Genomic DNA, 70,506 nt, shown 5'->3' with positions numbered 1-70,506 from the left:
AGAGTTTGTTTGATGAATGTAGATGCTCCATTGTTTGGGGCATATGTATTTATAATTGTTAAGTCTTGTTGGAGTAATGTTCCCTTGAGCAGTATGCAGTGTCCTTCTTTATCCTTTTTAATTGACTTTAGTTTTAAAGTCTACTTTATTTGATATGAGGATGGAAACCCCTGCTTGTTTCCACAGTCCATGTGAGTGGTATGATTTTTCCCAACCTTTCACCTTCAGTCTGTGGATGTCTTTTCCTATGAGATGAGTCTCGTGGAGGCAGCATATTGTTGGGTCTTTTTTTTTTTTTTTTTTTTGATCCAATCTGCTAGTCTTTGTCTTTTGATTGGTGAGTTTAGGCCATTAACATTCAGGGTTACTATTGAGACATGATTTGTATTCTCAGCCATTTTTGTTTATTTTTGGTATTTAACTTGACTTGGTTTTTCCTCTGATTAGATTTTCCTTTAGTGTAAGGTCTCCCTCTGCTGATTTTCATCATTGTTTTTCATTTCCTCTTCATGGAATATTTTGCTGAGGATGTTGTGTAGTGCAGGCTTTCTAGTTGCAAATTCTTTTAACTTTTCTTTATCATGGGATGTTTTTATTTCATCATCAAATCTAAAGCTTAGTTTTGCAGGATATAAGATTCTTGGTTGGCATCCATTTTCTTTCAGGGCTTGGTATATGTTGTTCCATGATCTCCTGGCTCTGAGGGTCTGGGTTGAAAAGTCTGCTGAGATATGAATTGGTCTCCCCCTATATGTGATCTCATTTCTGTCTCTTGCAACTTTAAAGATTCTATCCTCATTCTGTATGCTAGGCATTTTTATTATAATGTGCCTTTGTGTAGATCTGTCAGAATTTTGTACATTTGGTGTCCTGTAAGCCTCTTGTATTGGGTTTTCCAATTCATTCTTCATGCTTGGGAAATGTTCTGATATTATCTCATTGAAGAGATTGTGCATTCCTTTGGTTCGAAGCTCTGTGCCTTCCTCTTTCCCAGTGACTCTTAGATTTGGTCTTTTGATGTGTCCCATAATTCTTGGATGTTCTGTTCATGGTTTCTTACTATCTTCACTGTGTGATCAACTTTACTTTCCAGATTGTATACTTTGTGTTCATTATCTGACATTCTTTCTTCCAAGTGGTCTAGTCTATTGGTTATGCTTTCTATTGAGTTTTTTTTTAAATTTGATTTATTGTATCCTCCACTTTAAGGATTTCTGAAGGATATCCTTCATTTCTGTTTTTTTTTCAGAGTCTCTATCTCTCTTTAATTTATTTTTTAGTTGTAGTTGAACACAACACACCTATTTATTTATTTATTTTTATATGGTGCTGAGGATTGAACCCAGGGCCTCGCACATGCGAGGCGAGCGCTCTACCACTGAGCCACAAACCCAGCCCCTCTCTCTCTCTCTCTCTCGAAGTAATCTTTTGCTACCTCTATTTGCTCTCTTATCTCATTGTTGGAGTGATCAATTTTTGCCTGTATTTGCTCATTTAGGTCACTCTTTAATTCACAGGTCATTTTAATTATGAACCTTCTGAACTCCTTCTCTGATATTTCATCAACTTTGCTGTCCATGGGTTCTGTTATTACAGTATCCTGGTTTGTTTGGGGCACTTTCCTCCCTTGTTTTTTCATGTTGTCTCTGTGTCTTCCTTTCTTGCAGCGTGGATCTGAGATATTACAGTTTCTTTCCTATATTCTTGTAGTACCTGTGCAGATTGTCTGTACCTCACCTTGATGTTGGGCTTCCAGACCCTGCTGATGTCCCTCAATGTATGCTACTGCATCCTGGACCTGGGTCCTGCACAAGTCGGTGTGGACATATCTGGACCGGGCCTGGACCCCCACGGTAGTCTGCTGGTTGGAAGAGGCGGTACTGTGCAGGAGGCTGGGCTCTGGGGGGTGCCTGCCAGTGTAGGGGTGGACCTAGGCCTGCTGTAAGCCTGGACCTGCACAGGTCAGTGTTGGTAGATCTTGGCCACTGGGCTTGACCTCCCATGGTAGTCTTCTGGTTGGAAGGGGTGGTCCTGCACCAGAGGTTAGGCTCTGGTGGGTGTCTGCCCCACCCCTACTGTGAGCCTGGGTCCCACGTGGGCTGGTGTGATTGGTCAGAGGCAGTGATTTGAGTAGATGAAATCCCAGGGGTTCTTTCAGGCCTGTGATTTCCAGAATTTTTTAGGTTGTATTCCAAGACTGGTGTTCAGGGTAAGGTGAATTCCTGAGAAGCATCAGCAAACGCCATCTCTGATCCTGCATGGATAGATGTAGAGCCTCCTGCCAGAGTCCACAGGGTCTCCTGTATCATAGGTTTCTTAAATACAACTCCCTTTATCTAATCTGAATACACCATGTAGCCTAACCGTGCATGGAAGTTTTATCCAGATCCTGTTCATAAATGAGTGAATTTACAGTGGACTCTGAAATTTGCAGATTTCTCAGAAATTTGAAAGTGACCGGCCTGGAGGGAAACAGGTCTGGGGAGTAAGCCCGATCGGGGGCTTCCAGACTCACCATCTCTTTTTCTTCCCTTTTGTCCCCTTTCCACCTCTCTTTACCTCTCTGACTTAAGGTGGGGGACCTTATTTTGTACCCTCAGGTGGCAGCAGGAGTCAGCTCTGAGAAAGGCTGCCCCCTAGTGGGAGACACATGCTCCTGCTACTGGACTTCCTGGGCTGGGTCCACCTGACTTGCGGTGGACAAACATTTGCTGCCACAGCTACCGCTGCAGACTCAGCAAATGACAACGCAGAATGCTCGGTTACATTTGAATTTCAAAGACAAAATGAAAAAATATTTCAGTAAAAGAATGTCCCAAATATTAAGATACATTTAAATTAAAAAATTGTTTATCTGAAAATCAAATCGAAGTGAGTGCTCTACTGTATTGAACCTGGCACTCCACCCAGGGCCTGTGAGTCCAGCGCTGGTGAGCCTGTGCCTGGCTCCACGGGGGACTTCCCTGCTCTGGGACCTGCCTCTGAGCCTTTCCCCACGTCTGACCCACATCCTGGCTCTGGCAGATGTGGGGCTCGGGTGGGGCCTCCCCAGGCCTTTGTCTAGGAGGGAGGGAGGGCCTGGAAGCCCTGTAGCTTTGTGTGGCCGCTCCCGGGGTGGTCCTGGCCCCGGCCATCTCATTCATTCAGGAACTGCTCATTTCAGAGCGTCTCCTGCCAGCCTTTGTGTTTCAGTCACCTTCTTTGCTGTCATCGTCTGTAGTTACTCCATCAATTACTTTTTAGAGAAAATGAATGACGCTTTTCCATGTTCTCTGCTTTTCCTTCAGTGCTTTCATGAGCAAGGAGCTCAGGGGTAATTTAGGTTAGTGGCACCCACCGAGCTGGCCTCTAGGACTGCAGGCTCCAGGACCCGCTCTGTGTGAGTCCAGAATGCCGTCCGCCTTCCCTCTGTGTGCAGGGTGGATCTGCACAGTGGCAGTGCCCAGGCCTCTGGAGGACGCAGTGCATGGCCAGGGGAATCCACGCTCCCCCGAGGCTGCAAAGTCCAGGGACATGTGTCTACCCCATGGCCATGTCCCCAGATTAGACCTCTGTGGGGTTGGGTGACACTGCTCCCTTGTCCCAGATCCCCCCAGAGACCCTGAAGCCCAGGTCTTTGAGACCCCGAGGGCCTCCAAGGGGTCTCCTTGGCCCCAGGCCACAACATAGGATGTGGGAGAAACAACAATAGGCTTCCTGATGTGTAGCCCAGGCCCTGGGCCCTGGGAACTTGGTAGAACCTCCAGGGGAGAGGCTCTCTGGTCACACCCATGTCCCCATCACCCAGGCCAGCCTCTCACAGATCCGTGTTGCTGGCCACAGCTATCCACAGCCCTGCGCCCAGAGTGGGATTCTGCCCAGTGTGAACTTCTAGGGCAGGAGCTGGGTATGTGTTCTCTCCGAGAGTGTGCAGAAAGCAGGGCATTGGGGGCCTGTGTTCTTCCCACTCCCCAGGAAGACCCCCATCCTGGCATGGCCATGGTGGACAGATCAGGGAGGACTTCTGGGTAGGGCTTCCTCCAGCTCAGATGAAATGGCAGCCCTGTGTCTGGTGTGGCACCCCGAGAGCCTCCGCCTGCCCATTCTCTGAACATAATAGCCTTCTCTGATACCCAGAGGGGTAGGAGGCTAGGGGTTGGAGTCTAAGGGTTAGAAATTTCACAGCTTTGGGCTAGCCTTCCTGAATGAAAGGCCCAGCCACATGCGAGAAATGCAGTCTCACTATACCTCTCCTCTAGGGGAGGGTTGGGTGTTGGACAAGAAAGGGGAATGAAGGAATGAAGGGAGCTAAGACCATTCTCCATGTTAATGTGAAGTACTAGCTTCAATGGGTGGAGGATACTTGAAAATGATGAGGGAGTTAGGAATCTACTTTTCTCCTCCTCCTCCTCCTCCTCCTTCCCTTCTTCTTCCTGTTCCTCCTCTTCCTCCTCATGGTACTGGGAATTGAACTCTGGGGCACTCAATCACTGAGCCACACCCCCAGCCCTATTTTTATTTTATTTAGAGGCAGGGTCTCACTGAGTTGCTTTGCGCCTCGCTTTTGCTGAGGCTGGCTTTGAACTCGTAATCCTCCTGACTCAGCCTCCTGAGCCGCTGGGATTACAGGCGTGCACCACGGTGCCTGGCTCTCTTCCTTATTCTTTAGAGAAGATGAAGTGTATTTTGGCTCACAGTTTCAGAGGTTCAGTCCACAGTCATCCCTCTCCATGGCTCTAGGCCCAGGGTGAGGCAAAAAGACATGGGGGAAGGAAGGGTGTGGCACAAGTAAGCAACTCAGGACTCGGCAACCAGGAAGCAGAGAGCCCCTCTAGCATCCGAGTGCAGACCTCACAGGCACCCCACCCAGCGGCCCCTCCTGCCTACCATTACCACCCAGTCAAGGCTTGTCAGTGTTCATCAGTTCTAGATCACAGCTCTTACAAGGCTAGTCATTTCACCTCTGAATGGTCTGGCATTGTGTCCCATGAGTTTTTTGGGACATGTCACATCCAAACCATACATTCTACCCCTGGCCCCCTAAAGCTCGTGACTATCTCACAATTCAAATACATTTAGTCCATTTCCAAGAGACCCTGTAGTTTTTTTCTTTCCATGTTTTCTGTTGGTGCATTATAGTTGTACCTGATGCTGGGATTTGTTGTTACATACTCAACACATGCCACAATCTAACAATGTAGTTTGACCACTATGGCCCTCCAGAAGTCCCCATCTCTACCTGCCTCCTACCCCTGGGTTTCTTTCCTCTCTGATCTCCCTTTGATTTTCATGAGATCCCTCTCTTACCTTCCTTTCCCTTTTTCCTCTCAATTTCACAAAAGAGAGAAAACATATGACCTTTGACCTTCTGCGTTTTGGCTTATTTTGCTTAACATAATTGTCTCTACTTCCATCCATTTTCCTGCAAATGACATAATTTTATTTTTCTTTCTGGCTCAATAGAACCCCACTGTGTATATGTACCACATTTTCTTTATCCATTCATCTGTTGATGGACACCTAGGCTGGTTCCATAGTTTGGCTACTATGAATTGTGCTGCTGTAAACATGGATGTTCACGTGTCACTGTAGTGTGCTGACTTTAATCTTCAGGACTAATACAGAGGAGGGGTACAGATGGGTCACGTGGTGGTTCCATGCCTAGTCTTTTGAGGAACCTACATACTAATTTCCATAGTGGTTGTACTAATTTACAACCTCACCAACAGTGTAAAAATTTGTCGTTTTTCTCCACATTCTCTCCAGCATTTATTATTGTTTTTATTTTTTTTTTAGTTGTTGATGGAACTTTATTATTTATGTATTTATATGTGGTGCTGAGACTCGAACCCAGTGCCTCACACATAATAGGCAAATGCTCTACCACTGAGCCACAACCCCAGCCTGCATATTGTATGTATCCTTTTCTTTCTTTTTTTTTTTAAATTTGATAATACATCCAAATTTTTTATTTTATTTAGAGACAGGGTATCACTGAATTGCTTAGGGCCTCCTAATTGTTGAAGCTCACTTTGAACTTGCAATTCTCCTGCCTCAGTCTTCCAAGCCACTGTGCCCAGCAAGTATTATTTGTATGCTTTTTATTTATTTATTATTATTATTATTATTTTGTTGTGTTTTTTTCTTTTGTTTTTACTTTTAAAAATTTTTAACATATTTTTTCTTTTTTCATTTTCTTTTTGTTTGAATTCTTGATGACAGCCATTCTAATTGCTAATGATGTTAAACATTTCTTCATATATTTTTTGGCCATTTGTATTTCTTCTTTTCAGAAGTATCTATTTAATTCATTTACATGTTTAATAATCGGCTTATTTGATTTCTTGGTATTAAGTTTTGAGTTCCTTATATATTCTTTGAACTAATCCTCTGTCAGAGGGTTAGTTAAGCTGGCAAAGATTAGATAAACTGGCAAAGATTTTCTCCCGTTCTGTGGATTCCCTTCACATTCCTAATTGTTTCTTTTGCTGTATAGAAGCTTTTTAATTTGATGCCATCCCATTTATTAATTCTTGGCATTCTTTCCTGAGCCTTATGGGTCTAATTGAGAAAGTCGCTGCCTGAGCCTAAAAGCTGGAGTTGACCTTGGTTTTCTTCTAGGAGTTACATGGTTTCCGGTCTAATTCTGAGGTCTTGGATTCATATGGAGTTGACTTTTTTAAAATGTATTTGTTCTTTTTGGTCATACATGATAGTAGGATGTATTTTGACACATCATACATACGTGGAGTCCAACTTCCCATTCTCAGGGTTGTACTTGTGTGGGGTTTCACTGGTTGTGTATTCATGACATAGAAGAGTCATGACCACTGTATTCTACTACCTTTCTCTTCCCATTCTCCCTCCCTTCACTTCAAGTCCCTTTGTCTAGCCCAGGAACTTCTGTTCTTCTTTCCCTCCTTGTGAGTTAGCGTCCACATATCAGAGAGAACATGCTGCCTTTGGTGTTTTGGGACTGGGTTATTGCACCTAGCAGGACCCTCTCCAGTTCTGGAGTTGATTTTTTTTAATATTTATTTTTTAGTTGTAATTGAACACAATATCTCTTTTTTATTTATTTATGTGGTGCTGAGGATTGAACCCAGGGCCTCTCACGTGTGAGAGCGCTCTACCGCTGAGCTACAACCCCAGCCCCTGATTTTTTTTTTTAATACAGGGTAAAAAATATGGGTCTAGTTTCACTCTTGTACATATGCAAAATCAGTTTTCTGAGCACCGTTTGTTTAAAAGGCTGTTTTCTCTAACATACGTTTTTGGTACCTTGGTCAAGGAGCAGGTGACTATAGATGTGTGGGTTTGTCTCTGTGTCTTCTCTTCTGTACCACTGGTCCATACATTTGTTTTATGCCAGTCCCATGCAGTTTTCATAACTGTGTCAATTACTGTGATGCTTCCAGCATTGCTTTTTTGGCTTGCATTTGCTTTGGTTATTCTGGAGTCCCCGTAATCTTTCTATTTGTTAAAAATTTTAAGTTTGTTCTTTTCTGTTATACATGACAGTGGAATGTATTTTGACATATCATACACACCTGGAGTCTAACTTCCCATTTTTGTGGTTGTACATGATGAAGAGTTCCAGTTAACAGTTCCAGTACTGCCCAAAAGCCTAAGTCTAAAAATCTCTTCTAAGACTCAAGGAAAACTCTTAGCTTTTTTCCCTGTTAAGATCAAAAGCAAGTTCCATATATCCAGTACAGAATGTCATAGAATAAATATTTCCATTTTAAAAGGGAGAAATAAGGGCACAGAAGGAAGGGTCTGAGCCGAAGCAAGACCAAAATTCAACTGGGCAAACAAGTCCTGTAGCTCCGCACCCAGCATCTGGGCACAGGGCATCTTCGTGTTTTCCCCAAAGAGCTCGTGTGGCTCCACCCCTGTGACCTTGCTGGTGGCAGCTCACTTGCCCTCTCTCTCAGCTTGTTTCTGATCTATTTCTGTAGCTTCCCCGGGGAGACGTCCCACGTTACTGGAATCTCTTAATCTTGCATGGCGGGGGGTGTCTCTGCTGCAGCTTTGACTTCCTTCTCACATCTTCATGCCTCACCCTCTCAGGGGCACCTGCAGGGACCCCAACCCTGCTGCACTTTGCCTGGCCTCCCAGGCCTTCCTTGGAAATCTTGGTGGAAGCCTCCATGACAAGGAGCCAGCTGCAGATGAGCTCTTTGGAGAAGTGTTCTGTTCTCTGTGAGAGCTGATGAGCTACGTGAGGACGGAAGCTGGTCTCTGGGAAGGAGAATGTGTGTGGGGAAGGACCTGTGCGCGGGTCATCAGGAGGGTAATGGGACTCTGGAGGCCCTGGAAGAAGCCTGGTTCATGTCCATGGTCACTCTGGACTATTCCAAGGGACTGCAGTGCCACACACCACTGTGGGCTGCTCTGCCAAGGCCCTGGGGTATGAATCTGGACTGGAGACTCAGGCTCTGGGGAATGCAGTGTGGGGGAATGGGGTGGGAAGACCCCAAGACCCCTGTGGGGCAGGCATCCAGAAAGCCAGGAAGACTGGAAGAGGCCAGGGTCAGAGGCTGTCACCTGAGGCCAGGGAAGGGTTAAGAAGGGATGCCAGCCAGGCTGGAACCTCTCTGAGAGCGCAATTCCTTGGGGACTCTTTCCCTGGACCTTGGTTGGCTTTCTGAAGGGAGTGTTGTCAATTCCGTCTCTTGGAATCACTGAATCCTCTGAGCAGAAGAGATGGCCAAGGGCACTCTTCTATGACTTGGCTGAGTGGTGGTGACATAATTTGTATGATCAATAAAATGCATCAACCTGCACACTTGGACTGTGTGAATTTCACTGTATATAAACAATTATCATACATAGATTTTAGGTGAAAATGCGCCTGTTGGGTGCAGAGGTATGTGATCCTAGGTGATCATGAGGCTGAGGCAGGAGGAGTGTGAGACTGAGGCCAGCCCAGGCAACACAGCAAGAGCCAGTCTGAAAAAGCAAAAGCAAAATATAACTATACATCTACATATATCACTGGCAAACCTCTGACAAACCAATAGTAAAAAAAAAAAAAAATCTTTGAGACAGGCAGAAACATAAACAAAACACAACAAATGAGAATTCCAGGAGACTGCTTTTCAGAAACTATGTAAACCAGAAGCCAGTGAAGTGACATTCTCAAAGTACCAAAAGAAAAAAGTCAAGTCAGAATTCTAATACTTGTACATTTAATAAATAATTGAGGGTAAATTTATTGGAGGTGGTTGTAGGGAGACCTGAAAGCAGATTATAAGAATCCAGTTTAGTTTGGGTATGTTATCAAAGGCCTGTAATCCCAGCAACTTCGCTCTGGAGGCTGAGGAAGGAGGATTGCAAATTGGAGTTCAGTCTCAGCAACTTAGTGGGACACTGTTTCAAAAATAAATAAATAAATAAAAAGGGTTGGGGATGTAGGTCGGTGGTAGAGCACCCCCGAGTTCAAGGGGCAGTACTGAAGAAAAAAAAAGTATGCAGTTTAGTATTTATTGATAAGCCATACAGCCTGACTTGAGATTGGTAGTCTATACAACCTCCCCCCATTTGAGCGTGGTAAATTCTTTCAAATGTGAAGATGAAATAAAGATTTTTGGATACATAAAAGATGAAGCATTAGTTGGCAGCTTAACGGTGCAAAAATAAATACTAAAGAAGGAGTTCTTCAGACAGGAGTACGCACCAGGTGGAAATCTAGATCTACACAAAGAATGAAGAGTATGCAAAATGGTAAAAAGTGAATGTAAATTAAAAAGCCATAAGAGCATTCACTGGAAGAATAAACGCAGAATACAGAGCCCCCACACTGCCGAGAGGGTTTGTGCGGGTCGGACAGGAGGTGGGACAGAATCCGACGCCCGGTGAACAGGGGACATCACGCAGTCCTCACCTTCCTGGGCGACACGTTAGTATCGTCCTTTATAGGAACAGAAATGAATTGTCAGAGAAAACAAGCCCTTGCCCAAGAAGCCACGTGGAGTACCATGTGGGAGGACTCCGCGCAGCCCCGTCCATTCACCTGAGCCTACCGCTCCCCTGGAACTGTGCCTGTCAGGCAGCGCAGGTCCTGGGAGCTGCTTGTGCTAGGCGGCCCACCGCGGCCTCCGCCAGTGGGCAGAGCGGGCTGGTCAGGAGGTCAGCTGGGCAGCAGGGCAGCGGGACAGCAGGGCTACGCTGCGGAGGGGCGGGGCTGCGGGGCGGGCTGCGGAGCGGGCAGCGAAGCAAAGCGGGTCAGGGGGGCTGTGGGCGGGGCGAGCGCTGAGGTCCGGGATAGGCGGTGGGCGGGACTGCGTCCGGGGCGGGGCCTATGAGGGCGGGCTTCGGGAGAGGCGGGCCCCACGAGCGTCCGTTGCTAAGGCCGCGCAGCCCTGGCAACCGGGGGCGGGCCGCGCAGGCGCCGCGGGCGCTGCGGTGCATTGTGGGATGGGAGTCCGGCTCTCCGCTGCGGCCGCGGGGACCCGGCGGGCGGAGCGGCGCGGGCGGGCAGCCGCGCGGCGGCACCACCATGAACGCGGCGGTGGTGCGGCGGACGCAGGAGGCGCTGGGCAAGGTGATCCGCAGGCCGCCGCTGACGGAGAAGCTGCTGAGCAAGCCCCCGTTCCGCTACCTGCACGACATCGTCACGGAGGTGCGCGCCGGGCGGCGTGGGCCGGGCCGGGGGGGCGCTGCGCCTGGAGGTCGGCTGGGAGCTGCCGACCGGGAGCGCAGGGCCGGCTCCTGCCGGGGTCCCGCCTCGGGGGCCCGGGGATTGGACGCGGGGCGCTGTGCCTCTGCGCGCCTCCCCGGCCGAGCCGCGTCCAGCCCTGTTTACGTTTAATTTGAGACTGGGCCTCGACCGGTCGCCCAGGCTGGCCCTGAACTCGCGATCTTCCTGCCGCGGCCTCCCAGGTAGCTGGGGTCGCGGGCGCCCGGCCCCGGGAACCTTCCCGTTTCTTTCCTACCCACAGGCGTGTCTCTTCAGAGCCCTTCGTGGTTCTGTTGGCAGAACCGATTGTGTGACTTCCCCTCTAACCTGTCATTCCCCTTGGTTGCCCTGCAGCGTTCTCACGTGGAAGGTGCTCCGCAAGTCCTGGGAGGGTGGAGTTATTCTTTAGGCTCCCTCCTCAGAGTTTCTCTCACGACTGCTTGGTGCAGTCACCGGAGTTAGAACGCTTAATAAATACACGAAGGAGAATAAATATGTTGGTTGTAGGGGAACCTGAAAGGAAAGCTGTAAAAATGTCGTTTGATATTTGTTGATAAACTGCACAGCCTGCTTTAACTTGAGGTTGTTGTCGCTGTGACTTTCTCACTTAAGGACGGTGAATTTCTCAATGACAGGACGGTACTGATTTGTTAGTGCATCTCCAGTGAGCTGCACTGGGTACATAGAAATTGCACAACAAACATTCACTGTTTGGCAGTCTGTCCAGGTGCTTAGTAACTCAGGAGTGTTGCCTCAAGGGGTGGCAGCACCCATTTCAGGGTGCACCAGAGGGCTCAGGGGCCCCGGTGCTCTCTGGGACTTAGGGGTCAGATTGCAGGCTCCCAGGGCTCCTAGCCTCACGGCGTGAGGGTTCTCATTCCGTGTTGATTTTGGCCATCCTACTAGCTGTGGTGTGTACTCTCCTGGAACGTGTGTCTCTGTCCCAGACCTGCTCATACGGAAAAGCTCTGGGAATCACCCACACTCCTATTTTGACTGGTGGTCCCCTTCTCTTGGATTGCACAGCTCTTACAGCCTGTCCTGGATGGTGTATGGGGAAGGCACCCAGCTGTGTAGAGAGTCCCATGGGAGCCGGGCAGTGTGCTCTGTCACCACCACTCTGTGAAGTAGCAGGTGCCATCCCCTGATCCTGAGGGAGCGAGGAAAAACTGTTGGAGCTGAGGCTGCAAAGCTATACCTCATTTCCTGTGCTGCTCCTGGCAGCTCATGAAATGTAGGGCCACCCGAGGAAGGCACTTGGAGGGAAGAGAAACTTTGAGGGGGAGGGAGCCTAAAGAATACTTCCATTCTCAGGACTTAGGGAGGACCTTTCAGTGAGAATGCTGCAGGTAACCAAAAGGAATGGCAGGGTTAGAAGAGGGGAGTGCCACAGGGGAGTTTGCTCACCCTGGGGGAGCTTGTGGGTGGGGCTTAATGACCATGTCCTGGTTGGTCCAAGGGTGTTTTGTGGGATGGAGGAGGAACATTCAAGCAGGAATCCACTCTGTGGCCTGGTAGGCAGGTATGCAGTGAGGTATATGCTCCATTGGGAACAGGTCTGCTTTTCTTCTAAACTTTTTCTAATGCTGAAATTAATTTCTTTTTCGGTGTCGAGATAAATGCACTGACACCTGCTTGACAAGGCGTTAGAATGGCTGACATGCTGAAAAGCATTTTTAGATGGTGGGTGGAGAGTGTCCTGTGAAGATTCTTACTGCCCCTGAATGTCTTGTTCAAGTCAGTGTCTAAATATGGAGCTGTAGCGAACTAACAGCGTTTTTCATTAGGTTAAGCAGGGTTCTGTGATGTTGTTTCTTGTTGCTTCCAGTTACTGCTCACAATTTAAACTGTCTGCACCCTGGGAAAACCTCAACCCGGAAGAAGTGAGCACTTGTCAGGAACATTAAGGGTGGGATGCTTTTAAGAGTCCGCATTCTAGCCATCTTCTAAGAACAAAGCCAAACAAAACAACGCAGTAGTTGGCTGACTCCCAGGCCTGTCTTTTGCCATTGGTTTTTAAAACCTGACTCACAGTAATAAAGCTACAGCTGACCCAGGACACACCTGATATTTTCTGTTCTGTTTCATTTTTTAGAAAATCCATTGTTTTGATTTTTCAGTAACCCTCACATTTTTAATAACTCTGACCTTAAGATATCCAGGATTCTGGGTGGGGGACAGGGAGGGACAGAGCAAACCACAGCCCTTTCAGGATATTTCAGGGTTCAGGTTACCTGAGGGGGAGGGGCAGGTAGGAGGAGAACACAAGTGATGACATAGATGCATGGTACCCCACCATCCTAAGAAGTGAGGAGGACCCATCTGGAGATTCTGGTTTGGATGCCCAGGCTAAGCTCTTCCTTTTCCTTCTGGTCTCCATTCCTGCCACCGTGCCTGGGGGACTCCAGTGAAGCTCAGAGTGGCCTGGCCTCTCTGTGTTAGAACTGCCCGGTCTCGTAAGCATAGTTTGTGTCCCTAAGTGGTTGCAAAGAGCCTCTGGGTCAGGCCCTCCAGGACTCTGGAGGCCTCAGACTCCTGCTGTCTCACACTTCTCTGGATCCCTTGAAAATTTAGAAATACTGACCTTTTATAATACAACAGAAACAATTCGTGAAAGCTTTTAAGTTGGCTGATGGGCTACATTAACCTTTGAAATACTAATTCTGCTTTTCAGTTGATAAATTAGCACAACATGCTCTGGCCACAAACAAGAAGATTTATTCCATCCGAATTGTTCCATCCCTCATGGAATAGATTTCTTTGATTGGTCAAGTGCTTCCTAAATGCCCTCTTCCCCAGCTCTTCTGTTAGCTTCTGGGTCCAGTTTAGGTCTGGTCTCCCCTGGGAAGCTGTCCCTGGCACCTGGGCCCTCCCCTCCTGTGGGCTGCCCTGGCACCCCTGGGTGTTGGCACTCTTTGTGCTTGCAGCCACAATGTCCTGAGGCCTGGTTGTGTTCTGCGCCACAGCGTCCTGCACTCATGACGTAAACATTTGTCGAGAGTGGACAGTGAGACTCCTGGGCGCTGGTGGGGGGGTCAGCGGATGTCCTGGGAGGTGCATGAGTTTCTTTTTTGTGTTTTGAAGGTGATTAGGACCACTGGGTTCATGAAGGGCCTCTACACAGATGTTGAGATGAAGTCAGATAACGTCAAGGTAGGTTGGCGTGGGGGCTCCTCCTCTCCCTGTCCTTCCCCTGAGTGAACAGATTGTTTTAGGCCGCGGCTACCCCTCGTGTGAGGAAAATGCTGTGTGTGGTGGGGAGACGAGGCCCTTTAACTCATGAATGGCATGGACCTTTCTCATTTCATCTTCTTGATTGTGGCCAGTCCGTGTTGTGCTAAATTTATCGACTGAAAAGCAGAATTATTATTTCAAAGGTTAATGCAGCCCATCAGGTAACTTAATAGCTTTCATGAATTTTGTTGTGTTATAAAAGGTCAGTATTTCTAAATTTGTCATATACCTAAAAATTGCTTTTTCTATAAAGAGGATCTATCCCATGTCTTTCAAACATTCTGAGGATAATGCAAACTCTTTGAAGTATGTTAATATTTCTATTTTAATGGAAACATTTCAGGATAAAGATGCAAAAATTAGCTTCCTCCAGAAGGCCATAGATGTGGTCATGATGGTTTCAGGAGAGCCTTTGTTGGCAAAACCAGCCCGAATCGTGGCCGGGCACGAGCCTGAAAGAACAAACGAGCTGCTTCAGATAATTGCAAAGTGCTGCATCAACAAGGTAATGCTGCTTCAGATCATTGGAAAGTGCTGCATCCACACGGTGACACTGCAGCACTGGCATTTTAAACTTAGTAGTGCTGAGTGGCAAGAAGTGGAGGGGGAGTGAGTGACTTAAATATCGTGGGAGGTGTTTAAGGGGGAGTTCCAGTGGTACCCATTGACCCTTGCACTTTGAGTTGGGTCCCAAGTATTCTGGAGCTTGGAGGTGCAGGAGGAGCTTCTGTGATTGTGAGCCAGGGCCTGCAAAACACAGGATGGCAGACTTTCTGTAGTATGTGGGGCCTCGTAGGTGCTTTGCTTTTGGCCTGGCGGCCCGAAGCTGTCTTTTGAAGCTGGTGCTGCCTCCTTTGAGGACAGCGTTTTACCTGCCCAGGGCGAGGGGCGCTGTAGGAGCTGCTCCTCAACTTCCGTCCTTGCCTCCCACACCTGTGCCCCCTACTCCAGGCACCACAGGCCTGCACTGGGCTTGCTCCACCTCTTGGTGTCCTAGCCTCAGAGCGTGCTAGTTTTTAGGGAATGAGGTGGTCGAGTCACCTCTGAAGGCCCTTTCTGCTAGGGCCCTGATCCCAGTGGAGGTGGAGAGGTTTGTGAGTTGTTGGTTTTCAGCTTTACTGCTCCTGAACCACACTCACGTCCACCCTGGGCAGCATAGGTGGGACTGGACCAGGACTTAGTGATGAATCATTAGTCATAGTGATCAGGAGACACAGGGCTTTGTCTGTGATAATGACATTTTCTTTTAATATTTCATTCAAATTTTACTCATACAAAATCTGTCGAATGAACTCCCCTTGCTGGCGTTTGTGTTGTTGCCCGTGCTGATCTCGTTTTTGCCTTGCCTTCACCTCCTGGCCTGTGGAAAAAGCTCTCCAGCGAGGACGCAGTGCGGAGAGTTCTGGCTGGAGAGAAGGCGGACGCGAGAGGAAGGGCCTCCCGGACCTCCAAGCCTCACGAGTCGGACAATAAGAATGTGAAGGAAGACGACCCGAGAGCTCACAGAGAGAGAGAGGTGACTGCAGTGGCGCATCTTTAGGAATGAAACGGTCTTTTTGGAGTTTAGGTAAAAACGTTTATATTTATATATACATGTATTTTTAGGATAGAAGAAATTCAGAAGTAAAAGAGAGAAGTACAAGCAGAGATGGAAAACAGAGAGGAGAACTGAAAGAAGAAAGCAAATCAAGAGAAAAAGAAAGGGGCAAGGAGAAGATGAGGGACAATGACCGAGACCGACACAAAGACGCGGAGAGAGACAAGTACCGGGAAGGGGAGAAGGAGCAAAGCAGGAGCAGGGCCAGGCAGGAGCGACAGAGGGACAGAGACAGAGGCAACAAGGACAGAGACGCAGACAGGGACAAGGAGCGGGAGAGGAGGGGCGAGGCAGGGCGGGAGAAGGAGCGGCTGAGAGACCGGGAGCGCGACCGCGACCAGGGCAAGGACCGGGAGCGGCGGAGAGCGAGAAACGGGGAGCACTCCCGGGACCCCGACAGGGAGAAGAACCGAGAGCAGGAGAAGCTGGAGAGAAAGGTACCGGCCTGGGAGCTGGCTTTTTGGGGGGAGCCGGCCGTTCCTGAGGGTTTCCTTCCGCTGCGGTGTAAAACTGCGCATTCCTGGTGGGAGCCCGCCAGGTCACGGTTCTGCCAGGGCCTGGTTGTAAACGCATGGCCATCCTTGAAGAGCATGGTGTGGTGGCCCCCCGGGGGCCCAGAGGACCAGGCCGGGCTGGCGGGGTCTTCAGACCAGTGAACCCTGGGTGGCAGGACAGTCACAGGCCTTCCTGGGCCTCTTTGTGAGGAGCGCTGCCCTGGGGGTGGCGGGAGGTAGCTTGGAGGAAGCTGGGAAAAGACCGCGAGGCGCTCGCTCTTTGTGAGCTGATTCCATTTTCAGGGGTTGAGTTCATTTGCCCAGTTGCCCTTGTCATCTTGCCAGATGTGCCGAGATATGTTGCTTTGCACCTCTGTGACGTGGCCTGCACTTGTGTTTGGTGGAGCTGGTCCCTGGTGTCATTGGCGGTGGCGTTTCGGCAGGGTCAGTGGCCGTGTGGTCTCTGGAGCTCGGGCACTACTGAGTTTGTTAAGGAGTAGAGACACCAAGTCTTTTGGACACTGGCAGATCGGTACAGTAAGACTTCAGGTTACTGTAACCCTTTTTATATGTATTTATTTGTTTATTTATTAGTTGTAGTTGGACACAGTACTTTATTTTGTTTATTTATTTTATGTGGTGCTGAGGATCGAATCCAGGGCCTCGCACGTGCTAGGCGAGTGCTCTACCGCTGAGCCACCACCCCAGCCCCTGTCATTCTTGTTTAATGGAATTTTCAGGTAACTTTACGACTGGCCAGAAGCCTTGAGTTTCAGACTGTGACTTCTAAATGTGCAAGTTGCCTTTCTAGATGCCCTTCTTGTGGGACATCATCCTGGGAAGACAGGACAGTCGTCTGGTCTGTGGCTGCTGGCAGGGGAGGCAGAGGTCTGGCCTGGCTCCTGGACTGCCCAGGTGATGCAGCTGGGCAGTGAGAGGCAAGGCCTGTGCTGGCCTCCAGCTCCCTGCCCCACTGGCCGTCTTGTTCAGTAGTGCTGCCTCTGGGGCATCCCTGTCCCTGGGAGTGGGCTCCACAGGACTGACCTTGCTGGAAGTCTGTAAACTGGTTTTTCTCTGCAAGTCGGTATAAACTTTTCTCTGCCCGCTGCAGCAAGCAAGGGGGCACCTATCCAAAAAGATGTGGTTTTGTTAGCATTTGAAATCGGTATTCTAGGGGGGACTGTCAGATTGTAGTCTTCATAGTATCGCTTTCCCTCCATTCACGTCTGGAGTAACTAACACACCCTGGTTCTGTGCCATAAAGACCTGGGGGCCCTGGAGGGTGAGAGTGCAGCCTCCCTCTTTACCACTTTTTAGCAGCCTGAGAAAAAGTATTTCGCCCTGATCTGCTTTTTGCAGCTGGCGTGTTCTGGTATATTTGTAGGTGCTGGCATGTTCTGGTATATTTTTTGTGTGCATGAGACAGCCCCTGAGTGGACAGCCTCCTCAGCAATTGTGGGTCTTCAGATAGAGCCTCCCACATTGAGTTCACTGAAATTGCCAATGCTGCGATTAGTCGCTTTAATAGAGAGAAAGAAAATTCTAAAGAGAAATGTTTGCAGGCTGATGTTTGGGATGTGAGAGCCAAGTGGGAAAGATGGTTTTGTTGAGAAGGGCTGGAGACCACAGTGAGGTGCAGTGGATTTGCTTAGGTCTTTCAGGGATTCTGTTTGCCTGGCCTTTGTGAATCTGGGGTGTCTTTGTTAGCTGTGCTGATCTGGACAACAGCAGCAAGGTCTCCTGGTCAGAAGCGCCATGCAGGAATGAGCTGCCATGAGGTGCCTCTCAAAGAACCTGGTTCAAGTGACTTGTAAAATGGCCCTGAGGATGTCAGTCCTTAGTGGAGGCAGGAGATGGCAGTTCAGGCCCTGCAGTGCCACATCACTGCCCGCTCTGGCCAAAGCCTGACTGTCTTGGAGGGAGGGCGACAGGAGTGCGCAGGCTGCCCAGACAAATTCTTTCTTTTATTTTATTGGTAGTCCTGGGGGGTTAGCTCAGGGCCTTGCATGACGCTGGCAAGCACTCCACTACTGAGCCACATCCCCAGCCCTTTTTATTTTTCTTTGGAGACTGGGTCTCACTAAGTTGCTGAGACTGATCTGGGACTTGCCATCCTCCTGCCTCAGCCTCCTGTGAGTTGCTCAGGTTATAGGTGTGCACCCGGCCTGCCCATGGTTTGTGTGGAGGACCGTAAGATAGAGACGGAGGCATCCTGAGAAGTCAGGGGTGCTATGGGGGTATGGTGTGGTGGCTGGAGCCCAGGTGCCAGGTTAGACTGGCCGTCCATGAGCCCCAGATGTCACCCTACATGGTGAGCACATGAGTGTGGCACCTGCTGGGCCCCCTGACCTTGGGTGATGACCACCTGTACCATCTGATGTGTCTGTCTGAAGAGCATGTTTCATTGTTGAAATACTAAACGGGTGTCCTTTGACATCCTGTGTCCAGATGTGTAGATGGCGTTGACAGGAGTCATGTGGCTTAGGAGGGTGCCTTCCTGACTGTCTGTCTGCAGCCTTTGCTTATGAAGAGTCACGCCATTCCAGTTGCCCCGTTATTAGAAGATGCTCAAATATCAGAAGACGGACAAATATTTTGTGGGCCCTGGAGTTTAAATTCATCCCATCCCATTTCTGCATCTCCTGGGCTGTCATGGTCGGGGGCTTGGCCTCTGCGTAGTCCCCTGCCAGGCAGGAGTGTTTGGTGTCCTAGCCCCGGTGCTGCTCGCCAGGAGCACTGAGGTTCCAGCAGCAGTGACCGGACGGGCTGCTCAGGTCTGTGCAAAGGGTTGCTTGTTTGTACGTCAGTATCATGGACCAGAGCTTGATTTGTTTTTAGGTATTACAGATGTGAATATTTCCAAAATTTGAAGGAAAAAATATATATATATATATATATATATATATTTTTTTTTTTTTTACAGTCAGCAAGTTCAGGGGAGATATCTAAGAAGTTTTCAGATGGATCCTTTAAAGACTCCAAGGCGGAAACAGAGGTAGAGTTTAAACAACAGTTTCCAGAGCTGTGAACTGGAGTTGGGTCGTGGATGTGTGTCCTCCCTGGACCAGTGGGGCTGTGGCTGGGGAAAGGCTGTCTCAGGAATGGTGGCGTGGCATACCTCCTGGCACGTGTCGGGTGGTTTCTGGGCCTGCACCTTTGGTGAGTGTGATGTGTGGTGCTGAGGGGAGGTGGTGACAGGGGCATTCGGGGTGAGTCAGGAAGAGGACTGAGTTGGGGGCTGGTGGGGAAGGGAGGGCCCGCTGAGGCGCTCGCTCAGCTTGGCCTGGCAACTCTTGGGACCCCACAGTGTTTCCTGTGGCTGAGGTCCGCTCGTGGCCTGTCGTCCCCGTGAGGCCATGCTGTAGAGGTTGGCAAAAGGGACCCTTGAGAGCTTAGCTGACTTCCATAATTGTCGGACAGTAGGGACATGGAGTCAGCCACACGAGGGCTGGGGGCCACCGGGGCTGCTCTGGGGAGAGGGCGTGAGAGTGGAATCATGTCAAGGGCGGGCGGGTGGGTGTGCTGCCTTCTCCCACCGTGTTCTCTAGAAACACAAGGTGAGAGGTTTTACTTTCAGAGTGGCATACAAATGCATTTAAGTAGTTCAGTACAGTCGTGTGTCACATGGCAGTGTCTCAGTGGCGGACTGCACATCCAGAGGTGGTCCCACACTGGTCCCACATTCGTCCCACTGGCATCTCAGTGTGAGCAAGTGCCCTCCAGGGCATTGGGCCTTGCAATCCTCTGACAGCTGTGACCGGCATTAAGCACGTGTGACAGGCAGTGTTTCTCGAGCGCCCTTAGCAGATTGCTGAGCTGCCTGGGGCTGCACAGAGAAGCCTGTGTGGAGGCTGGAAGAGGTCTGGACTCCTTCTCAGGTCCCGAGCATGTAACTGCACCGTGTGGCAAGTCCCCTAAAGCCTGTGCTGCTGCTGCTGTTTTCATACTTGGTTTCCTTGGGCAGAGCTTGAACAATGAGTCTGGTATTGCTGTGTGAAGCTTCCATTGATTTTTGTCTTTTCTTCTCTCTAAGGCTGAGATTTCCACGACAGCGTCCCGGTCATTGACATCAAAAACATCAAAACGAAGATCCAAAACTTCAGTGGAAGGTACTGCCGAGCTGACTGTGGCTGCAGATGTGGGTCTGAGCTCTGTTGCCTTCGTCCCATTCTTTGGTAGCAGACTCGTGGCTGGTCACAGGTCTGCCGTGCCTGGGAACAAACAGTGGGGGGAACGCATGTGTACACACTTGTGTGAACTCACACCACTCAGGGCAAAGCCGCCCCTTTTGCTGCAGACCTATGCTGGAACTTAAAAGGGGTAATTGGATTTTCGTTTTCCAGAGTGTGTGTTGGTCGTCGGGCTGCAGGGTTCTTGTCTTTCCCATTGGGCATGAAGAGCACGCAGGCAGATGACATATGTGCCTGTGGTTAAAAATAGCAGGAGTGAGCACTGGACTCATGCAGAAAGCTACGCTCACAGGTCTGGCCTGGGATTTGGCTGAAAATGGAACGTTACTGTGACACACCAGCAGTAGGACCAGAGAGGCAGGGAATTCAGGGCTGTGCTGGCCAGAGCCGCTCTTGCTGGAGGCTCTGAAGAGCAGTAGTGGTTTCTGAAACACCACGCTTTCCCGAATCCTGTAGGTTAGTGTGGGACAGCGTGGTAGTTGGAATTATCCAGAAGTGAACTTACATAAGATCTGTCCCTTCCCAACAGTCAGTCAGTGATGCTCTAGGGACGTCCTCTTGGTGGTGCCCTGTCCCAGCCCAGAGGAGTGAGCGCTGGCACGGGGCTCCTCTATAGGTGCCCTCTGCCCACCCTCCAGTGTTTTAAAGGCTGATTTTTTTGGTGGGTACTGGCACTCGACCACTGAGCCACATCCCAGCCCTGTTTTGTATTTTATTTAGAGACAAGGTCTCACTGAGTTGCTTAGCGCTTTGCTTTTCCTGAGGCTGGCTTTGAACTTGCAGTCCTCTTGTCTCAGCCTCCCAAGCCATTGAGATTACAGGTGTGTGCCACTGCGCCCGGCAAGGCTTTCTGATTTTTTTTTTAAATATATTTTTAGTTATTGATAGATATTATTTTATTTATTTATACGTGCTGCTAGGAATCGAACCCAGTGCCTCACACATGCCAGGCAAGTGTGCTACTGCTCAGCCCCAGCCCCAGCCCCAAGGCTTTCTGATTTTGATAGACAAAAAATTGGGAAGTTTAATTCCTAGTGAGATTGCATTTTTTTCATGTGTGTCCCTAGTTTTGATTGGGGTCTTGGATTTGTCTGTTCTTTCCTGATTCCTCATTGACTGTCTGGAGATGCAAGAGTTCTTGTTATTTTGTGTGAACTCTTTGTATGTTAAGGACCTCAGCCAATTTTTAAGTAAGTGTGTTTTTTATATTTTTGCGCTTCATTTGTACTAATTATGTTCAGTTTGGTTTTGGATTTGCCTGAGTGCTTAATTTTATGTGCTTGAAGCTTTTGGTAATTTGTGTAAAGATTTGTGACTTGAAGATTTGTGTTTTAGCATACATTTTAATATTGAGTCTTTGTATTCATCTCTTACTTTCATTCCTGGCATATGCCAAGGCGCTGACTTATTTTTTTAGAATTCTTTGCCTGCTGTGCCAGGATCACTTGCTAATTAAGGGTGCCTTTCTGCCTGATGGCTTAGTTGCACCCGTCAAGGTCTGGGATCTTGTTCGCTTTCCACTTTCACTGGTCTCTGTTTCACTACTGTTTCTTGTCAGTGTTCTTTTCAGAAAAGTTTTAAGCCATTTTACTTGCTTATCTGTTCAGATGAATTTTAAAATTGCCACATGACTCAAGAGCCCCCTGCAAAGGGAGCAGCCACTTCTCAGAGGGTGGCTGCCTCCAGCTGCAGTCTGCAGGGTCTGTCCAGGTGGTGGCTCAGTCGTTGTCTGTTTTCGTGTTTGGAGATGCTGTCTTCCCCCCTGGTTGTTAGTGGCTTGTTGGTTTCACTGACTGCTCTCACTATCTGAACTCTAGCCTTGCTGCTCATCCTGATCCAAGGGATCTTGGTTGCTTCTTCGGGTTTCCCGAGCTCACAGCTGAGGCATCTCCATCTCTGACAGGCAGGGTTTTCCTTCGTCTGTGTGTACGGCCGCCTTCTGCCGTGGGCTCTTTCTTTCTGGGTGCTCTTCAAGAGTTTTCTATTGGAGACTGCACCCTTGACGGCAGTGAGCTTCTCAGCGGTCAGCAGTTCAGGGGCTCCTGTTTTTGCTGCTGGCTGGCCAGGCACTGACCTGGCCCAAGTCTGCCCCAGCAGAGCTGGTGCTCGGCCCAAACCTTTGGCCTTGCTTGGGTGGGTTGGTATCTGGACAAACATCTGGACCCGGGGGTGCTCAAGGCATGGGACCTCTGTGCCCTGCATCTACTAGAGTATGGCACATGTTCATAGGATGAATGTGGACAGCCATACTAGCCTAGAACCCAAGGCTAGTCCACAGAAGAGTAGGATAATTTTTGCTAAGTCATGAGGAGTGTGTTCTAAAGGAAGTATAACTTGGAATTAGTGTGTTTGGTTTCATTCATTTGGTAACTATGCAGCATTACAAGTTAAGTGTAATACATGTTTTCGTTGTGCAATTTCATGTCAGGAAGAAGGGACTCTAGAACCAGTGAACACAGTCTTTCCCCAGAAAAAGAACGTAACTCTTCCTACAGTAAAGCTAAGAAGGAGCATGCTGGGAAACAGCTCGGTAAGACTAAGCCATAGTGGGACTGAGAGCGCGTGTCCGCCGGGGGCAGTTGTTTGCCACCTGATTCTCTGCCTCAGCGCCATCACAGAGCAGGGGAGCCTCAGAGGGTCACGTGGGCCTGGTCAGAGTGGAGGAGGGCAGGAGGACAGCTGCTCCTGGGCCACAGGGCTGTTCTCCGCAGCCAAGGGTGTGCTACCCTAAGTCTGCCTGGGACTGAAATTGTCCAGTGCAGCCTTCCTTTCTTTATTTGGAAGACATTTATACTCATGAGGAGCCGAGAGGGTGCCTGTATTCATGTTGATTAGTGATGAGGATTTTTAGTGAAAAAGAAAGCCAGGAGAAGCAGGAGGAAGGGAAGGCAGGGAGGGCCTCTGTCTGGGGACATCTGGACAGGTGACTCGCTGGGGAGGAGGACCTGCAGGTGTCCAGGGATCCTGAGCAGAGACCTGAGCTGCTGGACTTGCTGCATGCAGGGCAGGAGGCCCAGCCGTGGAGCTGGAGAGGCAGGAGGGGCAGTGTTGGGGGAGGGGCTGCCCCAGCAGGGGCCTGGGGCCTCTGCCCTGTGTCTACAGGTGGCTGGTGGCTGGAAGACCTGGAGGGCTTTGAGCAGGACAGACAGAGGACAGAGTTAGGGTGTGTGTTTCAAAGGGCCTCCTTGTAAGATTGGAGGGCAGGAGTGGAGGCCTGGGACAGCGAGGAGCTCGTGGCGACTGGATGGGGAGTGTGGTGGCTTGGACCAGGTGTCGGTGGCGACAGCAGTAGGGTTCAGGGTGTGAGGGGCAGGAGAGAGGACGACGGCTGTGCCGATGGACGGGGTACCACTTGTTTCAATGAGAGGAATCCGAGAGAAGACCGCTTTGGGGGGTTCTGGGCACCTGCGCAGTGCCGCTTGCTGAATTGGCAGGCTGCTGTGTGGGCGGCTGTACCAGAACACAGGTCTGACTGCGCACGCGGAGGTCTTCGTAGACGGTGGGATGTGTGACCTGTGATCAGGGAGAGTCGCAGAGGTTGGAGGTGACACACCTGAGGTTCTGGCCATGACGATGTTTACAGCTGTGGCTTTGGGGGAACAGGGTGTGTTGAGCTCTGCGGGGGACGGGACTCCAGGGCAGGGGGCAGAGGACAGGGCTGCTGTTAGGAGAGGCTGTCCTGGATGTGGGGAGGGCGTCTCATGGAGGGGAGGGGGCTTCTGTCCAGTCTATGGGAACCAAGTGGAGGCGGAGAGTGGACCACTGAGAGGACATGGTGGTGTGTTGTTGGCCTTGACCCAGACCCCTATAAATCCCAACTAAAGCAAACAGATACTGAAAGCTTTGTAATATGTTAATCTGTTGTTAACTATTTTATGTCAGGAAGGAAGGAGGATAATATTTCAGGTAAAAGTTTAGACCCCATAACGTCTGGATTAAATGACGAACCAGATCAGGAAACTACAGCTTCAGAAATAGGTAAGAAAAAGGTATTCTCTAGTTTAAGTTCCTCGACACCTTGATGTACAGTTGCGACATCTTGGTGTAGTTCTAAGTTTTTTTGTATTATTCTTACCACTCCAGTGTTTGTCAGATTTTTTTAACATTGTGCTGAAGATCAGAAATGACTTGATGTTTTATTTTCTTTAATTTTGCTCCATTGTGACAGCTTTAAGTTAATCTTTACATGTATTTTTATGTTTAACTTCTATTTTTTTTATGTCAAAGTGCATTCTTAATTTTGCTATTGGAATTTTTTTTTTTAATCTTTAGCCTACTGTGCTGCTAGAATTTCTCCACAATAAAGATTTTAGGCAGCACGTCTGCAACACACTGCACTCGCCCGTTCACAGCCAGCACTGATGGTGTGCCGCTGCGCGTGGGTGGGCAGCCCTCAATGAAATATCAGTCCCGCCAGTCTTCTGTGTCCCGAGACCAAATTCTTCAGAAATATTAGAATTTTTGAGTTGTATTCAAGAGAAAAAATAGTGTAGATTTCTTCTAGGAGAAGACAGAAGTTTTTGTTTCCATCTGCATTTTTAAGACTCTGGAAACGTGGCTAGAATGGCGAGGGGCCTTCTCTGCGTGGTGTCTTCGAGGACTTCCCTCGCTGGGAGGGGTGCTGTGAGTGGCTGATGCCTTGGTGTGGCGGGCGTGGTGCGGAAGCCCGCAGGCCGTGCTGGGTCTCACTCCACTGTGCACATGTGCGTCACAGTTCAGCCCCATCTTGTACTGGATCTAATTTTTAAGGGACCTTTTTTCGTCTCCAGGCTCCTGTGGGGGAGCTGGCCAGGTGTCCTGTGCTGCAGGAGAGGGTGAGGGCAGTGGTGAAGGCTTGGAGGAATGGCAATTGGTAGGCCATGGAGTGACCTGTGTCAGTGTAGCTGGGGACACCACGTTCACACCTTTCCCACTCACTACCTCCTGGCCTGGAGCACATGCACGGATGGGTCCTCCGAACCACAGTGTGCTCATCGCAGATGGTTGTACAAATGCCCGCCTTGAGTTTGAGCGGGCTGGTGTCTGGACAGCAGCTGAGTGACAGGCGTGCTGTGTGACAGGTCACTAGCTGAACAGACAGCCCCTGATCAGGCTGAATCAGAGCTTGTGGACTTTAACACAGGTTGAAGTTGTCCACCAGGCGTGTATTGAGCATTTCATGGATTTTATCTACAAGTGTGAAAATAGTGTAACCTGGGGCGTGAAGAGGTGCACACTGCAAACCTTGTTTCTCAGTGGGGTGTTTTGTGGGTGAGAATGAAGCTTGGTTGTCCAGCGGGGAGCATAGCCCTGCTCACATGTGCCCCCGGGGCTGGGAGAGACCCTGGTCCCTCTTTTTCCTCCCCAACCCTTCTCTTTGGGCTGGGGTGCCTTCACAGTCACCCTGCTGCTCTGTGGGTGCTGTTGGGAACTCCTGGAACTCAGAGGCTGCAAGCAGTTGTTTCTAGCACTGAGCATGGTTCCCAGGCTCCCTGCCCTGGTCTGTTACCTCTCATTCCTAAGTACTGCAGAGGAAAGGAAAGCGGCTATGTTGGCCAGGGTGCTGGCCACACTGTAATCCCGGCAACTCAGGAGGCTGAGTTAGGAGGATTGCAAGTTCAAGGCCAATCTGGGCAACTTAGTGACACCTTTTCTCAAAAAAGAAACCAAACAAACAACAGTGGGGTGGGGGATGTCAGAGCACGCTGGGTTCAATCCCCAGGGCCAAAAAGGGAAAAACAGGTGCAGGCAGCTGTGGTGTGCTGATGCAGCTCAGACGCCGAGACGCTGGGCCTGTGCTGGGGCCTGCCAGGCCCACTGACCCTGCTGCCTCAGGTTGTCCGAAGAGAACTTGTGGGTCTTGTTTTTAGCATTTTGCATTTTGGGTGAAGAGTTCAAAAAGGCACTCAACTGTTCCTTTTTAAAGTGTGAATGGTTTCTTCCTGCTCTCCATGTTGTAATGCCAGCTATAGGCTGTGCCTTTTCTTAACCTATGACAATTCCAAGTTCTCTGGAATGTAAACTGTACCTTTCTTTTGCTTAGTTTCTCTCATTTCCTTTTTTTTTGGTACCAGGAATTGAACTCAGGGGCACTGGACCACTGAGCCACACTCCCAGCCCTATTTTGTACTTTATTTAGAGACAGGGTCTCACTGAGTTGCTTAGCGCCTCGCTTTTGCTGAGGCTGGCTTTGAACTCGTGGTCTTCCTGCCCTCTTTCCTTTTTGTTGCATGGTTTAAGTTTGTTTTAAAAAATATATTTATTTTTTAGATGTAGTTGGATACAACACCTTTATTTAGTTTATATATTTTTATGTGGTGCTGAGGATTGAACACAAGGCCTCGCACATGCATGCTAGGCGAGCGCTGTATCACTGACCTATATCCCCAGTTTTTTTATCATGAAAAATACAAGAAAGCAGAAAGAATAGTGCAATTCACACTCAGGCACTCACCCAGGCTGAGTGGTTCCAACATTATGCTTCACTTTAGCTCTATATTTTTATGAATGATTTCAAGGCATATTGCAACATCCTAATAATATATTTTAAAATACTTCAGCATGCAGCTCAAAAAATAAAATGAGGTAGTCTACATAGCCACAGAATTCTTACCTCACTGAAAGAATCATAATTTCCCAATAGTAACCATTTTTGTTCCAAAATGGTTTTCATGTTTAAAAACCCCTGGTTCTGTGAGGACATTTAGTAGCAAATCGACGAGGCTGCAGTCTGTGAGGCCGCTGCAGAAGGCGGACTGTCAGGACTGCCTGCAGCGGCTCTGTGGGCAGCCATCCAGCGGCTGGTTTCGGTCGCAGGACCTGATGGACTGCAACTCAGGTCTGTGTCCAGTGACAGCCCCAGGGTCTGAACTTGGGAAGTCTGGTGCCAAGGCCCTGTCCTTCCCTGTGGGATTTCTTGCTCACCAGATAGTTCCAGATAGCAGATTGTGCTGAGGCAATGATTGTTTTACCCTGCAGAGTAACTTTGATTTCTTAATAAGTGCATTATTTTAGTCTTTTAAAAGTATTATTCAATAAACTGGTTGATTTGCCCTTTGTGAGTAAAAATTGATTCTAGTGTTTTTAGTGAGTATATAGCCTATTTGTATGTCCTTTGTGTTTGTGGGAACTTGGGGTTTAGTAAAGCTTATTTAAGTTCACTAGAACTTGGAAAAGATAAATTCATCCCCTTGAACTCCAGACAGAAGACAGTGCATTTGCATCTACCTTCTACGATCCTGGGTTCTATAGAATTCAGAGAATCTTTGCTGCGCCCAGTTGTACACACCTCAGCAACTTGGGGAGCTGGGGCAGGAGGGTCACATGTTCAAGGCCAGCCTCAGCAACTTAGTGAGGGCCTGTCTCAACGTAAAAAAATGACGTGTTGAGTGTGTGTGACTCAGGGGTAGAGTGCCCCTGAGCTTAATCCCCAGTACTGCAAATAAATAAGTAAATAAATAGAACATCTTTGACACTTTTAACTAAAATATGACAACTTACGTTTATTAGAGTGCTTCATTCTAAAATTGACAAATCTACAACTGCCAAACATATTTATTTTTAGATCTTAATATTTTATATTCATTCTTTGGCTACCCTTTAGGAAACATCATAAGTAATTAGCTGTTAGACTGTTTAAATCAACATAATTTTTACAGAGATTTCCTTACAAAACTGTATGTCATGTGGCTGGGGTGGTGGCTCAGTGGTATGGCACTTGCCTAGCTTGAGTGAGACACTGGGTTTGATCCTTAATACCACATACAAATAAATAAAGTGAAGATATTGGGTCTATCTACAACTAAAAAAAAATATTTTAAAAATATCATCAATTTAATGTAATTCTATTACTTAAATAAAGCAGTTATTTGCTAGTTAATGATGGGTTGATTCTGATGTAAGCTATTTCTTTAAATGGTTTTAAGACATCCAGGATTGGGTTTTGGGGATGTTTTTCCAGTTTCATCTTTATTTAGACAGTGGTGTGTCTTGGACCATGGGTCGGTTTTTCAGCTCTGGGTCCTGCCATAATTCAAAACCTCTTCCTCCAGCACCTCCTGTGCCCTTTTTGTTTTTAATAGGGAAATATTTTATTTTATTTCTCAGGTATTCAATTTCTTTTCTATTTTCAAGACTTCAGAGCACAGTGATGAGACCCCTGTTTTGTGATTCTCAGTATGTCTAGGATAGTACATGTGTCAGGATACCTTTCTTTTCCTCCTGCTTTCCTGGAACAGCCGGCTCCTGGGCCTGACTGTGGTGGGAGCCAGCAAAACCAAGTGGTTCTGTGGGTCTGAGTGGTTCTAGAAGTGGAGGTGGATGCGGGCTGCTTTGCCCAGGGAGGCCCAAGAGTCCCTCCTGGGTCAGTGGGCTGGGAGGGGCCTGCTCACAGTCTGGTGCCCAATCCCAGAGCCACAGTGCAGGAGGAACATTCTAGATGTGTTTTCAAAGCTGCCTTTGTCAGTTTGGTCAACTTGCAGCATGGGGAAAGGTGGGCGTGTGAGCTCTGGTTAGCCCTAACCCAGAGGGCTCGGGATGCCACTGATCACCAGCCCTTCAGGGTACAGTCTGAGTGACCGATTTTAAACTGTTTTATGTCAGGAACCAAAGAAACCATTACTAACTCAACTATTGTTTCAGATGATAACTCCACTACTCTGTGGCGTGAGAGCGTTGAGCCCGACCCAGCAGTAAAGCAGAAAGGTAAGAACGGCCCGTGTGCACCTTGCTGGTGGGAGGAGACTGCCCCAAGGTCAGCCATTGCCGGGCACTATGCCTGCTCCCATGGGTGCAGCTGGGCCTGGGGTTTCCCCTGGGGCTTTTCCCATGAGTGACAGAGGCCACTGCTGGTAACAGGCGGCATCCTGCGTGAGGGCAAGTGGCAGCATTCATGACTCTGGGGCTGCCATGGATGGTCCCCAAATAGAAATCCTGCTGCTCTCCGAGCTCGCTGCCCTGCCCAGAGCTACCCCTTCGAGGGCTCTCAGGCTGTAGTGTTCACGGGAAGTCCAGGGGCAGGTGGACCCGGGGTGTCCGGGGAGCGCTTGCACTCTGCGAGTGGGTCTGATCCCTGCGTGCCTGGGTGGGACTGGGCCTGGCTAGAGGTTGGGTGCGGATGATTGCTGGTCACTCTGCCCCACCTGATGTCCGGGCCAGCGTGGAAATGCACCTGGTGTCGGCCCTTCCATACGTGTGTGTTCGTGTATTTAAAAAGTGTCATGAAAAGATGATTCATCTCAGCTTTGAATCCACTCCTGCCCTGCCCTGTGGCACTGCTGCTTGCCTGTGACTGCTTGGGCCACATGTGTCCCCAGGCGTAGCACTCGAGAAGGGACCCTGGGGCAGTGGAGTGTGGCTGGGAGATGGCCTCAGGGAGCTGGTGCAAGGCCGAGCTCACCTGGTTCTGTGTAGCGTCTTGGCACCCACCTGAGCTGTCTGATGGCACTTCCCAGGGCCTCCTGGCTGTAGGGCTTTACCTCGTTTCTGTCTGTGATACACTCTTCACATCCCTGCTTCCGGCTTTCATGGGAGTGCATTTTATGATTCACAGTCGAAAATAGCAGGAGACGGCAGCCGGGGCACTAGGAAGGGCTGCCAGGAAATGGCCTCTTTCCCAATAGATGTCCAAACTCAGGACGTGTCTCCTCCAATTCTGTTCAGGCCACTTGATGCATTGAGGTTGACTAACGCGAAAATTAATTTTTTCTTGTGCTTTTTTTTTTTTTTTTTAGGTGACTCCATCAGTGATGCAGGTGAGAATGGCTTTAAGTATACTTGGTGTATTGTGTCTGTGTGTGGGTAAAAAACATTTCAAATCTGCTTTACACACTGCACTAGTGAAAGTAATTTATTTTGAGGAAATATATCTTAACTATTTAGTTATCAATTTTGTTTGTCAACTTTCTGTTAGCTGACGAATACCTAAGATGATAATCAACTTATGGAGATAAAAGGTTTACTTTGGATCATGGTGTCGGAGATGTCAGTCCAAGATCAATTGGCCTTGTTGCTTTGGGCCTGTTATAAGATAGCATGTTATAGCAGGAACTCATGGGGGGTCAAAGCTGCTCACCTCGTGGCTGAGGAGCAAAAAGAGGGGACCAGGGTCCCCTTCAAGGACATGTCCCCAGTGATGGGAGGTCCTCGGAGTTTTCACCAATGCCCAACTGTGCATGTCCTCAACACATGGGCCTGGGGGAGCGTCCAGGTCCCAACTGCAGCACCAACTGAAGGTGTGATGGGCGTGTGGGAATCCACGTGTGTGAGTCACCTGAAAAGAATACATTTCAGGATGTTTCTTTCCTCAGAGTATATTGTACATTCCCAATTTTCAGATTTTGATGTTTTTACTACTTTTTAAAGTGGAAATTTCTTTCAATAATGGAGTAAATTTGTCTTAGTAGTTTGGCTTGTAACTTGCTGATTCAATCTTTTTTAACTAATGTGAAGAAAACTTATTCAGGTTATAAAAATACTGTAGAAAATTGAAAAATGAAGAAAAAGCTGAGGGTAAAAATAAAAAGCACTGGTAATTCCATTGCTTGTAACTTAATCTCCTCTGGGACCCCGTGAGTGTAGACATGATTACTAAGCTATTGAAGTGCTGTTATTCATCATACGTTAACATGATAGTGTGGTTTCGCACACAAGGGCCTAGCATATGATGGTAACATGATGGACTTAGTCACCGAGCCATCCTGTTGACGGGGTGTGCATCTGGACAGATGTACATCTACGCCTGGCCATTGCTTTTCTTAGTTTGTATTTCCTTTAAGTTAAATTGTACCTATATTTTGAGTTTTATTTCTTGAGTAGCTGAACCAGTTTGTTCTGGAGTTTCAGTACATCATTTCCCCAAATCTTCACTAAATTTAGATATCATGTCTGTCTTATCTTCATTAAAATGATGGATGAGAAAATAGTTCATTTATACTTGGAATTGTTTGCTGCTTTTTCAAATACTTATGTTTGAATTAATATTTATATTCGAATTAAATATATTTTAATTAATCTTGAATTAAATATCACTTGTTCTTTGTGTTTCTTTCTCTGAATTGCTGGCTGGATTGTACCTGTTTAGAAGGAGATACTGGAGCTACTGGCCAAGATAAATCCGAGGTGTGCGAGAATCCAGAAGCCCCCAGCGAGCTGTCCTCCAGTGTCAGGTGTGTGCTTTCTGCTGCTGGAGAGGAGTGCCAGCTAGGGGCCTGCTGTGGCGCCCTGCCGGCTCCTCAGTGCTTGAGCTGAAGTAGGTGGAATCGTGTGCATTGAAGGCAGCCTACACCGCTTCTGTGGTTTTTCTGTTCCTGAGCTGTGTAACTGCACGTAGTGCAGAGTGGGTTTTGGGAGATGGGCTGAGTACTGACTGTCGGTAGCTGGGTCACGTGAATGGGTGTTGTCACTCTCCTGACTAGCATGTTGAGGTGGAATGGGAATTAGCCTTGCCCTGAGTCTGAGTTTTCTTTTGTCCAGTGTGAAATGTTCATCGTTTTGTGTCCTTTTGATTTTCCATTGTTTGGGTGGGTTTAGAAGAATACCTCGACCTGGCAGTGCTAGACCGGCGCCTCCCCGGGTCAAACGGCAAGAGGGCGTGGAGACCTTGACGATGGACAGGTAAGGCGAGTTGGCTGGGTGGCCCCGTTGCACAGGTTGGCTATCCGCTCCACTGTGTGTGTGTTGTGGGTTGGACGGGCCTTGGGGCTGGACCAAGAGATGGGCAGGTGAGCAGTGGAAGAGAAAAGCCAGGCTGGGCCCTTGCCTCAGGCCGCAGAGCAGTGTGCGTGGCAGGTGATGAGGAGCAGAGACACATGTCTGCGTGTGGTCACTTCTTGAGGTTCAGGAGACATGTTGGGCTACGAGTCTGTGGTCTCTAGATGGAAGACTTGAGCGTGAAAACAGTGAGGGTGAAATAGGGTGGAAGGGGTTCAAGGCTTAATTGCCAAAGGCCACACAGTTGTCCAGAAGTCGTAAGTCCTGCAGAGACCACAGGCGGGCTCCGGCAGGGTGGGTTTCAGGTGGAACCCAGGCAGGGCGAGGAGACAGCACATGGAGACCTGTTTCCAGGCGCTTCTCTGTGAGAGCAGCGGAGGATGGTGTGTGTGCGAGAATGCGCACGCACATCCTCTGGAGTGGTGGCAGCTGGATGCTCTGGAGCATGCTGGCCAGGTCACCTGGGGAGGGCTGAAGTCAGGGGCTGATGGCCCAGCTGCAGGCGACCAGGGCCTCCGCAGAGGGAACCTGGGTGAGAGTGGGTGGTCACCTGGGAGGGTCCAGGTGGTGGGCCAGGCTGCGGGATGTTGGCCGACTCGTAACAAGGGCAGGACTTGGGTGGACAGGAAGGGTGTAGTGGGTGCTGGGCAGAGATACAGGCCATGGCGGGGACACGGGCAAGCAGGGCCGGGGTGCCACAGGAGGGGCGCTGAGGAGCTGCTTTGTGCAGAGGGGAGGTCTGGGGCAGCTGTGGCCTTGGGGCTGCCCATGCCACCCCTGCCTGAGGTTCGTGCCTGGAGAACAGGCCTTCCAGGCAGAGGGCAGAGGCTGCAGCCTGGGTAGGGCACACATGGGGGAGGCAGAAGCCACGGGTCTTTGCGGGTAGAGGGAGGCTGGCTGTGGCCAGGAGCTCTGGGCAGCAGGGAGGGGGCGTGGGGGGAGGCGTGCCCATGCGGCCAGGCCCTGGGGCGGGGGGTGGTGGTGAACCTCCTCTTAGGTGACCTCTTGCACAGGGCTGGGGAAAACCTGGGACTGATGGGCCATTGCTGATGTGATCTTGTGTCTTCTTATTTAGGACAGGGAGTGGTAAAACCGTCTCAAATGTGATTATAGATTCACAGAATTCAGACAATGAAGACGATGATCAGTTTGTGGTGGAGGCTGCCCCTCAGATCTCCGAAATGTCTGAAATTGAAACGGTCAGTTCACCAAGGGTGGTGTTTCTAGTAACTACGCAGAAACATCACATCAGTGCTCCAGCTTTTAGACTTACGTAGACAGAATTTTCCTATTTTTTGGTTACTTTTCTACTTTCTTTAATTTGATCCTTCCTTTTTTGAGTTCACAAGTGTCATTCTGAGAATTCAGCTGCCTGCATCTTCTTTTTTCTTGGTTCCTTTCTTGCTTAGGTGCCAGCGCTGGAGCTGGAGGACAGCGAGAAGCACGGTGAGTCCCGATGCTGGGCGCGAGTGTGTCCCTGCTGTGTGACACATCAGAGTGTGCGAGCCAGGGGCCCGGTGTTGGTGTATTTGCATGTAGGTGTTCTATCTGTTGGCACATTTGCACATACGTGCGTGTGCCCCGTTTGTGTTGGCATGGACCTGAACGTGTACCTCAGGTGGTTACAGTGTTCCCAGGCATGTGTGCCTGTAAGTGTGTAGTCCTGTTCATGTGTACATGTATGTGCTCCGTGTATTGGCACTCCCCTGTGAATGTGTTGGCTTGTACCTGTGTCATGCATGTACCCTACTGTGTTTTGGTGTGTTTGGACATCCACGTGGTCTCTTGTGATTTTTGCATGTACGCATGTGCCCCATGGGTGTTTATGTTCCTGTTTACATGGGTGTGCCCCCATGTGTTGGTATTTTCACGGGTAGGTGTATGGGCCACCCTGTGTGTGTTGGCATGTTTGGGTGTGCACCCTCTGTGTGTGATGGTTTTTCATGTGTGGCCCCCTCTGTGGTGATGTGTTCATGTGTACAGGTGTGTGCCCAGTGTGTTGGCACGTTACCACCTGTGCGTGTCCACCCTGTTGGTTTGTTATGTATGTTCATGCACCCCTTGCATGTTGGTGTAGTTACATGTTTCATGTGTGCAGCTCTGTGTATAGGAATGCTTGAGTGTATGTGCCCGTGTCCCATGTGTGTTGGTGATTTTGTGTATAGGATGGTACTCCCTGCCTGTGTTAGAGTAAGTGTGTGTGCAACCTGTGTGTTGGCGTGTTCACATGTACTGTGTGCCCCTGTGTTTTGACATGTTTGTGTGCATGTTCCCTTCTTTTTGTGTGCTCGCATGCACCTGTCCGACACGTGTTGATATGTTGATGTGTATGTGTGTGCATACCTGTGTTTTGTGTGTTCTCATGTATGCATGTGCTGTTTGTTTTGGCGTGAATGTGGGCGTGCCCCCTTTTAGTGTTTTCTTGCACGTTGTGTGCCCCCTCTTTTGGCATATTGGTGTGTGTGAGTGTTCTCCTCTCTCTGTGTTGGCATGTTCATATTAACATGCTCCCTGTGTGTTGATGTGTTTGTATGTATGTTCTTGTGCCCCTGTGGTCTGTTGTGTTCCCATGTACACATATGCTTCCCCTCTGTGTGTCGGTGTATTTGCCTGTATGCACGTGTACCCCACCTTGGTGTGTTCCATTGTACATGTATGCACCCCCTCTCTTTGTTGGTGTGTTTCTGTGTATGTGTGTTTCCTGTTTGTTGGTGTGTTTGTGTCTGTTCCTTCTTGGGTGTTGGCATGTCCACACGTATGTATTTGCATGTTTGTGCATGCGTGTATGCACCCCTCCATTGGTGTGTTGGTGTGCACATGTGAGCACCCCCTCTGTGTGTGCTTTGGAAGGGTCAGCCGTGAGTGGCCGTTGTGTGGGGGGCGCTGGCTGGGGGTCTGCTCAGCTACGTTAGGGCACAGCTGGCTGGCGGTCCACCCCAGGAGGTGGAGCTGGAGGAGCTGCGGCTTCTGTGCCAGTGACCTTTTCTTGTCAGTTCTCTTACCTGTGGGGTTGGAGCCGAAGGTCCCTCCACGCCTGCGGCTCTGAAGCAGTCTTGTTCTCCTCCCAAGCACGCTCCTCCTCATGTCAGACCCTTAGACAAGTGGGAGGAGTAGTCGTAGCATAGGCCCTGTGCCCACCTGCTCAGCTGCCACCGGCTCAGCCTGCCGTGACCTGCTCCCGGCTGTTTTCGGATCCAGAGAAGGCGTTTCCTCTGTACATATGTTGTGTATGTATTTTGAGAAGTTGAAGACTCTTTAAAAAAACAAATGAACAAATTCCCATTATCATATATAGAAGAACTTAACAGGGATCCCTTGATGTCGCCAAGTACCCAGCTTTTTACTGGTTGGTTGGTTGGAGTCAGGGTGCAGATCACGCCCTGCACGGCAGTCGCCTGCTCCAAGCCTGCAGCCCTCCCCGGACACGCGTGTGGTGGTGCAGCTGGCCTGGTTGTCCTCTAGAGTGTGACACCATTCAGCGTTGTTGGCTGGGCCACTGTGGTGTGTTTTGCCACGTTCTTCCTCTTTTGTGCCTTGACACCTGTCCTAGAAGACCCAGTGGATTCAGGCTGTTTGGTAAGAGTGTCGTGGGTGGTCTTAGATCTCTGCCGTGTCTGCCTGGTGCTCTGCTGCTCATGCAGCCACGGCTGTTTCTCATTAGGGGTGCAGGGCAGTGACGATGGCCCTTCAGCCTCCTTCCCCATCCCTGGCTTTGCTTACCCAGAGTTGCAGCCCCCACAGAAGAGGCGGGCCAGCCTGGAGGAGCTGTCTTCTGGAGGCCTTTCAGCGCAGCCCAGGGACTTCACACTTCTTTGGCTGCGACGAGGTGTTCAGGCCGCCTGTGTTTCCCCTGCAGCTGCTCCTTCTCTAAGAGCCTGGCTGGCTGCTTGTTGCTTCTGGTGTAGTCCTGGGTTCTGGGTGTTTTCCTTGCACAAAGGAGGGACTTACAGTTCTGCATAAGAAAATACATCCTGAGTTCCTGCCGATGCTTCCAGTTGAGCTTTAGGACTGAAGGTTCTGCCTGTGAGCTTTGATTTTGCTCAGGCACCTCTTCCATTTGCTGCCCCAAATCACGGCTGCCAGCAGCACCAGCCGTGCGTGCTCCCACAGTGTGCATGCACAGCAAGTTGGGAATTTCTCTCTTTTTGTTCTTAAGGTATATCCCATTAGGGAAGTATGAGAACAGATTCATAACTGTTTTAAAGTTAGGAAATAATGAGCATATACTTACTAATTTGACATTCTTATTTTTCTTTCACTGTTTTGCATTAATATTCATAATTTTGTTTTTCTCTTCACATAGAATTTTCACATAGCTTTAAGGCCAAGTGTCCCAAACCAGGTATATTTATTTAAAGGTGTGGGGCTTGGACCCCTGTCTCTTTTACCCATTATTCTCCCTCACCCTGTAGGGAACAGGGTTTTTATTTTTATTTAAAAATTTTTTTGTAGTTATGGACACAATGTCTTTATTTTTATGTGGTGCTAAGGATCAAACCCAGTGCCTCACATGTGCTAGGCAAGTGCTCTGCCTCTGATCCCCAGCCCCAGTCACTCTTTTTCTTATTTAACCTTTTATTTGGAATCATTTTAGATCAACAAAAAAGTTGCAAAGATATTACAGAAAATTCCTGGTAACTACCCACTTAGTTCCCTTAATATCTTCATCTTACATTATTAGCATTATTTTGGGTGTATATTAATCATACAGAATGGCACATTTTACTGTGCATTGATGAAAACGCAGTTGATCAGTTTCCCTCCCTAGTACCTCCCCACCTACCTCCCTCCCTCCTTCTGGTCGCCTTCTCTCTCCCACTGGTCTCCCTTCTAATTTCAGGGAATCCCCCTGTTTTCTTGTTTTTTACTTCTTCTACATTTGAAAGAAAAGATCTAATACTTTTTTCTATGAGTCTGAATTGTTTTGTTCAAAATTATGTTTTCTAGTTTCGTCTATATTCCTGCAAATGACATAATTTCATTCGTCTTTATGGCTGAATAAAATTCCACTGTGTGTATATGTAATATGTACACAGACCTGCACATTTTCTCTGTTCATTTATCTGTTGACAGCAACTAGGCTGATTCCATAATGTGGCTATTGTGAATCATGCTGCAGTGAACACAGGTATGCATGTATCTCTAAGATAAGCTGACTTGAATTCTGTTGGACAATTACCAAGGAGTGCTACAGCTGGATCATAGGACCCATCTGTTTGTAGCTTTTCAAGGAACCTCGATATTGAAGCTTTTAATCTGATGCCATCCAGTTTATCAATTCTCTGTATTTCCTGAACTATAGAGGTCTTCTTCAGGAAGTCTTTGCCTGTGATTATGTGTTGAAATGTTTCCTCTATTTTTTTCTCTTAATATTTGAAATATTTCTGATCTTACAGTTAGGTCTTTGATCCACATTGTGTTTACTTTTATAAGAGTGAGAGGTGGCTATCCAGTCTTCCCAGCACCATGTGTTGAAGAGCATTTCACTGAAATGTTTTGGCACCTTTATGCAGAGTGAGAGGACTGTCTTCTGTCCTGTTCCATGGGTCTGCGTGTCTGGTTTTATGCCAGTTCTGTGCTGTTTTAGGTATTACTAAAATTGGGTATTGGGATGCCGCCAGCTTTGCTCTTTTTGCTGTGTCTCTTCTGGTCTTTGATCTTCCGTGTGAATTTTAGGATTGCTTTTTCTAGTTCTAGTGAGTACATCATGGGTGTTTTGATGGGATTGCATTGACTCTGTAGATCACTTTTGGAAATATGGCTGTTTTAACAATGTTAATTCTGCCTATCCATGAACATGGGAGGTCTTTCCATCTTTGAGAGGCTTCTTCAGTTTCTTTTTTAGGGTTCTATGATTTTCATTGTAGAGAGCTTGCACCTCCTTGGTTAGGTTTATTTTCAAGTATTTCATTTTGTGAATGCATGGTGAATGGGATTATTTCCTGACTTCTCTCTCAGTGAATTCATTATTTGTGTGTAGAATATTGATTTTTGTATGTTGATTTTGTATCCTGTTACTTTATTAAATTTATCAGCTCTAAAAGTTTTCTGGAAGGACTTTTACGATCTTCAAAGTATAGGATCATATCATTTGCAAATAGGGAAAATTTGACTTTTTCCTTTCCTATCTGTATTTCTTTCTCTTGCTCAATTTCTCTGGCTAAAATTTCAAGTATTGTTTTGATGGGAGTGCTGAGAATGAACATCGTGTCTTGTTCCTGGTCTTAGTGGAAACATTTTTCTGTTTTTACCCATTCAGTATGATGTTATCTTTGGACCTGAGATAGGTAGACAGATATCTTTTGATATTGAGGTGAGTGCCTTCTATCCCTAATCTCTTCAGGGTTTTTATCATGAAAGGTGTTGGATTTTGCCTAAGGCCTTTTCTGCATCTTTTGAGATGATTTTTGTCCTTGCTTCTACTTATCTGGTTTAATTCATTTATTGGCTTCCGTGTGTTACCACCCTTGTATCACTGGAATGAAACCAACTGGATCAAGGTAAATAATCTTTTTTTAGTGTGTAGTTGAATTTGATTTGCTGCTAATATTTTATTGAGGATCTTTGTGTCTACGTTCCATCAATGATATTGGTCTGTAGTTTTCTTTTCTTGAAGTATCTTTATCTGTTTTTGCTATCAAGGAGGTACAAGCTTCTAGAATGAGTTTGGAAGTCGGAATGAGTTTCAACTTCATGGAATAATCTGAGGAGTATTGGCATTAATTCTTCTTTAATGCTCTGATAAAATTCAACTGTGAATCAGCCAGTTCCTGAATTCTTCTTTGTTGGGAGGCTTTTTATTACTGTTCCAACCTCAGTTCTTATAGTTGGTCTCTTAGGTTTTCTCTCTCTTCTTGGTTCAGTTTTGGTAGGGGCATATGTGTTTAGAAATTTGTCCATTTCTTCTAGCATTTTCAATTTATTGGCATGTATGTTTTCAAAATATCTGTCTCCTAAAGATTCTCTGAATTTCAGTTGTGTGTGTTGTAATTCTTCCATTTTCATCTAATGTGATTAATTTGGGTTTTCTCTGGCTTGGTTAATTTGGCTAGAGGTTTATTAACCTTGTTTATTTTTTCAATTTATGCCAGTTCATCGATTCTTGGTATTCTTTTAGTTGATAATAACTCTAACCCTTATTTCTTTCCAGACAACTAGGATCGGTTTGTTTGTGTTTTCTAAGACATGTGGATGTATCAGTAGGTGTTTGAGATCTCTGTTTTTACATGGAAGTACTCGTAGCTATGAACTTCCCGCTTAGTGCTGCCTTGTACATCCAGAGATGGTGCTCTGATGTGTTTCCATCTTTGTTTGATTCTAGGTATTTTTAAATTTCCCCCTTAATTTCTTCAGTGACCCACTCATCATTCAAGAGTGTAGTGTTCAAAGTATGTATAGTCTTTGTAGTTTTTTTGTTGATTTCTAATTTCATTCATTATTTTTTGAAAAAATACAAGATATGATTTCTTTCCTTTTTATATTAGCTAAGACTTGCTTTAGGGCCTAATATATGATCAATTTTGGAGCAGTTGTCATGGGATGACATGTTATGTAGATGTCTGTTAAGTTCAACTTATCTATAAAATAAGGTTTAAATCTGATGTGTTCTTGTTGCTTTTCTGTGTGGATGACCTATTAGTTAGAGAGGCATATTGAAATTCCCACTAATACTGGATCGGGGTTAGTCCTTTTATACCTAGTAATTTTTGTTTTATAAAATGTTGGACCCCAGCAACCAGAACATAAGTATTTACAATTATTATATCTTCTTGCTGGATTGTTCCCTTTATGAGTAGTGAAGACCTTCTTTGTTCCTCCTGATTTGGGCTTGGGATCTGCTTTGACTGGGACACGAGCGTGGCTCCACCTCGCTGTCAGTCTCCATCGACATGGAGGGGCATCTTCCACCCTTTCACCTAAGAGTCTGTTGCTGCCTCCACTTGTGAGGTGTATTTCTTGGAGATAGTATACAGTGGGGCAAATGATCTCTGCCTCTCCATTAACTGAGGAGAAGAAAGGGGGTGATCATATGCTGAAAAAGTCAGATTATAAGGAAGTAAAATCAACAGTAAACTACATTAAAAAAAATAGAAGGAAAAGGACAAGAGAGAAAAAATGAAAAAAAAATGTTGGGGAATGAATAGGTACAGAAGAGAAAGCAAAAAATAAAAGGGGTGGAATATAAAGGAGAGAAGGAAAGAGGGAAAAAATAGTAAAAAAAGTATTAAAATTATTTTAAAATATGAAATAACAAGCACAGCAGGAAACCATATAAACTGACATGGAAGACAATAACAGGGAAACCGACAAGAGAAAAAGACTGAAGGCCTGCCGGGGTGCTAACCTGCTTGCGGGCTTGAGTGTTGAGGTCACCAGTGGTCGGGCATGGCCTGGGCCCCGGCCTTGGAAGTGTACCCTCCCCCTGGCTCTGGGACTGCAGGCAGATCCCAGCTGCTTGGTCCACCCCTGGGGGGGTGTTTGTTGTTTTTCATGGCTTGCTTTAAAACACACTGTAGCGCCCAGCCACGTGGCCTGTAATCTGGATCCTTCCATCTTCTTTCCTTTTCTTTTTTTGTTTTGGTCCTGGAGATTGAACCCAGGGGCCCTTAACCACTGAACCACATCCCCGGCCCTTTTTTGTATTTTATTTAAAGGCAGGGTCTTCCTGAGTTGCTTAGGGCCTTGCTGCTGAGGCTGGCTTTGAACTCATGATCCTCCTGTCTCAGCCTCCCAAGCCACTGGGTTTACAGGAATGAGCCACCATACCCAGCTGGATCCTTCCATTTTCAAAAAAGGAGAAGTGTGTGTGTGTGTGTGTGTGTGTGTGTGTGTGTTAGTACCTGTCCCCACCTCCATGCTTCTATAGTTTAAACTGAGTCCTTGCTGGCATCCCTTCTATTGCAATATAAGGAAATAGTCCTCAACCCCTTTTGGAGCTTTGTGGTCTTCACCATGTAGGTGTGTGTGATGTATTCTGTCAGTGCCATAATGATATGTGGTCAGGTGGAATAATATTTTCAAGAAAATGATTTTTTGTATGATATATATCCCATCTGCAATTCTAAAAGAAATGTAGTATTTTTGCCTATATATATATATATATATATATATATATATATATATATATATACATATCAGTACTTAGAAATAATTTGGAATTGCTATGTTTGTAATAGATGGTCATGTTTTGTGGTGTTAATCTAATACTTCTTGACTCTGGAAGTAGAAAAGAAAATCTATTTTATTTCCAAAGCTTTTCCCCTTTCTATGAGCTGATTTCTTAGACTTTAAAGTTTTATAGTTGATTTCCAATACCAGCTGCTGTACCATTCTCTCGTACACTAGCTTCATCAAATAGATTATTTGAAACTTTTTAGTATAGAATTTAGTATTTTTCCCACCCTCCCACCCATTTGGAAATAGCTTCTTGGAACAGAGAATATCTTTAACCTAAAATCACTGATTTTCAACAGGTGGACTTGTGAAAAAAATTTTGGAGACTAAGAAAGATTATGAGAAGTTGCAGCAATCACCCAAACCTGGAGAGAAGGTAATGGAACGATTTCTGTAGCCGTTGGCACCTTAGCAGTCTGTCTCACATGTTTACTTTTAAACAGAGACGCTTCCAGTGTTGTGATGACCAGTGATGCCTGCCCGTACAGCCACGTGCGTCTGTCCGCTCATCCCCGGTTGGGAGGGTGCAAGTCTGGGTTCTCTCTGAGTGGGGCGCTTTCCTGGCCTGGCATCCCGCTCCTTGGAGCCAGGGCCCAGGGCTGGTTCTGCTTCCAGCCTTGCCCACCCTTCTCCAGGCCCTCCTGGGGGAGTGGGGAGGCTGGCCGCCTGCCCCAGCTGATGGCAGGATGAGCTGGGGTGCCCGCCTGGCAGCGAGTGTGTGCTCTGTTTGGCCTTGGCTCCTAGGTCGTCCTTACAGATGTGCGATATGGTTTTGTGGGGACCTGTGCCTCCTGTGCACCACTGCTGTTTATCCTTAGGCATGTGACCATCAGGGTGAGCACCTGCTGCTCAGGTGGCATCCCTCTAATGTCACTATGAACAGAATGATTTTGCGTGTGTGTAAACAGAAGTTTTTTGGATAGTCAATCAGCCGGTGATTCCAAAAGTTTCATACACAGGGCTGTGTGCACACACATTGTTTTTTCTCCCAAATTAATGGTTATTCGTTTCAGAAAATCCTGCTTAAAATGTCCAGTTGTGAAGTTATGGCCTGAAACAGCCCGTGAGCTGGCGTTGGAGGCGCCCTCTGCAGCAGCATGTGGGGCGAGGCCTCGCCCAGTCCTCTGTTGCCACGGATTCTCTTCCGCCACAGCCCTGTCCCTCTGCTCCAGGGCGTCCAGATGTCCCTAGCGATGAAACCCAGGGTCATCCCTCCGGTCTGTTCATGTAGGTGCCTTTCAGGTGCCCACTGGTTTAGATTTTATAGGTGTGGTTTTTTGGGCGGGTTAACTGGAGATTGAACTCAGGGGCGCTCAGCCAGTGAGTCTCATCCCAGTCCTGTTTTGTATTTTTTTTAACCTTTTTTTTTTTAGTTGTCGATAGATCTTTATTTATTTATTTATATGTGGTGCTGAGACTCGAACCTAGTGCCTCACATGTGCCAGGCCAGTGCGCTGCTGCTGAGCCCCAGCCCCAGCCCCCTGTTTTGTATTTTATTTAGAGACAGGGTCTCACTGAGTTGCTTAGCGCCTCGCTGTTGCTGAGGCTGGCTTTGAAATCTCAATCCTCCTGCCTCTGCCTCCTGAGCTGCTGGGATTACAGGCATGCGCCACCGCGCCTGGCTAGCTCCATTTTTTGTACAAAGCATACTGGGACTTTGTTTCAGGCCTCCTTTGAAGGGTAAATTTCACATTGGTAAATCACTTAACTTCAGAAGATAAAAGGGGAAGTTGTCTTTGTTTCATGAATATCTGTTGGTTTGAAAAAGTTCAGTCAGCTGTTTGAAGGTGGGGTGATGTGGAGCTGGGTGGGGAGGAGCCCGCAGAAAACCTCTGTCTGGTTTTCTAGGATATTGATAAGCATCAGATTTAAGTTTAATCTGTTCTTAAAACATTTTGGTCAGTTTTGTTTTAAATAAAGGAGAAGTTGAAGTGCTTTTTGCCCCTGCCCTGCCCCTTTTTCTGGAGGGCAGCCCCTAGCCGCCTCGCTGCCCTCTGCTTTGCCCTGGTGCTGCCTTGCTTGGTGCTGTTACGTTGTGATGTCACGTGGTGCAGATGGCTTTCTTCAGGTGACGTGTTTCTGAGGCTCTCCCTGTTTCCACGCCTGTGGGTCAGTGTATCACTGTAGTTGAAGGCTGGGTCCCTGATTGGTTTACTCATCTTCATTGATGCACGCGTGGGTGTCCTCAGCCGCTGCTGCTGTCAACAGTGTGCCCGTGTCTGGCACGCAGAGCACATTTCTTTGAGCAGGAGTCAGCAGACTCTTGAAGGGCCAGATGGTCATCACATCAGGTGATGGAGCCTTGTGGTGGCAGCCACTCCAGCCCAGGGGTGCGAAGACAGCCGTGTGGTGGTGAATGTAGGGGCTGTGTTCTGCAGGACTGCCCAGAGGGACAGGGCGGCCTGTGGGCAGTCGTTTGCTGACCCTGGCTTTAGAGGCTGAGCCCACATGTAGAGCTGCCAGATGTGGCCACTGAGCTCCTCCAAGGACCACAGTAAAGGTTTCCCTCCCAGGGGCGGCAGGTCTATTTCCAGAGGAGGACGGACCGCCTCCCACCTGCCTCCTTGTCCCCTGCCCCCCAGTCCCTGGCTTTTTGTTGCTGTGCAGACGTCTGCGTGTCCTTGGACTGGGTGAACAAGGTCAGGGACGTGTGCTCTGTTGGGGCGAGCCTGGCTTCTTTTGCTCCGCAGTCACTTTCCCGTGTGCCCACATCGCAGCATGGACCCACGGTCGTTCCCTGTTCCCGCCGAGCAGTAAGGGCGCCCCCATAGGGTGTCCGGTGTGTGGGTCTGTGTGCGGGCAGTGACAGGGGCTCCTCCTATGGGAGGGACGAGCTGCTGTGGACTGCCTCTGGGTCAGTGCCTCCGTCCTGTCGTTTCGGAGCCTCGGGGCGAGACTGCGGAGTTGTAGGGTGCGTGAAGTTTCTTTTTAAGAAGCGGCCCAGCTGTTCCCAGGCGCTGCGCACCTTAGACTCCCCTGGCTGCGGGGGTTCCAGGTCCTCGTTGGGGTTTTTCGTGGTTATATTTGCATTTCCTTAAGGGCTTATGATGTTGAAGTCTTTTCATATGCTTATTTGCCATCTTGTGTCTTCCTTGGTAAAGTGTCCAAGTTTTTAGCCGGGTATTAATTAGGGTGTTTGTTTCTTATTGGGTTCTGAAAGTTCTAAATTTATATATTTTGGATACAGGTTCTTTAGGAGATAAATTTTCTTCCAGCCTGTGGCTTGACTTTTCCTTGACAGTGTTTTTATTTTTTAAATATTTTTTTAGTTGTCAATGGACCTTTATTTTATTTTTAGTTATTTTTATGTGGTGCTGAGAATTGAACCCAGTGCCTCACACATGCCAGGCAAGTGCTCTGCCACCAAGCCACAGCGCTAGCCCCTCTTACAGTGTTTTTTAAAAAAATGTCTTTATTCGTATGTTATAGTTGCCCGTAATAGTGAGTTCATTTTGACTATTTACAAACGCATGCGCCATGATCCACTCCATCTCAGGCCCCAGTACTTCCGCTTTCCTCCTCCTCCCCCCTCGGCCCGTCCTCCTCTCTCTTGGTCTTCCCTTGTTCACTGTGTTTGGATTGGTGCTCTGTGGTCACATGTACAGTGGAGCTCACTGTGAGACGTCCATGCACCACACCACGCGATGAGGTCACCATCACCTGCAGCTCCCGCCCTTTCCCATCTCCCCCCCAGTCCCCTTCCTTTCCTGCGCTGTTCTCACTCCTGTTTTCCTGGGCTCCTCCTCTTCAGATGCCTAGTTCCTCTCTGGCTTTCCCACTCGAGGGCCGACACTGCACCTTGTCGTCGTTCTGAGTCTGGCTCATTTCGCCTGGCGTGGTGTCTCCATGCCACCCGTTTACTGCAGGTGCCATGCTCTCCTCCGCCCTGTGGCCGAGTAGAGCTCCGCTGTCAATAGCCCACATTTCCTTTCTCCACTTCTCTGTCGATGGCAGGTTCCAACCTTGGCTCTTGTGGATTTTGCTGCTGTGAACAATGCCATCTCTGTATCCCTAAAGTATGCCGATTTTAGTTCTTTTGGATGAATACCAAGGAGTGGGATAGCAAGGCTGAATGGTGGTGAGACCGGCAAAGGGCAGGTTGGTGATGATTAAGGAAAAGGAAGTGGGTAGGTAGCACTTCCCAGCACCAGGCTGCCTACCTCAGCGGTCAGCCCCTGGCAGCACTCTCCCTGCCCTTTGCTCACGTAGGCATGAGAAGACAGGAACCCTGAAATCTATCAGGGGCAAGACACCCCCACTGCCTGGCACCAGCCCTGGACCCTCCTCTCCAGAGGAGTCTCTCTCTCTCTCTCTCTCTCTCTCTCTCTCTCGTCTCTTGAATAAAACTTGTTTTCTTGCTCCAGTGTTTCTCTGGTGTTTAATTTTCAACGCCTGTTCAGGGCGTGCTGGAGGTCACACATGCCACTCCCCGGTGAGTGTGACCCTTTGCAGACAGGTGTGTTGTGTAAATGCCGCACAGCAAACAGCCTTTGGGGATTTTCCCTGGTCTGTCTGCCCTGGGCCTCTGTTCAGATCGGCAGGCCCTTCTCACTATGGCCGCCAGGGGGTGCAGTTTCGCCACGGATGCTCGACCCTCCTGGCCAGGTCCTCCCCGGGTCCCCTCCACTGCAGCCCTCACAGAGCTGTCCCTTTTGGTCTGGTTTATCTGTGGTCTTAATGTTACTGGAATATTTTGTCGGCAAGGAATATTGTTTCCATTGAGATTTCTGTGAAGGAAGTAAAAGTGGCCTTGTGCTGTGGTAGTTGCCCACAGGGAGAGGTCAGCAGCAGGCTGGGGAGCCACGAAATCGATTTTAATTCTGAGTGGTATGGAGAAGGATTGTTAGTTATTTGGAGATTTTTTTAAAATTATTTATTTATTTTATGTGGTGCTGAGGTTCAAACTCTGTGCCTCACTAAAAGAACTATAGGCATATGCCATGGGTATACCACAGACGAGAAAGGTCTGGAAGCCACTGGAATCTTTTGCCAGTGAGCTTTGTGAGGTGTTCGAGGAGCTCGGCCTCTGGAAGTGCAGGCTGCACCTGGAGAGCACGTCGTGTGCGAGTGTGGCCCATGGCTCTTGCATGGACAGGTGACGGGCTGTAACTCACCAGGGTCAGGTTGACAAGTCGTCCTCTGTTTAGGGCGCTTACTTGGTGAGTGCTCGTGTGATGAACAAAGATGATTTTTACTCAAATGCCAGTGTGAAATATCCGTCATACTGACCCCGTCTGTTTTCTAGACTTGGGTCTGTGTGTCCAGGGGTCATTCATTATCCCATCAGTACCCTATTCTGCTTCACACAGGACTTTGAGTCTAATGGGTCGTGGCTGGCAGTTGGGGCACTGTAGGGTGTAGACTGTGATTAAAGAGGTCTGGGGGTGACTTGCTGGCCTGTGGGTGGGACACAGTTGGTAAGGATTAGAACTCACACCAGCGGTAGGCAAACGGACCTTGGAAAGCAGGTGAAGCCAGTGTGGGGTGTGTGGAGGGTTCTGGGAGGCAGCCAGAAGCCTGGGCCCTGGGCGCAGGGTTGGTCCCCAGGTAGGCACGGGTGGGTCCTCCCTGGCTGAGATTTCCTCTCTGGTCTGCAGAGTAAGGAGACCTCAGAAGGTACCAGTGAGGCTCATGCAGTTGTTAAAACATTAGAAAGGAGAATTTAGAAGGAATGGCCCAGAGATGCAGCCACCCAGAAGGGGGCCTATGTCCCTAGTGCACTTGGCCTGGCTGGGTCTCCCTGGCTCCGACCTGGTGCCTCTCATGACCTTGTGGTGACTGTGGCCACACAGTTTGATGATGTGTGACAGTGGGATTCACTGTGAGTCATCATACACACACATATAACCGTTTGACCTGCCTCACTCTCCAGGCCTCCCTGCCCTGCCCTCTCCTCCCCCACCCATTCCTCCGCTCTATGGGCCTCCCTTCTGTTTTCATGAGGTCCCTTAAAAAAAAAAAAAAAAAAGCATGTTTCTTTAAGAGGGGATTTGGTACTTGCGAAGAGTGAGAGGGCATCATTGCCATGAGTCTACCCTTCACAGGCAGGGGGTTCTCCTGCTCCGGGGAAAGGGAGCTCAGTGTTGGCGATATCATTGTTTGTTTTAAAAGCACACAGAAAAATAGTCTTGCAACTGTACTGTATAAAAAAAGACCCCAAGGCCAGGCACTTTTCAGAAGCACACAAGTCAGGTCTGCTTGGAGTGTACCCAGGATTGTCTTTTATTGCAGCTGGTGACCTCCTGACTGCAGTGGAGGGTGCACCCAGTCACGCAGGGTCTCCAAACACTGTGGCTCTTGGATGCTTATCAGGAAAACTTGCTTGGAAGACACAGTGAATCTAGATAACTCAGAGATTCCAAAGGACGAAAGAGGAGCTCCTGACCCTCTCCTTGGGAGAGACACACAGTAGACCTGTCCCCTCCTGGCTGTTGGCCATGGCATGGGGCACTTGAGACGTGACTGGTCCAACCTGCAGGTATCCCTGTGTGAATATACAACATGCTCAGAGACCCGGGAAGAGAAGAATGCAGAACAGCTCACTAGGCATTTTTAATCTTGATGATATGTTGAAACAATATTTTGGATAAATTGGGATTAAATAAAGTTACTATTTTAGTACAAAATATTAAATTATTTAAGCATATAAATTAGATAAATATCGCATTTCTTTAGGGCAGCATTGGTACAGAGGAAATGAATTAAAATTGAGCATTAAGACTGATGAGACACAGAATGGATCTCTTGAAAAGGTGGTGTCATGGCAGTGACATACTGCTAAGAGATGGTTCTAGGGGACGGGAGTCAGGGGAGGAAAGCCACACAGAGCATCTTTTTTATTTATTTTATTTTTTTCACATACCTTTATTTTATTTGCTTTATTTTTTTTATGTGGTGCCGGGGATGGAACCCGGTGCCTCACACATGCTAGGCAAGCGCTGTGCCGCTGAACCCCAGTCCCGGCCCGTAAGAGCATCTCTCATTTCAGAGATCTTTCTTCACTTTATGTGTCTTTTGTTGGTTGAGTTCTTAGTGTTAATCTAGTCAAAACTTCCCCATCTCTTATGGCAGACGCACTTGGCATCTTAGTTAAGAAACCCTTCCACAGACCCACTGTTGCGACGTCAGGGACACGACTCCCTGGGAACACTGAGGTTCCGTGTGGCGCTGCGTGCCGTGCCCTGCAGCCGCCTGGGCTGCACTTGGTGCGCTCGGTGCAGCTGCCCTTCTCTTCCCGGCCTGAGTAGCCCATCTCCGCTGTTTTCCACACCGAGGGCAGCGTCTCCCCTGCTCTCCATCCCAAGGGGCAGTGTGGCCTCTGCTGTGTGAGGAGCTCCGAGGCAGGGTGGGGGTGGACGTGGGGATTCTACCCCAGAGTCCAGCACCCCTCTCCCCCCCAGGCTCAGGGGGTAACTGCTTCTGCTGCGAGAGCATTCGCTGTCTGCGGCCCTGCGCTTCTGCTGTGTGGTGTCACCGGCTGGGAACAGCAGGCAGGAAAGAGGTTGTTTTGTCCTGAGTTCTCATACAAGGCTGGGGAGCTGCATCTGGCGCTGGCTTCTCGCTGGGGAGCGGTGAGGCGGTGCAGGGCGTCACTGGGTCAGAGCACTGTCCCCTCCCTGGAAGGCCGCTGGGATCCGTCCTGGGGCTCTACTCCAGTGGCCTGTGTGATCCTGCCCGCTCCCAAAGGGCCATCTCTGAACTCTTAGCCGCACTGAGTTTCTGTGCTCTGAGAGCTCACAGCAGGACTCCATGTCAGCACAGGAGCCTTGGGGGACGCACCAACCAGTCCAGGCTGCAGCATCCTGCAGAAGCCACTCTGTCACTGAGAGAGAGTGGCCGGGTGCCGTAGAGCTTTATTTACTTACGGACACTGAAAGGTGAATTTCGTTACTTTTCTGTGTCACTAGTATTATCTCAAAATATTTTTTTGACTGTTTGTTAAGGGTGAGAGCCATTTTTCACTCTGGGTTCTACAGGCCTAGTTCCCTCTGTCCACCGCCTCGCGCTGACACAGCCTGCTTTCAGCACTGTCGCCTCTAAATAGGACCTGTGTTTGGTAGCAAAGCCTTGTTTTCTAGTTCCTCGTAGCTGTCCTTTGGCGATTCCTGGCTCTTTCATTTTCATGTGAATTCTGTGACCAGCTTGTGGAGTGCTGTCCAGGCCCCTGGGTTCCCGTTGGCGTGTTCCTGAGCAGGGCTGGCCCTGTTCCTTAGGCGTCCTGGCTGACGCTGAGCAGCCCTCTCCAGAGCCAGTCCTGTCTTCGGTTAGGTCTGCGTCTGCGCTGGACTGTTCTCTGCTGTTGGAGATACTGCTGTGTACACTTGCTCTCTGCCTGTGTTGCTGGGGTAGAAATGCTGCTGTGATAGCTGGGTCCTTGCCAAGCAGAGCCCTGAGGGCTCAGCCTGGGGCTCGCTTCGCCCTATGAGATGGCCCCGAGGGTCTCCTCTGCAGCTGCTCTCAGGGCTCATGTGGTGTTTCCTTGCTGCCAGAATCAGCCCAGGATTGTTCACAAAAGGGGTTTTAAAGGATTTGTTTTAAAAGGATTACTGATCCTTAAAATCGTTATGAAACTGATTCTAGAGATTTCACTTAAGCAAAGGTAAGAAGCTTGACAAGTTAGAAATTCCTAGTCATTGTTCTGTAAAGCCTGTGTTTTGTTTTGTAATTAATAGTGAAAGAGGACGCATTCTAGGATTAAAAGCTGTGTCCCCCGTCGGACCGACCTGTCTGTTTTCTTCTGCGGTAGTTTTGTCCATGTTTCCTTATTCCATTTGTGCTTCCACAACCGGGAAGTCAGCTGCTTCAGTTTCAACACTCAGGTCAGCTGGGCAGCATCTTCTACTTGTGGTTTACTTATCTAACATTTGACTAAGAAATTATTCTTAAGCCAAATAAAATCCCCACTCAGTGCACTTTCTCTTAAATCAATAGCTCATATAAGATTCAGCATCCATTAGGATCCAGGGCTGGAAGACCCGTCCTTACCATAGGGAGAAGCACCTGTCAAGTCATCACGTCACCGGTAGCTGGGGTGGCTGGAGAAGGTCCCAGGAGACTCAGGAGCAAGGGTGATACCATAGTTCTGCTGAGATACCTGCAGGCTGAGCCAGTACCAAAAGAAATGAGTTCAGTTCTAGAAAGCAGAAGACTGGATCATCTTCAAGTGGAGATGACACTGTGCACCAAGTAAGTTGGCCAAAAACGTTGACTTTTAGGAAGAAAATAGAGAGATGGCCAGTGACAAAATGAGCATAGAAAAGTGAGTATTGATAACAGTCAGAAACAATATGAATAATACCCCCCACCCCCCGTTTCTTCATGAAACAGAAATGCAGCTTGATAAACCAAGGTGTGGCTTATGGAGAAGTTTATAGTAACCATGTTGAGCTATAGAATGTTACCAGGAAATATGAAGGATCCAGATAAAGCCACGGGACCACCATGGTTCGCAGGGGAAATTCAGTATCACAGGGACGTTGTTTTCCTCAAATATCTTACAAACTTAGTGCAATTCTGGTAAATATTTGATGGATGTTTGGAATTGGGCAAATAATCTAAAGGCCATCTAAAAGAATTGAGTACATGAGAATGTTCAAGAGGCCAGGCCTGGGCTATAGTGCCACCGCCCTTGCTCCCATGGCTCTAGCTGGGAGTGAGCACTGCCTCTCCCCAGTAGAGGGGACTGTGTTCAAGTCACCTAGTCCGTTCCCTTGTGATGCAGGGGAGCAGAGCACCGATCAGCACTGGGAGAGAAGCATGCAGAGCTTTTACACGAACATGGGTGCCCCATAGGAAAATGAAGACCGCAGCAAGCAGGTAGCACTGACACCCCTGTACCAGGTCACTCAGGCGGAGGCAGAGCATATAGGGACCAGAGGAGGATCGCTGCTGTTTTAACGAGGTTGGTCCAACAGTCCCCTGGGCCTTGACACTTCCCATCTCTGATGACAAGATTGCTTGTATCCCTCTGGAACGGGAAGGGCCTTCCCCATGGGGGTTTATCGCCCTCCTAGGGAGAAGAGGGGAGAGCAGAGCACCTGCACCTGCAGCCTTTTGCTTTTGGCACTGGGGGTCAGCCTTGGGTGCTTTATCACTGAGCTACACCCCAGACCTTTTGAAAATGTTTTTGAGACAGAGCCTCGCTAAGTTGCTGAGGAATAGGAACTCTCGACAGAGGACTTTTGCTCCTCCTGCTTCAGCCTCTTGCTCGCTGGGATTACAGGAGTGTGCCATTGCACCTGGCCCACACCTGTTGTTAGCTGCCTTTGGGTCAAGGTAATCCTCTGCCAAAGTGCTACATTTCAAGTGCCTATTCGGTCACCCTTCATTGATAAGACAATTGTAAAAGACATTTCCATTTCCCAGGCCGTCAGGAAGGCTGGCCTGAAGATGGGTCATGATCTGACCTTCTGCTAGCTTGCTGCTCTTCTCATGCAATTCTAAGAGGTGGCTTCCTCACCTCCGAAGGTGTCATGGGTGAAGCTCACGTCTAACACTCACTCTGTGTGCATTCCTCCTCCGGGGGAAGTTTGCCATCGGTTCTTTATAGCTGTGGGCGACATGTTGATGACAGTAATAACTGACAATTACAGAGTGCGTAGTATGACCACAGAATTGCCCACATCACTCTGTTTAATCTTTGCAGTGATCTCTGAGAGAGGTGTTCCTAAGTGAGTTAGGAAAATGAGGCCCCCAGGTCATAACTGTGGACATAAGTTCTAGAGGTGGGATGGGATGTTCCCCTGCAGGGTTTGGCCCCAGTCTGGGCAGTACCCTCATTCTGTCCATCTTCTCCGACGTCGGTAATAACAGCATGTTCTGGACATAGAGTGGCAGTGTTCTACCTGCTGCCCTTGAAGTTGTTCAGAAATGATGGAGGAGGGAGGCGCTGGCTCCCTCATATGCACAGAAGTGGAATATTGGTTCATTAATATTCGACATAGATTTCTAAAGCCATCTTAGAAAATTGCTTGGCAGCATGTCATGAAAAACATGCCTTTGACCTGGCAGTGCTGCTTCTTGTCCCTTCCCATAGCACATCGTGTGCCTGTGTGAGCAGGGACACGTGTGAGGTTATTCAGAGTTGTGTTTTTTATAAAAGCCCTACATGAAAAATAACCCCAGAGCCCACCAGCAGTAGACTGGGTGAATAAATCATGGAGTTTCATTCACATAATGAAGTACTGTTCTGCAGTACAGTGAACAAAATCTAAGTTATGTGGTTGATTCAGAAACCAAATGTTGAGCAGAAGAGGCAGAGGTAGGGAGTCCATTTGCTCATGAGTCCATTTGTATCCTGCTAAGTAAAACAAGCATGCAGGCAAGCACCGGGCCAGACAGACCTCCAGCAGGCTGAAGGGCAGGCCTCGGACCTGTGCTCAAGCTGGAAGAGCTAGCAGTGTGCGTACTTAGCCCAAGTGACAGCTGCAGCTCTCCGCTTCACTGTTCTGTTAAACTGAACATTCATGCTTAATGTGCTTTTCTGTATGTGCATCAAAAGGTGGCAGTGTTTGCCTAGGGGCCATTTTGTTCCTGTGTCGGAGAGGTCCTGGGTGATCTGTGTCCACAAGAGGTGAATGTCTGGTTCACAGAGGCGTTTGGTGGTGGGATACTTCTGGATGAACGTGACACAGCACGATTGTTCTGTTGGCCCGAGCGTTTCATTTGTAACTTGAATGCAGGTTTTCCTGTTGATGAGGAATAGGAACTCTTGACAGGCTTCGTAAAAATCAGCCCCTGGGGTCAAGGGTAAGTGTGTTGTTTAAAGCAAATGCTCTTTGATTTATTACCCTCTGCCCCAATTAATCGTGCTTTTGTTTACTAGGTTTGCTTAATGTAAGGTAGAGTTCTGGTTGATGACTAGTCAAGGGCAGCAGAGTGGGGACAGTGCAGAGGCCTGGCCTCCCTTGTGGCCCCCACCTGCTTGTGAGAGAGACTTCTGGCAATACCCAAGGGCCAGACAATAAGACACTGTTCTTCAGTTAGTACTTTCTTCTCTTGAAGCATTGCAGTTGGAATAGGTCTCTAAGTTGGATCATTTTTATCTGTCTGACTTATAATACATGATTGAAAATTTAAAAATTTTAAAACAATTGTCCACATTTCTGGAGGCACGTGTGTGTAGTAAAATGCAAATAGTATTAAGTTTCAGTAGGTAACTGATCACCGGAAAAATCTTGGAAGCATTTTCTAAAGTTTGCATGCATGGGGGTGTGTGCAGTACATGTGCAGTGTGTGTGCATGGTGGCATAGGCAGAGTGTGTGCATGGTAGTGTGTGCGCATGATAGTGTGTGCATGGTAGTGTGGGCAGGGTGTGTGCATGGTGGTGCATGCAGTGGTGTGTGCAGGGTGTGTGCAGTGCAGGCACATGGTGGTGTGTACATGGTGTGTTCAGTGTGTGTGCAGTGGTGTGTGCAGGGTGTGTTCATGGTAGAGTGCTGTGTGTTCATGGTAGTATGTACAGTGTGTGCATGCTGGTGCATGCAGTAGTGTGTGCAGTACATGTACAGTGTGTGTGCATGATGGTGCGTGTAGTGGTATGTGCAGGGTGTGTGTGATACATGTGCAGTGTGTGTGCATGCTATTGTGTGCAGTGGTGTGCATGGTGTATGTAGTGGTGTGCATGATGGTGCATGCAGTGGTGTGTGCAGGGTGTTGCATGGTGGTGGTGTGTGCAGTGGTGTGCATGGTGGTGTGTGCAGGGGTGTGTATGGTGGTGTGTGCAGTGGTGTGCATGCTGGTGTGTGCAGGGGTGTGCATGGTGGTGTGTGCAGTGGTGTGCATGGTGGTGTGTGCAGTACTCAGCCAATTGCTTTTTACACTTGCCAGAGGCCTTCATGCCAGAGGCAGCTGAGAAAGTAGCCTCTAGTCTGCAGCAAAAGGAAGCAGGAGCCAGGAGAGTGGGTCTGCGTCCCCATGAAACATGGGTGCTACTCTGTTTGCAAGATTTTTAGAAACAGCTTTTAGAAACAACCCTGGTAAGAGTGTCACAAAAAGGTGTTGTGGGTAGTTCTGCATGGTTCACAGCAGATTTTCTCAGAGCTCAGAATCAAACCTTTTGTTATGGAAAAGAGTTTGGGTGTTAATTTCATAGCTGGGGTTATATATTATTTTTAAATGAAGAAAGGGAAGGGAGTATGTCACTAAGAAAGGTCAATTATTATTATTATTATTATTATTATTATTATTATTATTATTATTATTTGTAATACTAGGGATTAAACCCAGAGGTTTTACACTGAACTGCATCTCCAGCCCCCTCCCCTTTTTGCAGGCTTAAAAAAATTTGTTTTTTGAGACGGGGCGTACTAGGTTGCTAAGGGTGTCCTCAAATGTGCTATCCTCCTGCCTCAGCCTCCTGGGTTGCTGGGTGAGTTTCCTCCTTGCCCAGTGGAAAATTGTGTTTTAATGAAAAAATTTACCCATCTGGATCTGGACATACAGCTGTTGGTGGAGGTTGGTCGTATAAATAATCTTTTTTTCAACATGCAGCATAGTACTGCAGGCATGCCTGGTGAGCTGTGTGGCTGGCGGGTTTGTGAAAGCAAGCCTGGGCTTCTGCTGAGGCCTTCGACTTCTTTCTGGGGATAAGTTGACGGTGAGAACTAATGCCTGTGGGTGGCTTCTGCATGTGAGGCACGGAGCTGCTCATTTTATTATCCCATTTAACCTTACCTGTAAGATAAATATTATTTCCATTTTATCAAGAGGAAGTTGAAGTACAGAGATCAAGTCAGGCTCCAAAGGCCTAGAGGTGGGAGGTGGCATGGCTGGGCTGGCTGCAGGACTGACCGCTCATCTTGCGTCCGTGAACCTGCTACATTCTAGATTGGTTTAGGTCGTATCTTGTGTAATGATGGATTTTCAGTATTTTTACTCTGTTTCCAAAAATTAATATTTCATATGACTTAATTACTGTATGGTGAGTATGGTTGTAGATTCTTAAATTTTACTGTACATATTAAAATTCTTTAAAACAAGGTTACATTTATATGGAAAGTTGCCAGTAGACCTACATGAGCTACATAAGAGCTAGTCTTGGGGCTGGAGTTGTAGCTCAATGGTAGAGTGCTTGCCTAGCACATGTGAGGCACTGGGTTCAAACCTCTGCATCACATAAAAAAAAAATGAAATAAAGATATTGATTGTGTCCACTTACAACTAAAAAAAAAAAAATTAAAAAAACTAGTCTGTCCTCAGAGGGGTGTGTGTTCTTGTTAAAGCAAATAGTCACTGCTTGATTTGTCCATCTTTACCCTGCCAAGTTCATCTAAATGAAAGCTTAGATGTTTCCAGAATTCTAATGTTCTGTGGAAATGTGATCCATTGCCTTTAAGATAATAAAAAAAAAGAGTCTCACAACCCAAGTATATCTTGTTTTAAATTCTTAGCATCTTAAAATAAGGATTATAAACTTCAGTGTTCTGAGTAGTGCTTGGTTCTATGATGTAGACATATGAAGGGTTTGACAGGGTGACCCACAGTGTGAGGGCGCTTGACCAGTGAGCTCTTTGTGTCTTTCTTTGTCCTAGCCCATGGCTTTGTGAGACAGTTACACATACAGCCCTGAACGGCCAGCGTCAGTGCCAACAGTGTCCGACACATGGGGGCCACCTCATCATCATGGCGAGTGGGTCTTAATAGAATTTTCAATTTGTCTTCCAAGTCAGGGAGATTTTCTAGTTTGTATGTGATAAAGACTGTGCGCTTCCCCCTTGGGAAACAGTTGACTGTGGTGGTGAGCCCTTTTAGTCAGCCAGCATCCTGACTGTCACCTGTTTAAAGTGAGCATGTTGCTTTGAGGGAGCTGTAGAGTCCTCTGCAGTTGGACATGGAGGAGGCGGTGCCCTCTCCACCTGCCCTGTGGCAGCACCCTGCAGAACTGCAGCGCACCCTCCAACCAGGAGGCCTTGCAGAGGCAGGACCCAGAGAGCCTTGCCGCTACAGCATCCTGCAAGCCCACCCTCCTCCCCGGCCCTCAGCCCCGGGCCCCTGCCAGGCTGTCCTCCAGGCCTGGGGTGCGCAGGGCCGTGGAGTGTCTCAGGACCCTCCTCACCCAGTGCGACTCCTCAGGGCTGTCCTGCTGGCTCCCTGCCAAGTTCCTTCCTGTCTTGCTGGTGCATTCCATGGTGTTCCGCAGTTCACTTGACCCCCTGCAGGGCGTCTGGGCTGGGTGTACAGAGGGTGTCATGGCTCTGGCTGAACCCCTAGGAGGACGGTCGCTAGAGCATATGGTAGCTGCACATTTAGTTTTTCAGAAGCTGCCAAGCGCTTTCCAGCTGGTTGTGCTGTTCCACGCCCCCAGCAGCAAGCAGGAATGTCATTTCTCCTGACCAGCGTCTCAGACGTGCTGTCAGTTTTCAATCAGCCGTTGTGGTGGTTGTATAGGAATCTCATTGGCCTTGAACTTGGATGTCCTCCGCAGCTGATGGCTTTGAACACTTGTCTGCATGTGCTCTTCAGTGAAATATCTGGCATTGCCCATTTTCTGACTTGTTTGTTTACCTTTTTGCCATTGGGTTTTGGGAGTGCTCTGCATATTCCAGATATTAGATACATGCTTTTTTTAAAAAATAGTTTATTTTTTAGTTGTAGATGGACACAATATCTTTATTTTATTTTTATGTGGTGCTGAGGATTGAACCCAGGCCCCTGCACGTGCTAGGCGAGCGCTCTACCGCTGAGCCACAACCCCAGCCCAGATACAGGCTTTTTTTAAGACTATGATTTGCAAATATTTTGCAACTTTTTTAGAGTAGATATTTTAATTTACAGGTGCAGACAGACCCACATTCCCTTTGAGAAGGGAAGGTTTGGTCCCTTCCTGTCTTGGGTGCTCCCACGGAGCCTGCCACCTCACATCTACTCTTTTGGCTGTGTTGGTCCCTGTGCCCTAGGAGTGATACGGTCCCCAGCCAGCACAGTCACTATGCTGTGCCCATCTGTCCAGCCTGGTGGTGGTGTGCCCAGCGGCCCCCCTCCTGCCTACAACTCAGGATACTTCTTTCTTTTCCTGGCTTCCCTGAATGTAGGAGAAATCCTTTGTTTTTGAGTCCGCGTGGAAGAAGGAGAAGGATATTGTTTCCAAGGAGATCGAGAAGCTCCGAGTGTCCATTCAGACCTTGTGTAAGAGCGCGCTTCCTCTGGGAAAGATTATGGACTACATCCAGGAAGACGTGGACGCCATGCAGAACGAACTGCAGCTGTGGCACACGGAGAACAAGCAGCATGCAGAAGCCCTCCAGAAGGAGCAGAGGTGGGGAGGAGCCTGCAGAGGGGGCAGAGGAGGGAGGGGCCTGAAGAGGGGGCAGAGGAGGGAGGGGCCTGAAGAGAGCAGAGGAGGGAGGGGCCTGCAGAGGGAGCAGGGGAGGGAGGGGCCTGGAGAGGGAGGGGGGAGGGAGGGGCCTGGAGAGGGCAGAGGAGGGAGGGGCCTGCAGAGGGAGCAGGGGAGGGAAGGGCCTGCAGAGGGAGCAGGGGAGGGAGGGGCCTGGAGAGGGCAGAGGAGGGAGGAGCCTGGAGAGGGAGCTCAGGCTATTTACATGCGGTGCTGAGAATTGAATGCGGTGCCAGGCGAGTGTGCTACCACTGAGCCCCAGCCCTAGCCCCTACATTTTGATTTAAAGTATTTGAAAAAAACATTCTTGACAGTTCTTCCTTACAAAACCTGATTTTGTTATGATAGAAAACTATTGCTCTTCTTTGTTGTATATTTTAGTTTGTATTTTATGCTTTAAAAACATAAAGGGGGGCTAGGGTTGAGGCCCAGTAGTAGACAACTTGCTCTACCATATGTGAGAAACTGGGTTCCATTCTTAGCACCACATATAGATAAATGAATAAAATAAAGGCCCATCAAGAACTAAAAATATATATTTAAAAAAATGGGCCGGACATGGTGGCACACATCTATAATCCCAGCTGTTCAGGAGGTAGAGGCAGAAGGGTTGCAAGTTCAAAGCCAGGCTGTGCAACTTAGCCAAGACCCTGTCTCAAAAAATAAAAAATAAAATGGGCTGGGGATGCGGGTCAGTGGTTAAATGCCTCTGGGTTCAATCCTTAGTACCAAAAACCAAAAACAACAACAACAAACCATAAAGGGAAGGTTAGTTTTGACTTCAGCTTTCCCAAGGTCATGTTAGTTCCCTCGCTCCCATTATTTAGTGCAGCAGATGAGAGGCTGGCACAGAAGGCCCTACTAGCCTGGCCAGCTTCTTCCTGTGGCAAGGCCTCCTGTCCTCTGACAGGAAGGGACTGGTCTAGATGGTGGTCCTAAGTGTCCATGGGGAAATTGCTGTGCACCTCTTGGCCAATCCTGGGACTCTGTCAAGTATATAATTTGAGGACTTCAGTCCCATCATTTAAGAAACATTGGCCTCCTTTAGTAAGTCTCCTATTTGACTTCTCTTTTCGTCGTGGCAGGGGTTGCGGAAATGCGAAATAAACTTTGTCCAGACGTGAGTGGTTTGCTCCTTCTTGTCATCAGGGTTAGAGATTTAGATCGTACCCTTTTTCTTTGGATGCAATAGAAGTGGACTTGTGTTGTCTTTTGGGGGTTAGTTAAGAAGCAGATCTAAAATGAGGGCAGCCTGATGTGCGCTGGTGTGTTCCCTTAGTATCACAGACTGTGCCGTGGAACCCCTGAAGGTCGAGCTGGCGGAGCTGGAGCAGATGATCCAGGACCAGCAGGACAAGATCTGTGCTGTGAAGGCCAACATTCTCAAGAACGAAGAGAAAATCCAGAAGATGGTGTACAGTATCAACTTGACGTCGCGAAGGTGAAGCCGAGGATTCCAGGGAGGAAGTGCTGTGTCTGCATGGCCAGCCGTCGGGAGGAAGTACTGTGGGCTGCATGGCCGTCGGGAAGCTTCCGGGCTCTGAAATGCCTGTACCTAGAGTGTGTCGGGAGGCCTGTGCCCCTCCCGGCTGGAGCCCCCGTTGTTTATAAATGCTCTTCAGAACACCTTTGTGGGAGGTTTTTTTGCAAGCCTGTTCTCTCTTTCTCTGTAGCCTGTTTAGTCCTGCACCAGAATTCTCATGCAGGTAAGCGGTGTCGGCACCAGGAGATGTTCTTTATTTTGGATTTTGAGTCAGGGCTTACTGCATAGGCCCCAAACGAAGGGTCACCATGAACTTTCTGATGGGCACTTGATACATAGAATGAGGCCTGAAAACGATCACGTTATATTTTAGATTTCCAGCTGAGCAGGGTGGACGGGAGCCCGTGTCCTTGGGTGTGTGCCAACGCCGGGTTGTTTCCTCCTTCTTCGTGAGCGCATGGGCGTCCTTATGAGGTCGTTTTTTTGGGCCCTGTTAACTTGTGCTTGTGTATCTGGCCCTCCAAGTTCACAGTGGACAAGAGAGGTTTCAGGGTGGCTGTTCAGAGCTCCTCTGGTATGGAGTTGCCACAGGGACACCTTTGCTTTCCTCATGGCCTTGCCCTGGGCGTCCCCGGTCAGCATGAGCAGAGCCCCGCGTCCCTGTAGGAGGAGCCCTTCTGTGAGAGGCAGCAGCATCTTCCTTTTCCTCGTACAGGCTTGTGCACCTGAGAGACAGTCCCTCAGGAGAAGCCACAAGAAGACGACTTAGGAGGACGGAACAATACCTAAAATTTTTTGATGTTATCCACTTTTTTTTGGAAATTGCTTTTTAAAGCAAAGTTATTAATTTTTTTAAACTTTTTTTTTTTTTTTTTTTAGTTTTCCACTTAAATACAATATTGCAAATGCATACAAAGGTCTTCAGTTCCTCTGGGAAGGGTTTGTGTGTGGAGTTATACTTGCAGGTCCTGGGGGCCGGATCCTGGTCCTTCTCCCTCCACTGAGGAGTCTGCCTCAAACGTGAGCATTGCTGAGAAGGGTCAGCAAGGGCAGCACAGCTTGTTTTAGGTCCAGAGCAAACCCTCCCTGGGCGGCCGTGGGCTCCCAAGCTGCCTGGCTCAGGAGCAGGTGCTGGAGATCTACCCTGTGGTGGCACTGCTGCTTCTCCTTCCCACCTGCATCTTGCAGTTATTTTTGACCAGTTCCTAGGACACACGGGTTGCGGTGGGAGGGGCTGTTGGTTACAGTCCTTCAGGTATTTATAGTCTCTTTGCTACTGAATTGAGTGGCTCAGCGGTGATCCCTAGTGGTCCCTGTTTGCTTCAGGTTAAGCCACATGCCTTTCATGACTTTGTCCCTGTGAATAGGATTTGTGCATTGCAGAAATTGCATACATTGTATGTGAGCAGACTTGTGTGAAGTAGTCTATCACATTGTATCGTAAAGTTTATTTTTCTTTTATATGTAAATCGTAAAAATGATCACCTATTTTTTTTATAAGTGTATGGATTGTACAGTTCATTTCACACATGGAAAAATCATAAGCATTTGGATTTTTAGTTTTCAAAGGTATGTAGAAAAATTCGTCTTTTCATTCCTGTTGTGACACTTACCCCTTTTCTAATTTAACTGAAGTTTTATAAGACAGGTAAGTATTTACCAGAAATTTTAAGACAACTTATAAAGCTCGTGAAGGTCTCTGTATGTAGCTATCACTGTATCTTATGATCAACAGATTAAATCCTAATCTTATTAACATTTTGAGGAAATATACCAATGGAATTCTTAAGTGTTTTCCTCGACTGTGGTTTATAAGTTCTAGAGTTATTCTTCAGGAGTTTGCATTTACCAATTCAGTGACACTAATTTATGTTCAAAGGAGATGTGTCAATCTTTGGAAAAAATAGTTCAAGGCTAAAATTTAAGCTTTCCACTTTGATGTTCATGCTTGTTTCCTTTTCAATAATCAGCCTTTAAAGGAAACATCTCCTGAGACCTGTGAAGGCAGAAGGCATCCTCCAGGACAGGTGCACTTTGGGATTGGGTAGCGGGGGATCTAGTTGAATGCGCCTGGGCTGGTTTGCACACTGCCCTGGACTAGTTTGTGTATGTGGTGCCTGGTGTCATGGCACCCCAAGAGAGAAAGGACAGCCAGGACCTTTCTCTGGGTCTTGAATAAACAGTTGGCAGAAGGTGCACACATAAACCTGTTTCAAAGAGAGACCACCTGCAGTCAGGGTCATCTGTCATCATCACAGTCCACTCCTAGGGACACAGAGAGCTCATCACTTCATCCAGAGGCCTTCAGAGGAGACCGCTGTGATTGCCCCTGGTGTTCCACAGGGTCCAGTGTGGCAAAGCAGAGCTTAGGCATGTCAGAGGAGGTGAGCGGCCTGGCGGAGGGGAGGGGACAGCATTGCTGCTCCAGGTGCCTGGGGGCTGCCCCTGGATCTGCCCAGGACACTCTGACCCTGGGGCTTGTTTTTCCATGAGGAGTTTTGGTCACCAGTTTATACAAGCTGGCAGGAGCGAAGCCCCGATCAGGATACCTCCAGCTTTCTTGTGTTGTCATGGAGGGGCTGGGAGGACTGTTTGTGTGTGTGTGTGTGTGTGTGTGTGTGTGTGTGAGAAAGAGAGAGAGAGAGGGAGCGACTGGGGTGTTTTAGTCAGCCTTTTGTCACTGTGTGTGTGTGTGTGTGTGTGTGTGAAAGAGAGAGAGAGAGGGAGCGACTAGGGTGTTTTAGTCAGCCTTTTGTCACTGTGACCAAGACCCAACAAGAGCAACTTGGAGGGAAAGCTCATGTTGGTTCATGATTTCAGAGGTTCAGTCAACAGTCAGCCAGCCCACAGCTCTGGGCCCCAGGGAGACAGAAGAACATGGTGACCGAAGGGTGTGTGGAGGGCAGTTTCTCAGTTTGACAGCCAAGAAGCAGAGCTCTGCTCGAAGGCACCCCCTCAGTGACTCTGCAGCCACACCTACCTGCCTGCAGTCACCAACCAGTTCGGCGCTGGTGAAGGGTTGATCCAGTGCTTGGGTCCCAGCCTTCCCCTCTGGACGTCCTGGCACTGTCTCGCTCGGGAGCTTTTGGGGCACCACTGTGCCATCCATAACCTGGGGATGGAACTCAGGACCTTGCACAGTTAGGGGAGCTCTGCACCAAGGAAATCCTGTGTTCTTTTTATTAATTCAGCAAGAGAAAAGCAGTTTAAATGGGTTTTCAACCATTATTTAAATTTACTTGTAAGACTATTTACAGCTGCATATCAAATGGATCATCCTTTTCTTAAACCAGGCAAATCCGTCTTTCTGGTAAGGCAAGAGTTCAGGAGGCGAGCTTGCCGCAGGCTTCCCCAGGGTGCAAATCACAGGGCCCGGCCAAGGTTGCAGCAGGGTTGGCAGCATCCACCTCGCTCGGCGTCACACCCTTAAATTTCCCCTTTTGTTCTCAGCAAAAACTGAAGTTGGCTGGTGCTGTGGCATAAATCAGCACGCTTAGGCCACTGCTTGACGCCCCCACCGCTGCGCAGGTGCCTGCAGTGCTGCTTGTCGGGCCTGCAGGGCCTTCTGGGGTCTCAGGCCTCGTGAGGGTGCTGCCGCCACCCTTGCCATCCACCCTGGGCACCGTCCAGCTGGGCCTGAATTGCACCTGCGTGATGACTGAGCGCCTCCCTCCCCGCTGATTTGGGTGATGAGTGGTGCGGGGGCCTGTGAAGCCTGTGCCGATGGCTTGTGGCCATGAAGGGACAGCCTCTGAGCACGAGGTGCCCTGTGTGGGTACTGTGGTCTTCGTGACTCTGCCCGGATCCTTTGCTTTCCCTGGAGGTCCCTAAGTCCCATCTGGCAATGTGCAGGAGCCTCGGACACTGGGCAGGGCTTCCTGGTCTCACTGGACAGGGTGCTGGCGAGGGTTTCCTCCTTGGCTGACGGTCCCGAGAACATCACACAATCCCTGACCCCTGCCCCTCCTCTCTGAAGGGCGCCAAATTCAAAAGTTCTCTCCACCAGTCCCTGCAGGACACAGTGTCTGCTCACAGTTTCTGAGTCACCCTTCCAGTCAGCACCCACCAAGTCGCCTACACAACCTTGCAAGCTCATGCTCTCTGCCCTCCTCCTCTCCTCCCTGCCTCTCCTTTCCTTCCCCTTTAGGCAGCCCCCCAATAAAATCTTTTGGTTGAATCTCCATCTGGGTGAGTCACTCGCCTTTCAGGACTTCCCTGCTAGCTGGTGTCTGTGAGATGGTGCTGACCTGGGAGGAGTATTCAGGTGGGCTGTCCTTTGGACATGATGTTCCCCTCCATTGGCAGAGGGCTGTGAATCCAGGGCTTCCTTCCCCTTCCGACCCCCAGCTAACCCCTCCCCCTTGGGACGGTGGAGTGGAAGGAGCACAGAGTGTGGAGTCGGGAACAATTTTGTCGTATGTGCTTTTCTTCCTCTGTCTTCTCTGAGCCTCAGTTGTCTGCCAGTGGTCACTAGAGAACATTCTGGCTCCCTGCATAGAGGGCTGAGGCCTCTGTGGGGGTTTGGAAGTTTGTGGTCTCAGCCAGGTGTGTGAACCATGGAGCCGATGGGGCCATCATTCAGGAAGCATCTGTTCTGTTTTCCTGAAGGGCATGAGATCTTCTGGCTTGAGTAGTGAAAAGCCAGCCATGCTACTTTGCGTGCTCCTGGGAGAGAAGTGGCCTTCCGCCTGGGGGGACAGACAGGGCCAGGTAAGCACAGAGAGGGCGCCCTGGAAGGAGGGAGGTGCCAGCACTTGTTAGGTGATCAGGAAGCCTGTGGGAGACTGGGGGTGAACTGGTGGGGGACTCTGTGGTGGTCACTAGTGATTGTGAAGCCACCCAGGACCCCTTAGCTCCCCTGCTTGGGGTGGGAAGTGAGGGCATTGGGACCTGCCCTCCTGCAGCCCAGCCCAGGACACAATGTAGAGAAGCTCACTGCTGGGGACCGCACAGAGCCAAGGTCTTGGGGATGTCCTCAGAACATTCCCTGGGGAACATTCCCGACATCTGTGTAGGGCTAGGGAGAAGACTGGGTGGTGGGGAGATTGCACTTGGGCCTCTAGGGCCTCAGGGTCCATAGATGTCCTTTCTCACCAACTTAATCTGAAAATTGAACCCTGTTATTAAAATGAGATTGTTGAAATTAAAGCCAATTCTACAGTTTGCCTCGAAAATAAAATTAATTTGTCCCCTGACATAAAAACTATACTAGCTAAAACAGACAGGCACTGCAGGGGAATAGATAACCCAGGAAACAGGACAGGAGCCCCAACTGGACAATGAGTTGGAGATTTTAGTTTTGATAAATGTGGCGTTTCAAGGCAGAGGGATTCACATCGGTATTCGGACATGTGGTTGTCAGCATGGCAAGGATACAACTGCATTCTCACCTCAGGTCACATAACAGTTCTCAAAAGATCAAAGTTTTGGACAGCATGACACTGTTAGAAGCTGCAGCTGGAGAGTGCTCTGTGTGTTTATGTGTCTCATGCCTGGGACGCGTCTGCGTCACAAGAGGCGCTGAGGCTGGGACCGCAGCCCTGAGTGGGGGGCGCGGTGAGCACTGCGTGCCTCCTTAGGACAGGGTGATGGTGGGCCACCCTGAAGGAAACGACCCCCTGGCTCCCTGAGAAGTCACCCATTTCAAGGTAGCCAGGCAGAAGTGAAAACAAAAGAATGTGTTGCATATCTAACAAGGAGTCAAGGTTCATAATAGACTTTTAATTAGAAAATAACAGCCGCTCAGTTGAACGGTCGAAGGAGGACACAAGTGTCAGTCAAATGACGGGGCAGCATGTAAGCCAGTCAGTGTTCAGCCATGTGCAAGAGAACATAGTGAGAGCCTGGGGAATCTCCACAGGAGGAGGAGCTTCCCGGGCTCCAGTCCAGCCAGACAGAGTCCCTCGGCGTTTGGGTGCTCACATAGTCACTGTTTGACTTTGGACAATTATCTGAATGTTTTTTTTTTTTTTTTAATTAAATTGTTTGCTTCTCCTGCCCTCTGGGCTAATCCACGTAGTACCACATCCGTGGCTTGCTGTCAGGGTCTGTGCGTGACCAGCTACAGATAACAAGATGAGTGCTTAGCAGGTGTAGGCACTCTGGGAGTGTAGACTGGTGGCCTCTGGAACGTGGGCTTAGAGCACAGTGACACCCACTCTTCAGTCAAGGGTTAAAACAGTTGAGACTTTTAGTGGATTGAGGACGTGGTGGTACTTTTGGAGGGCATTTTGGAAGATCTTCTCAAGGATTATTTTGCTGACAGAAGAATAAGGCTGGAGCAGGCATGACCATCCCACTGGGAGTGGGTTGGACCCGTCTTCTGGGGCCCAGGCCGTGGGTAAGACACAGCCTGGGGAAGGTGGTGTGGATGCCTAGGTAGATGGTGAGGGCCCAGTTGAAACCACTCTTAAAAATCAGGATTGGCTAGTGGTTTAGGAGGCTGAGACGGGAGGATCGTAAGTTCAAAGCCAGCCTCAGCAAACAGCAAAACGCCGAGGCAAGAAAATAAGTTTTATTTAAGGGCTAAAGTAGGGGGTAGGGTGGAAAGGGATCCCTCCAGAGAGAAGGGAGCCCAGGGCTGGTGTCCAGGGAGTGGGAGTATCTTGCCCCTCCATGATTTTAGGTTTTCTTTCTTCTCATGTCCTCTCCTCCCATGTTATGTGGTGATTAAAAGGTAGGAAGAGCCACAGGGGTGAATGCCTGTGTTGGAAAGTGTGATCCTTCTCATCCCCTGGAGGTTGTTAGCAACCAGGTGATAGGAAGTGGTATCTGCCCATTTCCTTTTCCTTGATTATCAGCTTCCTGTCTTTTGCCCCATCTCATGCTCTCCTTGGATAATGGAACCCTTACTGCTGTAAGGGGAAATAGACAACAACCACTATGGCTGCTTTAGGCTGAGAAGGGGCAACATGGGGCAAGCCGTTCGGGTTTTCCTTTTTAGGAATGTTCCCTGGTTGGTCAAGGCATCAAGCATGGTTTGGAAAAAACAGACTGTAAAGTCAACTTAGAGGTGGGTGCTTCTATGAGAGAAATAAGAAGACATGAGTACTGGAATGAAATTAATACAAAATAAATGTTGCAGCATGTGGAACATGTCAATGAATATCAAGATGATGAGAGAAACCAGTAATTTTCACCAGGAAGTTCAAGAGTTAAGAAGTTGTTCCCATAACAAGGCCAGTGAGGACATGGCCTCTATTGGGGAATGTAAGTCCTTAAGGATATTAGTTACATTGCCAGAGTTATCAGGAATGCAAATAATATTAATTTTTAAAATGTCACAGATGCCCCCATAAGATGTAGTTAAGATATCTAATGTCATCTGATTTTTGTAAAATACCTTTCTGTTGGCATATCCTCTGTTTAGTAGACATCCTTTATTTCTGTTACGTAGGGCTAGATAATCATACTAGCAAACATGGATTAAGTCTGCCTATCTAGGACGTTAGGAAGATCTGTAGGCCTTAAATTGACTAAAAAAGCTTCTGACTCTGATAGTTTCTTTTGATAGTTATTAGGCACTACTAAGAATCCTTCTTTTATAGCCTCCAGTCTTACTCTTGGTGGGAATGACAGAAGTGTACATCTTAAGTTACATTAAAAGAACTATTGTCTTCCCTTTTAAATGGCCCAGATATGGCTATATTTTGGTTATAACTTGTTTTGCTAGGTGTTTAAGACCAAGCTGTACCTATTTTTAAAAGTCAGCTGAGGGCTGGGGATGTGGCTCAAGCGGTAGTGCACTTGCCTGGCATGCATGCGGCGCTGGGTTCAATCCTCAGCACCACATACAAATAAAGATGTTGTGTCCGCCGAAAACTAAAAAATAAATATTAAAAAATTCTCTCTCTCTCTCTCTCTCTCAAAAACAAATAAAAATTTTTAAAAAGTCAGCTGAATTCTTTCAGGGGTCACTCTTGGGAACTTGTGACCAGCCTCTTACTCCTCTAGTGCCATCTGCCAGGATAGGTCAGGGTCTTGTTGGAAAGCATCAGGGCTATCTCCCTCTCCAATGACCCTCCTCTTTACAGTATGGGCACTGGTCAGCTTTCTGTTCTCCATGGCCTCATTGGTGCCCCTGATTGGGAGGTCATGTGGCCCAGAGTTGTAAAGCCCTTAGAAAAGTCCCCTTATTCCCTGGGTTTGAGCTGACCCCAGAGAGCAAGAGCCAAATATTGGCTGTTTTCTTTCTTGGCCCTTTTACTTCCTTAACTTTGGTCTCAAACATTCAACAAGCCAAGTAAGACAAGTTTTACTTGTCTTAAAGTATGAGTACTAGTTTTGAACTTTAGTTGTATAACTTTAAAGTTATTTACTCCTTATATTTAATTGGGGTCAGTATTAGTAGTAGAAGTTAGCCTTACATCTTGTCTATCCTATAGGTGATGGCCTATTATCTCAAATTAACTCAAGTTGTTATACTGAAAGTTGTACTTTTGTGAGTCATTAACAGACAATAGTTATAAAGTTTAAAAGTAAAATATAAAAGGAAATTCTTGTTTTCATAGTACTTTAATTGAAACCCAAGAGTGGGGCTGTGGTTGTGGCTCAGTGGTAGAGGGCTTTTCTAGCACATGTAGACACTGGGTTTGACCCTCAGCACCACATAAGCATAAATAAGTATAATAAAGGTATTGTGTCCATCTACAACTAGAAAGGAAGGGAGGGAGGAAGGAAGGAAGGAAATTAACAAGAACGAAAACATATTGAGTTTGTATAATAGCTATGAATCAAGAAACATAATTTTTATAATCCCAAACCTTTACTTTAAACGTTAGCTTAAAGAAGAACAGCTTGGTAAAATGCACTCCTAAATTTTACATTTTGAAGACTTGCATACTTGGAAGATATGAATACATCTGGCATACAAAGAAGCCAGTAACTGCAGCACAATTACAAAGATGTTCTTATATTAACTAAGTTTAATTTAAAATTTTTTTAAAAATTCAGAATCTGTAATGTAGTGTAATACTCTAAAATTTAAGACTAGTTTCTCTAAAACTAGTTTCTCTAAGACTAGTTTCTCTTAACAGACACAAGAAATTATCTTGATAGATAAGAGCAGATTAATGTTTTCAGAAATACTTTAACACAAGAGGATTAAACTTTAATTTATATCACTACATTAATATTTGACCTTAGGGGAAAAAATAAATAGCTGTAACTGATTGTGCTAATTATATATAGCCAATTTAGTTACACACTAACTTTTTGAAATTTACCCTCCACAAACCTGCAACTTACTTAGACATTCTACAACTTTTTGCTTTACCACACAAAGACTTTTTTTTTAATCCAGAAACATTTCTTTTTCCTTCTACTTTATATTTCCTTACCTAGAACCTTTTTATATCTCTTTCTTAGTGGATGACCCCTTTTAAAATTCACATTCTGAAACAATCCTTATAAAATTTCTGAATTTAGATTACTCCACTTTAAGAAGATGAAATTGTTTTCATAGTACTTTAATTGAAACCCAACTGAAACCTTTTGGACTCTTTGTATATAAAATTACACCTGATAGAATCTTAACTCTTAGTAACCTCGTTTTTAGTGAAAACAGAAACAAAGTAGTCGTAATTTTTTTTTCATTTACCAATTTATGAAAACACATTTAATGTTTGAAGATTAATCCCGTTTGTTAAATCTAATTTACTCATTTTAACCGTAAAAAAAAAAACCCATAATATTAGACAAGTGTAGTTAACAGTATTAGCCATCTCTTCCCTGTTGAAGAAAAATCCTAGAAACAATGGATTTCATTCTACACATTTGATAGAAACCAATACTCTGTTAATTGTCTGACCACCTAGAAAAACTTGTGAGTTAGTAATTTTAAAGACAGCTTTACTCTCATCTGTTTACCTCATTTAAATTGGACCTTTTTTTAAGTGACATGAACTAAAAGATATTTGGATCCATTTCTCACTTAAATTTTGATTTATGAGCGCTCATTTATCTATATGCCAATTTTAATACCATATACATGATATATGGACACAAGTACATACATAGACTCAATACAATGCACAGGTGTGCACACATACATAAAAAAGACAGGAAACAAAGATTTTGTAGCTTTTTGCAGGTAGATTTCTACAGGTAGGAGAGGCAATGCTACAGATGTTTACTAAAGCCTCTATTAGATTTAACCTGTTAGAAGTTAAAATAGAGCCTATTAGACTTTTACATTATGACTTCAACATGGGGCAGGCCATTCAGTTGGAAATGCTAAGTGTAAAGTGTGACAGCCATGGTGGACGCTGAAATAAAAGGTTCAGGTGGTCACTTGTCTTAAATGGCTGTCAGATTTATTCCCAACATCATCATGTCTGCCCCTAGGATTTTGTAAAAGGGGATTTTCCAATGTATTTGAGAGCCAACCCTTGAAAAATTGGCCTCTGATCAAAGAGTGTAAAAACCTGTATAGTTAAGATAAAATAAGACTGACCAGAATAGTACAATAATTTTGGTGCACAGGATCAAATGTGAATTTACCATAAAACCATGAGCTCAAAATTATAGAAGTTTAAAACACAGGAGTTCTAAAACAAAGAAATGATGGCCATAATTACTCTAGTAAAGAAGCATGCAGAACATCTTTATCAGATCAGAGTTCGCTTTGGGGTCAGATTAGAGTCAATCCAGATATTAAAAGAATGTAAGAGACCTGAAATACTCAGGTAAAGATTTTCAAGGTAAAGAAGACTTATAGATATGAGGTCATTCCATTCTTCCTCCCTGTGTTGTAGCATTCAGGGAGGAACTTGTTAAGAAAGTAGGTGGTCGAGTGTGAAAGCAGATAAGATAGCCAGTCATTTAGGTCCCACAGAGGCTTGATTTAAAAGTGACATCTTTTTTTCTCTTTGGTAATCAAGCCAGGATTGGATGCAGAAAATTATAAGACATCTCCTTTCACCAACTGATTAGGTTATTTCCCAGCCTGTCGTCAGAGGACAACGAGGCACTTTGTGAGCATCTGTGGGTCATACTTGCCCCAGTTTTTCAGTATGCAGGCTACTGGTGAACCTGGCATAACTGCTGAGAATGAGGCTCCCATCTGAGTCTATTTGTTAGGGACATCTTCCCAATTGAGCTTCCAGTGGTCAGCAAAACCCATCTCTCACCATGGGGTCCTGCCACATTTTTTGCTGTGCTATTGGCTTGACTTAGCCTCTTTCTCCACGATAAACTTCCCAATGTGATGACCCATGGTAAAAAAGGATCTCTGATGAGTATAGTTCTCTGCTCTGTGGGCTGAAGGAATCTTCGGAGATAAGGAGGACATCTAGTGCTTGTTAGATGCTTAACACTCTTTTCTTGGAGGAGTTTATGGAAGGGGTGAATTGAAAATGCCTCCCGAAAACAGCCAAAGACACTGAAGGCACACAGAAATAACAATGGGGGGATCCCTACAGGCTCACAGCAGCTTAATATATGGACAAAGGAACCTAGGCACTTCCTTAGGAGTCATTCTTGATGGCTGACTGGTCTGAAGGGAGGGAGAGCTCGGAGGAGCAAGCGTGGGGAAGGCAGTGTGGCTCATCCAGAGGTGCATGTCACTGGGCTTTCACTCAGTGCCATCTGATGGACCAATTGCGTCAGGACGCCCCATAAGGGCTGTCAGGAGTGGAGGTCAGAGAAGAA

General features: G+C 47.8%; 1 protein-coding gene across 1 annotated transcript; it reads left to right on the top strand.

The window, feature by feature from the left end:
* The first annotated feature begins 10,410 nt into the window (after window positions 1–10,410).
* Traf3ip1 (TRAF3 interacting protein 1) lies at window positions 10,411–59,000 on the top strand. The gene is made up of 16 exons (XM_027951752.3): window positions 10,411–10,606; window positions 13,748–13,816; window positions 14,241–14,402; window positions 15,270–15,413; window positions 15,503–15,931; window positions 18,912–18,983; window positions 20,022–20,097; window positions 28,798–28,860; window positions 29,889–29,909; window positions 31,238–31,322; window positions 31,687–31,770; window positions 32,942–33,065; window positions 33,276–33,312; window positions 41,340–41,416; window positions 57,073–57,296; window positions 58,654–59,000. The coding sequence occupies exons 1-16, from the start codon at window positions 10,484–10,486 to the stop codon at window positions 58,817–58,819; spliced, it is 1,956 nt and encodes a 651-aa protein (XP_027807553.2). The 5' UTR covers window positions 10,411–10,483; the 3' UTR covers window positions 58,820–59,000.
* Window positions 59,001–70,506: the final 11,506 nt, after the last annotated feature.

This window comes from Marmota flaviventris, chromosome 11 (assembly GCF_047511675.1).
Source record: "Marmota flaviventris isolate mMarFla1 chromosome 11, mMarFla1.hap1, whole genome shotgun sequence".
NCBI classification, from domain to species: domain Eukaryota; kingdom Metazoa; phylum Chordata; class Mammalia; order Rodentia; family Sciuridae; genus Marmota; species Marmota flaviventris.
Note: the sequence above shows the minus strand (reverse complement) of the source record. Positions and strands in the feature narration are given on the sequence as shown.

Bases quoted from the DNA above. Each gene is read 5' to 3' on its own strand.
- Traf3ip1 (XM_027951752.3), top strand. From the start codon at position 10,484: ATGAACGCGGCGGTGGTGCGGCGGACGCAGGAGGCGCTGGGCAAGGTG. The intron at 13,817-14,240 runs GTAGGTTGGCGT...GAAACATTTCAG, and splicing joins TGAAGTCAGATAACGTCAAG to GATAAAGATGCAAAAATTAG. The intron at 33,066-33,275 runs GTCAGTTCACCA...TTTCTTGCTTAG, and splicing joins AAATGTCTGAAATTGAAACG to GTGCCAGCGCTGGAGCTGGA.